This window comes from Brassica napus, chromosome C5 (genome assembly GCF_020379485.1).
Source record: "Brassica napus cultivar Da-Ae chromosome C5, Da-Ae, whole genome shotgun sequence".
Lineage (NCBI taxonomy): Eukaryota > Viridiplantae > Streptophyta > Magnoliopsida > Brassicales > Brassicaceae > Brassica > Brassica napus.
In genome coordinates this window covers 12,396,702-12,468,790 of record NC_063448.1, presented here as the reverse complement: position 1 = coordinate 12,468,790, position 72,089 = coordinate 12,396,702, and the positions used below count along the sequence as shown (strand labels likewise).

Here is a 72,089-nt window from a genome sequence, read left to right as displayed (position 1 = left end):
ATCCTAAAGTCAAAAAGACTTGGTGAATGTATCATAGAAGGCAATAATACCAAATGAGAAAGATTGTTACAGGGCAATATTAATTATTCGCTATCATCTTATTGAGAGTCTCAAAGATCAGTATTTGACAATTGAGAATCCTCTAGACCTTTGGACAGAATTCAAATCGAGATATGATCACCAAAGAAAGGTGTTATTACCAAAAGCTATGGAAGAATCTCAAAATTCAGAACTACAAGTTCATGAATGAGTCTATTTCTAGCCAAGCCTCCAATACTGATGAGAAACAATGAATTGAGACATCCTGGATCAACCCCATTACCGGAAGCCAATAAGGCCGCAAAAGAAAAAAAAAGAATCCAAACAATCTAACCACGTCCAGAATGATAGACCACACAGCCATGACTGTGGAGGGTAGAAAGGACGTGGCCATGGCCACTATTATACATTTGGCTATAGGAACCACTATGGCAAAGGCCGTGGGTATCAACCTAATTTGATACCATGGTCGAGGCAGAGACCGTGGTATATCCTTTAAACCACAAAGCTCGACCAAATCAGTGTGCCATAGATGTGGAATGGGGAACCATTGGGCTAAGATATGTAGGACTTCCAAACATCTTTGTGACCTCTATCAAGAGAGTATGAAAGGGAAGAATCATGAAGCCCACTTGGTATATAAAGATGATAAAGATGATTTTGATCATGAAAGAGATGATCCTACGGAATATAAAACTTCTGATTGCCTAAAAGAATAATGTTGATTTCGACTTATGTGTTTTTTTTTGCTTTTATACTTACTTTGTTTTATCACTTTGAATTTATTTTATTGCTTTGTTTGCTCCGAACTTAATAAAAGGAATGAATGATTTTTCAAATATAAAAGTTTATAAGAAATATAGTTGCGGGTATAGCCATTCTCATGATAAGCTACGACCAGACTAAATAAATTTAATGATTTATATTCACTCATAGAAGCCCATTGAGTTTAAAAGATATAAGAGTGGTTTCCATATTGAAACAATGGGCAAAGGAAATAAAAAGTTCATTTTTTAGATATATAAAATTCGCCCAAGACCATAGAAAAATGGTCGAAACTATATCTGCGTTCTCTACTGGTCTTTACTATGCCAAGATCAGGATGATAGAGGCTAAATGCCTGCGAAAAATATTCACTTTATGGCATAACCGGATTGACCATCCTGGTTCAAACATGATGCGAAATTGATATACAAATGAGCACACATTGAAAGAAAGAATGAGTTATCCCAAAGAATCTCACGTATGTAGCATGTACACAAGGGAAACTCATTGATAGGCCATCACCAGTCAAAGAGACTAAGTAAATAATAAACTGGTGAATACATGTCTCAAGCATATAAATGATTATGGTATGTCCATGGGGGTAAGTGTGGACAATTCTGTTATACATGTCCATACCAAGTACGGCTTGGCCGAAATCTTTTATTAAACACATACAGCTGATTGCTAGACCATTACTTATAAGGTCAAAACTCCCAGTCACAGATTGGGCCAGACGAAATTTACATGCATCTAAGTTAATACGTATCAGGCCATTTAGTGAGCAAAGATATTTTCCATCGATTAGATAACGGGTCAAGAGCCAGACATATCCCATCGTAAGACATTTGGATGTGCCGTCTATATACAAATTACTCCACCACATATAACTAAGATTGGACCTCAAAGGAGGATGGAGATATATGTTGGATATGATTCTCCCACGATTATTAAGTACCTTTAGCCAAATATGGGTGATCAGTTTGAGGCCAGGTACACAGATTAGGGAGAGAAAGTAATAAGCTGGTAAAAGAGTAAAAATAAATTACATGGAATCATACATCCTTACATTGGCAAGATCCTCGGACTCAAGAATGAGATTTAGAAGTCCAAAAGATTATACAAAAGCTAGCTTAACCAATTGCCAGATTCCGTTATTGACCAGAATAGAATGACTAAGTCATATATACCAGCTGTAAATGCACTAAATTCGAATTGATGTTCAAGAAGGACACAATAAAGTTGCTACTGAGTCTAAGGCACGTTTGAAACGTGGTAGACCAATAGGTTCCAAAGAATAGATCCCTCGAATATTAAAGAAAGGTGCTAATAAATCTGTGGACGAGGGAATCCTAGACATGGTCGATCCTAAGATGAACAAACTTAAAAGCCACGGCCGTGGATGAGGAAACCATAAACATGGTTGTACCTAAGGTGCCTAACAATTAGGCTTGGGACGCCAAGCTTCAGGGTACTGAAGATCATAATGAAACCTCAATAAGTTATGTCATGTCCGGGACACAAATGGAACAAGAGAAAGAATGTCGACATTGATGATATATTTGCATGCAGTGTAGCACTTGAGATTATGAAATGAATGAGGATCATGAACCCACGTCCATACATGAGTGCACTCAACAAATCAGATTAGATCAAATGGAAAGGGGGCGTGGAGTTAAGTTCATTAAAAAAAGAGAGGTTTTGGTCCTATAATTCGGACACCTCTAGATGTGAAATCAGTTGGACAAAAATGAGTCTTTGTGAAAGAAATGATACATGGTGAGATAGCAAGATATAAGGCACGGCCATATGCACAAGGATTCCACAAAGACCAGGAATCAATTATGAGGAGACATACTCCCCTCTTGTGGATACAACAAACATTTAGATTCCTAACAAGTCTGGCCATAAAAGAAGAAAAATAGACTTGCGGTTAAAGGATGTAGAAACCGCCTACTTGTATGGTCCACTGGATAATGAGATATATATAAAAGTCCCAGAGGGTATTGAGTTGTCAAATGCAACAGGTTCTCGAGAACTAAAGTATACAAGCATATGTTAATGATCTAAAATATCCTAGGAACCTCTGGAGAGACTTTCAAACGATTATCTAAAGAAAGAGATTAAAATGAAAATTTGGGACAAACAAAGTTTTGTTTAGGATTACAAATTGAACATCTTAAAAGATGGAATCCTTGTGCATCAAAAGACTTATAGAAAGGTATTCAAACGGTTTTAACATGGACCAAAGCTCGCCCATTAAGTTGTCTCATAAGGTCCCCTGGTCCGGACACAAACCCATTGTAAGTCCCAAAAAGGACATGGTCGTGAGTACCCCTGACTTGGACACTGATCCTTTGGTCCCAAGAAGGACAAGAAATATGTCATTGGTCCGGTAAAGTCCCTTACCCAAGTGCCATTGGCGCCTTGATGTAATAGGCAAGCCATACTAGGCCGGACATGTGTTCTTGTCGTGAATCTCTTATATATGTTTAGCTCATGTTCGACCATGAGGCACTGGAAATAAAGACATACACGTCCCTTACCTTAAGTACTATTGGTGCCTTGCCTTGATGTATTTGTCATGTCATACACATCCGGACATGAGTATTGATGTAAACCTATTGTCTAGGTTTAGGTCATGTCCGAACATAAGGGACTGGGACATGATAAAATACATCCTATGTTACCTATAAGGAACTAAAATTTGAGATTACATTATACTAACCTAAACCCAAAGAAGGGTAAATATGTTTTGATTGATACAGGTTATCTCTCGGATCCACAATGATAGATCCCTGGCAAGTTATGTCTTTGAAACCCGGTAGCACTACTTTACCTTGGTATTGAGACCATTAGTCATTAGCGTCCATGAAGCTCAACCATCAGGTTGGGATGCGCCAACTTGAAGGACATATACGGAGGTACAAATCAGGGGGAGTATACGTGTTGTACTCTTTTTCCTTCAACATGGTTTTGTCCCACTGGGTTTTCCTGGTAAGGTTTTAATGAGGCAACATCCAAAGCGTATTACAATCCCTGTATGGTTATGGCATCCAAGGAGGAGTGTTATAAATCATATGATGGATGTCCATAACCGGTCCGGTCCATAACCGGCCCAACATCTAGAGAGAGAGGCGGTCACAGGAGAGAGAGAGGAGAGAGAGGCGGCTTAGTAAAGGGGAAACCCTAGTTTCCTTTTTCCTCGTATTTGTACAATTTTCATATTTATGTCTTTCCTTTTATCTCTTTGTAATTCTCATATATAAGGGCACCTTATGATTGAGTAATAAGACGAAGAACTTACAGATTCCAATCCTTAAGTTTACAACAAGACTAAAGTAAAAATGAATTTTTTGTTGGACCTAAAAAACACATTCGATTGTTACAAAAAAAAAAAAGTTCGATAACTCCAAAAAACAATTACCAACTGTATCACTGTAACCCATCCAAATAATCTCTTATATATTAAAGGACAAGTATCGTAATAAATGCGTTCACACTAAATTAGACATATAACACGTGTAGAAGTATTGTAATAAATGCGCTTACACTAAAATGAACACATGTCACATGTAGAGAGCTTCACAACTAAACTCTACATAAATATGTTCACACTATGCATTTTACGTTTTTTTAATATAAAACTCATATGCATGGTTCTTCTTTACGTTATTTTTACTGTTTATGAATAGAGCTGGACAAATTATTCATAAATTTTGATTTGATTTGTTATTCGTTTTAATTCAAACCGAAAAATCTAGATATACGTCACTCTACGAAGCAAATCAAATACTAAAATGCAATATCCGAAAAAAAAATCAAAAATATCAATATTTATAGGAACGGATATCCAATTTAATCCGTTATATGCATATATATATATATACATATATTTACATAATTATATATAAGTTATATATTATAGTTTTATATAAATTTTCCAATATTTTTGTTTTTAAATAATTTCATTTTAAGAATTTTATTTTTCATGTATTATTTTGAAAAAAATGTCATTTAATATTAATTAGCAGTATATTTATATATTTATCAATCATCTTTATATACTTGTACATACACATACATGTGCACATTGACGTGAGCACCTTATAACTAAGTATTTACCACAACAGAAATATCTAATTTTTTGGAAGTTAAAATATTATTTTTTTTAATGCTTCTTTCACTATCGACCAAATTATAGTAAAATGATTTGTCTTAATAATTTCTTTTTTTAACTATTATCCATTTAGAACTATAATATGAAACCATTGGTTCGACATCACGACTATTTAAGATTCATAACATGAAAACAAACAAATAATAATAATTTTTGATTATCACAGGAAAAAAAAACCAAAAACATCAAACATTTTAACCGAACAAACCAAATAAATATTGATTAAAAATGACGGTTATATTTTAGGAGATTAAAAACAAAAAAATAACCTAAAATCGAACCGATATGCAGATCAAACAGATTAATGTCTTTTTATTAAAAAATAACGAAACAAATAATCACATTCCGCGCAAGGTTATCACCTAGTTGCCTATTTATTGAAGTGACTAAACTGGATCCGACCCATTAATACTTGGACCTCATCGGACCGTGACTTGTTGTCCTAATTTTTAACTGCACTTTACTGCACCCATATAACACCTAAAGCTCCTCAACGTGGACGCATGTGGGCTAAACCATGTGGGCCTCTGTAAAAGCATATCAAAACCGTCCATCCTCATGACGAACGGGACCCACGAACTGTTCATCGGCGCAACCTGCCGATTTAGGGCTCGGTGCAATGTACTTAAACCGGACACGTTGGCTTGATCCGCACGTGCACAGACAAGAGTCACGTGCAGTCAAAAGGTCAGAGCATGAAAGTGAAAGGCAAGCAGTGTGGCCACGTGGAGGCGGTCGGAAACATCGGTACTTGGCCAATACCATATCCAATCGCACCCCTCCCGAGTCTATCCAGCTTACCCATATCATTCACTTTTTCCTTAAGGTTTTGTACTTAGGTCAAGGTTCACTTCTGCCGTATTTTACAACTTTCGAACCTAAAAAATGTGAAAACTTTTACGTGTTTTAATCATCAGTTTATAAAAATAGTACCAAAATTTTTATACTGAAACTGTATTGTGACTATTCACAAAGTCACATAGAGTTTGAGAAAAAGGTTAGTGATTTTTTTTAAGTCTGGTAATTATCATCTAGAAACTTAGAAAATAAATGAAAGCTATTTAACATTATATTGTATCCACCTTTTTCTGATTATCAATACTTGACAACTTTCACCCAAAAAAAACAGTACTTGACAAGTTGAGCTGTACAGTACACGTTAAGAGTTTTCCAAAAAAACGAGAGTGGATGCTTTTAAAAAGGTAAGAGCAATTTGATTTGAAGGCATGGTTAAATGGAACGGAATTTTCGATAAAGATTTAACCGTCTTAGCATCGTTGAGTCCGGGACATCAAGCCAAGCATGACTAAGCTTGATTGCAGTCGTGTGAGTAACTGCAGGTTTATTCGTCTTGGTAGATAGCCACCATTTATTTAATTAAGGCTAGCCACCATTTTTTGTTCTTAAGAAAACTACTTTCATTCAGCCGATTCAAATGGGTTTTGTAATGCTGTTTTCAATGAAAACTATTTCTCAAAGTTATAACTCACCAGACAGTGTCATAAGATATAATTAACTCGATCCTTGTGTTCTTGAGTACTGCAAGAGTTATCTATATCAACAAACATGGAATAAAACCAGTTCTAATTTTCCGACAAACAGGTAAAAACATAATTTAAGGTGAAGCAGCTTGTTTGGAGAAATAATTCAAATATATATTTTTGAGGCGGAGATAACATTAAAAGCTCTTGAAACTAAATTTGCTATATCTCCTTTAACAATAGTTCTTAAAAACCCTACTCGGCATGACATCATTTCAATTAAAATATATGGAAAACGATAAGGGGGCCAAAAACTTTGATGATTATGGGACACCATCAATCAGTACCCTTCTTTTATTTGATTTGCTTATTTTCTTATATCAATCAAAAGTATTACGCGCCAAATATATTATATATATGAGATAGTATCGTGTCTCTCTCTCCTATATACACATCTCAGTTCAAATCAACATGGTACTTCAAATAAGAAGATTTATACTTTAAAAGTTAAACTAGATTTTGATTCGCTTTCAAAAGCGTATAATTATTTTTGTTAATAAAATTATTAACATGTTTGTTAGTTCATAATAGAAATAAAAAATCTATTCTTTCAACTCGTTTTTACTTGATAAATATTTTGTATATTCGATGAAATAAACCGAAAAAAAATTGTAAAAACATCTACTTATTAATCATAGGTTTGTTTAGAAAAATCCAATTTTATTTTAAGTTTTTAAATATTAATTTAAAGATAATTAGAAATTGTTAATTAGAATTTATGTGGAATGTTAGTTTTGTAAGCGCATATATTTAGGAAATTTATGTAACATCAATTTAGAAAATAATTACATTTAATTTAAAAATATATCAAATAAAACTTATTTTAATATACCCACCAACAATTAGGGTATTAAATGTTTAGATTAAATAAAAGTATAGATTACATAGAAATTAGAATTATTATTATTTACAAAAATATGAAAAGATTAGTTACCATAAATATAAAAAATATTCAGTTGTCTATTTCAAATAAATAAAATTTATATTAGAATTAAATACAATGGTATACCATTGTAAATAAGTTGAAAATCAATGGCAGAATCCTAAAAATGATTTTGACCCCCGCTTTGAAAGCGCGGAAAATTTTTCGTTGAAAAATTTATTAATCCATTTATTTGTTCACTAATATGTTTAGGCACGGGCGTTCAATTTTCAGTTCGACTGTAATTTTTTTTTTGTTTTCGGTTTCGGTTGTGATTTTGTTTTTTTGAATTAAAAAATATAGGGACCGTTCGACTATTTGTGAATTTAGGTTTGGTTTCAGATTAATTAGTTTAGCTCTAAGTTTGATTGGGATAAAAATATTAAAAAATCGATAAAGTTTCGAGTTTAATTTGGTGCTGGTTCGGTACCTGTTTTTTAGATAATACGGTTAAAAATCACATTTTTGTATTTTAGAACAAAATCGGCTAAATTTGAATATTTAACATGTAATATTCTTGTGATTTCGTTGTATTGAGAAATCCATATCTTACATAGTAATATTTCTTATCTTTTATAAATCTCTATATATTGAAGTTGATTTTAATAATGAAAATAAATTATATTTAAAACTCTTACAATATATAATAACTTCCCGAAAACTATCAAGATTTTTTATTTTAAAATTAACATTTATAATACAAAATAAGAACCATTTTAAAATTAATTCATAAATAACCATTTTTAACAAGAACAAAATTATCCATGTTTATTTTAATGAATATAAAAAAGTAAAAATTGAGCTTTAAAGCCTATTGGATCAAAAATTACATGAAGTGTTACTGGTAAATTGAGCTTACAAATCAACGACCAACTTTTGTTTTCTATAACTCAACCCAAAACAGGTTTAAGTATCCTAAAACCGACAAAAGAGAATGCTTAGGTTTTAGGAGAAACTTGGGGAGAAAATTGGGGGATCTTCTCTTTATTATCGAATATCTTTATCTTTTAAGATTAGTATTCGAAAATTCAGTTACCATGTCAAACAAAATATATTCTCTGCGTGTTCATCAAGTTAATTTAGTTAAATCGGAAAATTTTGTTTCTATATATTATCTTTTGAATTTATTGTATGTAGCAATTACGAAAATGGATGTTATAGAAAATATTCTTGGAATTTATTTGATTTGAATCCGAAAATCTATGAGTTTCTATTTATTATGTTTTATATTTATATTTATATACCAAATTTGGTAAATATAAATATTTAATTATTTAAATATTATTGGCTGTTTAAAAGGTCAATAACATTGAAAACCAATGATTTCGAAATATGCTAACCCTATACTATAATAGTATAATTAATATTACTAAAAGATAATATTTAATATATTTCAGCAACTTCATATAAAAAAATTTTAAATAAGACATTGGCATTATAATAAACTCCAATATATTTGGTATAGTTTTTTGGACAACGGATTTTTGATGGTGTTAATAGGGTTTGAATAGAATTAGAGTTTGAATAGAGTTTTAGCCTTTTAGGGTATATGGTTAGAACACAAACGAATATGGATGTGTTAGTAAACATACACGAAATTAGCTTAAAAACGATGGATAAATTGTTTAAATTATTGGACTGTTTTGTTTAGTTATAAACATGCTACTTTATAATTTGTTGGACTTTTAATTTCCGAAAACCATTAAAAACAATTGAAAAAAGTAATGAAAATTTTTGTAATTAATTGGAAAAGTCAGGGGCATAATTCTAAGAATGATTCTGTTTTAATAGTATAGATATAAGTTTGGTAAGTAAATGTAAGATAAAAAGCGTTAGCTATTTATTCATCATAATCTGATTATAATTGAAAAGTTCCAAATTTCACGATGCATGGTATTTTTTTTATTTTTACCAAAAATAGTATTTTTTTTTTTTAGCGGTAAAAGATGTGGGAGTCTTGAACTTAGAATATATTCATACTTTCTCTCGTTGACAAAAAAAGATATATTCATACTTTCTCTCAAAAAAATGTACACCATTCCGACCAAGAAAAACTTGTATTGCTGGTTCAACCCAATGGCTTGAGACTTTTTTAAGAGAGGAATTGTCGATACTATTGATTGGTAAATTATGGAGTAATAGAGCGCAACTCAAGTGGAGTAATTAGGAGAGAAAGATGCAGAGTAATAAATACAGGAAAAAGTAAAAGTCAAGCGTAACAGGTTTTCCACTGCAAAAACAGTGAGAGGATAAAATGACTATTTACCTTCATTTAAACAGTATTGAGCTCAAAGTGGATGGAAATTGTTTTCTTTTGATTGGCAAATATAGGTTGTGACCAGTAATTACGAGAGTAGAGTGGAGTAAATTGAAAAGTAAAAATGAGAGGAAAATATAAAAGGTGGAAAAGGACAAAAGCAACAGTGATTAGCGTTAATATATTCTACCTCCCAAACCAAGAGTAAAGTTCAGAGTATTTTTTTCCACTTTCTCAACAGCAGGGGTGAAAAAAAAAACCGAACCGAACCGAGTCAAACCGAATCAACCGAACCGAAACCGATTCAAACCGAACCAAAGTCTATTTCAAACCATTCGGTTGAAGATTTTCCTAACCCGAATGGTTCGGTTCGAACCGAACCGAGAAATCGATGTGTTTTTATAATTATTTAAATTAAAAATATTAGTAATACCAGTATACTAAAATTCAAATACTAAACCACAGTTTTCACTTTCTCAACAGTAGGAGTGAAAAAAAACGAACCGAACCGAGTCAAACCGAACAACCGAACTGAAACCGATTCGAACCGAACCAAAGTCTATTTCAAACCATTCGGTTGAAGATTTTCCTAACCCGAATGGTTCGGTTCGATTTTAAACCGAACCGAGAAATCGATGTGTTTTTATAATTATTTAAATTAAAAATATTAGTAATACCAGTATACTAAAATTCAAATACTAAACCATATTTTCCATTTCTATTCATTAACATATATTCTTCTAACCTAATATGTAATCATCAAAATATTTGATTTAAAATATTTCATTCATTGCTGGCTTTTTAATTTTAACTAGAGTATTAGTTTTTACGTATTTATACATTGATATTTGCTTTTATGATTAGTGCTATTTATTTTAGATATGTCTCCATATAACTAATTGTATTCAAAAGATCCGGATCGAACCGGATAATATGATTATTTTTGGTTCAAATATCCAAATCATTTTCAAATACATTCGTTATTTGAATAATTTTAGTTTTCTGTACATCAGAACCAAATTCATACAGACCCGGGAGATCCAACTTGAAATTCACACATAAATTTATATCCAAACACGGCCTAATTTCAAAATCTAAAAAATCTATACCCGAAAAAACTACCCATACCTAAATGGGTACCCGGATGTCTATGCCTAACAGATTCCGTAAACAAACAAATAAATAAATAAATAAAAATATATATATATATATATATATTTATTTGTTTGGCTAAATTAAGTGAAATAGAAAAAAAATTTATTTAGTAATATTTTTACAATATTAATAATGATCAATATATGAATATCAATTTGTTTAGATAAGTTTTGGAATTGTAATTAATTAATTTAAATTTATTTTAAATGTCGTGGTAGAATCTGTAAATAAAAATAAATACAAAAAGGAAGTACCTAAAAAGAAATTTCAATACCCAAAAAATCTATACCCGAAAGAAACAACACGTACTTAAATGGGTACCTGAATGTCTATGCCTAACTGATTCCGTAAACAAATAAAAAATTATTTTAATGTGTTTGGCTAAATTAAATGAAACAGAAATTTTTTTATTTAGAAATACTTGTTCAATATTAATAATGATCAATATATGAATATCGATTTGTTTAGATAATTTTTGGAATTGTAATTAATTAAATTAATTTGATTTTAAATTTAGTGGTAGAATCTGTAAATAATAATAAATACAAAAAGAAATACCTAATTTATTATAAATGCAATGACTAAATGTGTAAATAAAAGAAAATACATATACCGCTATCCAAGTTTCCAAACAATTCTCATTTAATATTTTTATCCATGTTTCCAAACAAACCTCCTTTTTAAACTGCAATTCATGTTTCCAAACAAACTTAATTTGTACTTCAGTTTTAATAATATAGATTGATTTTAAATGTAGTGGTAGAATCTGTAAATAGAAAAAAATACAAAAAGAAGTACCTAATTTATTATAAATGCAATGACTAAATGTGTAAATAAAAGAAAATACATATACTGGAATCCAAGTTTCCAAATAATTCTCATTTAATATTGGGAAGAATTGCCAAGTGTGACTCAAAACTTGGAGTCAAACCCAAAACAATACCCCAATTTGGATCAAAGGCAAAAGTAACCTAAAAGGCTATTGAAATTACAACTATCCCCTTGTGACCAAACAAAAAAACGGAATTTTTTTTACGTTTCTACCCCTCGCAAGTCGTCTGTTTAGACGACTTGAAAATAAGTCGTCCAGACGACTTAACTGAAAGTCGTCTGTTTAGACGACTTGAAAATAAGTCGTCCAGACGACTTAACTGAAAGTCGTCTGGACAGTTAGTCTTAAACATAATTTAAAAATTTTGTAAAAAATATTTTGATAAGTGAAAAATGGGAATTATGTAATTAACATATGTCTTAGGAGGTATAAATTAAGATATAACAAATTTCAATTGTTTTCAGCATAGATGAGTGAAAGTAGTGAGTCATGATATTCTTTAGTTTATGTTTCATCAACATATGTTGTAGTATTGTATGTGTTCTTAGGGTTAGATTTTGGAAAGCATTAAAACCGTTTTGAAAATTTTTAAAATTACTTATGCGTGTTCATTTCTGTGTATAGTAAACACTATTTAAGTATAATTTGATTTTATAACGTGGTTAGTTAGTTAATCTAGTCATTTTAGTTTAGGGGTTCATTTTAGGGTCTAGGACGACTTAATATTTTGTCGTCTGAAAACAGACGACTAAATATTAAGTCGTATGTTGTACATTATCAGCCATAATAAGTCGTCTTAACCGGACCAAACCTTAAAGTTTACCAATGTACTTTTAAAGCTAACCGGATTATTTACCCAATATATAAGGTGATTTTTTCTTTTTTTGTTTCATTTTTCGCGAAATTCAGAAACCCTAACAGTTCTCTCTCAAAGGCGATTTCGAATTCCCACGATTTCCGAACAAACCATCGTTCTCAACGTCGGCTATCTATCTCACTTCATTCTCACCGTTGTCGCCGCAGCTTCTTCTAACCCTAGCGCCGCCGATTCCTCTAAACCCTAGCGCCGCCGATTCCTCTAAACCCTAGCGCCGCCGCTTCCACTATTTCCGAACAAACCGTCGCCCTCGCCACCGTGGTCACCAACGTTCTCACCGCCGCTTCCTCTAAACACTAGCGCCGCCGCTTCTTCTAAACCCTAGTGCCGCCGCTTCTTCTCTGTAAACCTTAGCGCTGTTTCTCTGTAAACCCTAACGCCGCTAAGTCATCAATCTCGAGGAAAAGATGAACATAAAACGTTGTCTCTATCAATTTACTCATTCTCACCGTTTCACGTTTATTTTTCAGATCTATAACCGCAATGACGAGTACTCCAACTCCTTCTGCGACTGGAAGACTTGTAAGTAATTTAAGTCGTCTGGAAAGTCTTCCAACTGGACGACTTAGTAGATGACTTAAATATAAGTCGTCCATTTGGAAGACTTTCCAGACGACTTAAATTTAAGTCGTCTGGAAAGTCGTCCAGTTGGACGACTTTCCAGACGACTTAATTATAAGTCGTCTACTAAGTCGTCTGGACTTTTATTGTTGTCTTTGATTATTTTGCAGACAAAAAGGATGGATATTCCAGAACTCCCCCGTAAGTTATACACATCAGGGGAAGAGCCAGAAGCCCACAATAGCATTTCGTATCATACGGATAACAGCAAGTTGCATACTGCTCTTAGGGAAGCTCTTACTGATGACGAATTTGAAGAGTTGAAGGAGTCGAGTTTGGGAGTTTTCATCAAGTTCAAGGAGCAGGGATTTGGTTGGGCTTCAAGGCTGGTTCACTACATGCTCAGTTTCAAGCTGGACATTAAGAAGAAGTATGAGATGTGGTCTCTCGTTGGTCTAGAACCTTTGAGTTTTTAACTGTTAGAGTTTGAAAACCTCACTGGTCTAAACTGCGAGTACATCGAGGACCTTGAGACACCAAAATGTGACGTTACCCAAGAGATGGTTTCTTTCTGGGGGATGCTGGGAGTTCATCTGGAAGCTGGGCCAACTACTGATCAGATAATAGCAGCACTGAAGAGATGCGGGGATTGGTCCAGTCAAAGATCTTACACGATTCGGTCAAATGCAAAACTAGCCCGTTTCTCGTAGACGACTTATATATAAGTCGTCTGGAGTGTTTTTTTTAACAAACAAAGCTGGACGACTTAATTTAAGTCGTTCGTTTGACCAGAAGACTCATCAGTAAGTCTTCTACATACAGATGACTTACTAGTAAGTCTTCTACGCGAACAAATCTTGAAAAAAAATTCAAATTTGTACCTTAAACTAGGTGAGATGACTTCGTTTGCACACAGGGTCTTCTCCAACCACCCAGAACCTCAAACGAAAGCAACCGTAAGTCAAAACGAAAGAAATATGGCTCTGTCAACCATAGCCCATATTTTGAATCAAAAGCTTGAGTTTTTTGGATGAATATAGAGAGAAAGTGAAAGAAATGTTGTTTTTAGTTCATAACAATTGAAACAGAGAGAGTGTAAAGAGATTTACGTGCATTAAAGGGCATTAAAAGCTCCAAACAGTTCGTACAAGGTTGTTGCCACTATTCATTGCAGTGGCAATATTGTAAATACTTGAAGAAGATGAGGTTGAGACAGTAAAGAAGCCATTTTCGAAAAAAAAAAAAAATGTTAATGGCATTTTCGTAGATAAAATGCAGGTGTAGGGTTAAAATCTCAAAAAAAAAAGAGTCAAAAGAAAATGTTAGTTTTCTGTTTGACTCCAAGTTTTGAGTCACTTTTGCAAAAAGCCCTTAATATTGTCATCCATGTTTCCAAACAAACCTCTTTTTTTAAACTGCAATTTATGTTTCCAAACAAACCTAATTTGTACTTCAGTTTTAATAATATAGATGATATAAGAGACATTACTAATGATCTTTTTAATTTTAATTATATAAGAGACATTACAAATGATGTTGGTTTTTTTTACTTTAGTTAAGTTTCATTTGTTTTAATTCTTATATATACGTTTTGTGACTTTTTAAAGGTTTTTGTTTTAGTTTTATATTGAATTTAGTTCACATAGTTTATGTTTACATAATTTATGTTGTAAAACATAATTTTTCTGAGAAAAATTAAACTAAAAAGAATCTACTTAAACCAATCCAAAAAAACAAACCGAACCGAATACAAACTAAACCGAACCAAATATAAACCGAACCGAACATAAACCGAACCAAACTAACTATGGTTTACTTCAGTTGAAAAAATAGTAGAACCGAACTAACCAAACCGAACTGAACCCGAACTGAACCGAGAAAATAACCGAAGTGTCAACCCCTACTCAACAGTGCCTAGAGTAAAAATAAAAGAATGATTTTTTATCTGATTGGTAAACTTTCAGCTGAATTCAGAGTAAAATACTTTTACTCCAAAACATTTACTCCAAAACATTTACTGTAACATGTCTATACAGTCACACTCATAAGCGCAACTTAGAGTAAAAAAATTCTCGCTAAAAGATTATCGCTATAAATGCTATTCAATTATACTCTCTATTAAAGTTAATAATTTACAATTTGAAGATGAAATTTGTATGTTAAATATCAATCAATAAGTCTAATCCAATCCGTTATATCAAATTATCAATCAAATCATACTTTATTTGGTTTGTCGAGCGGAATCTAACATGACCTGCTTTTGTTGCTTTGTACAAACATAAATGTATGATTGGGCTATACAATATTATTAACATAAAAATGAGGGTATATTATTATACCATATATGGAATAACCGATTTCTTGATGCTACTACACTTTCACTCTTTTGACAAGAAATATTATATTTCACTTCTCGACTTAGACTTGAAATTTTATTTATTTTAATATACCAATTATATATCTATGTTACTACAATATTTTTTACCAGCCTAATCATGGCCATGGCTTAAAAGGAGCTAGTAAAGATCAATTAAAATCTTTGATAAAAATCAATTAAGATTGGTGGCTCCACTGGATTTAAAAAATAAATTCAAAAGCAGGTGTGATCAATCAGAAATTACGGGTCAACCTTTTCAATAATGCCCACTCCCATTCTCACATCTTTGTCGATGTGTGATCTGCTACTACCCCATCCACCAATTTTAAAAATATAAATTATAAAATGGGAAAACAAATACAAAACCAAATGTCTCTTTCATAATTTTCCTACTCGTTTTGAATTTGAGCAAGCTTTCATAGTCTATAACTAATTTGTACATATATTATGATAGAAATGATAAAATATATATACTTTTTATATGTTTGTGAATGAACTACAAACTGTTTTGACGAAAACCTATTAAACTATAGAAATGAAAAGAAAAAAAATCTGCTTTTTAGCTTTATAAATGAGAAAGAAAAACTGTTGGTTTGTATACCGTGAAAATAAAAGGTGATTGTATTGATTGATGAATTATTTAGAAGGGAGAGGAGGCAACATGGGCAAATTGCCAAATTAGTTTAATAACTGACCCACATGTCTACCTGACCGTTTTGGACTTTCTGAGTTAGTGTCCAAGACTTTGGGCCCATAAAGAGGACCTTACACAAGACAGGACAAAAATAAATTCTTACCAATCGTCCACGTGGAAGTCTGACCACGTCTACAATCTTTAACGAGATGCTCGTCAGAGCGACGACGGTCACGATCATTTTATCCAAGCTTTTGACATGGTGGCTAACTGGGCCTTAAGATTATCCAATTAAGATCTTAGCCCATTAATAAAGTTAGGCCCAGTTCTGACGAAATCTAACGCAAAGCTTCGGCATCTATCGATCGTCGTCTAGCTCCGAGGTCGCCGGAATCGTTGCACGACCTAGAATCTGATATCGGGCGAGTTAGTCCCTTATGAGAACACAGCTTACAGAGATTGGTTAAGGACTCGAAGATTGATTCTTATTTCAGGACTTGTGATTACAGGAGCCATTGTTAATCGTCTTCATACTTGCTGTGCCTTGCCACAGCCATGAGAGCTTGTCAGTGTTTCTTTAAAAACGTCACATTACTAGAAACTTTTCAAATTCTTATTGGTACAGTAGAAATGATGTTGATGTAACGTTTTGTAGGTTTGGTGGGAAAACTTTATATGCTGGGAAGGAACTACGGAAGGAGACTCTGCCGTTGCAGTCCGGATCTCGGGTTTACAGAGTACAAGGGATTAAATCAAGTTCTTGGTATGAAGTCAAGATCTCGTACCCAGCTTCTGTATGTCAAACATTTTTGTTTCTCTATTGTTATTGGCTATTGTTTCGTAGTTTCTTGTGGAAAGTCTCATCTTTTGTTGTGATGACAGATCCCTGCTCTGTTCTCGCTGCAACTATTGAGGAATGGTGAAATGGGTTTGAAGCTAAAACAGATGAGGAGATTATTAAACACTGAGAAGTTGATATTCAGAACCGGAAGTTTTGAACAAGTTGATGACAAGGTATTTTTGCCAGCCATCTTCAAGGAATGTATGTTTTGGTGACGGTGGAACCAGAAGGGATCGTGGCTATACCAAATTTCAAAGAACGGTCGTTTATCATTTACAACATAGGCAAGCTTTTTCTTACTACAACTATCTCATCAATCTTTCTTCTTTCAACAACATAAAACTTGTAGTGAGGTCTGAAGTTTTTCTTATAAAACTCACTGTAAACAGTTTGTGAAGAACAGCTCTTTGGCATCGCATATTCATGCTGGTCTGTGGTGGTTTTAGTAGTATTGTGTCTTGTTGTCGCGGTGAGTCTTCCTCGGTTTCTCCCATCTTATCTTCTAATCAAAGATGGAGATCGTAAACGTTAAGAAAACCCCTGCCAAGTTAATAGTATCAAGAAGAAGCATATGGTTATTTACACGGATGATTTTTCTCTCTTACATATATGTTTCGTTACTCTGATAGTAGCTTCTTGATGTTTGTTCATCTAACTCTGTTTGGATTCAGTTGTATTATATTTGGATATATGAGCTATGGCATTTTGGATATTCATATTTCCTGGAAAATTGACTTTTTGATGATGCTACTACATGTTTTGGGGTAATTTTGTTTTTAGGAAGTTGACAAGAGTGTTTACTATTACGACACATGGATTATGCCTGGCATATTATTAGATTCGCATAGGATGCCCATGTGCAAACAACATTTGGAATAATACAAGTCAATTAATTAAAGAGTATATTACCTAACAAACGCTGAAATGCATATGAATGAAGATGCTTATTTCTTGTGTCAAAAAAGTGGACATGCCATATTCTACTGTTTCATATAAGGGCTTTGTGGGCCACATGGGATCCAACAAAACTTAAGCTAGAACATGATTATCCCTATAACCCCATTTGAATTTTTCAAAGATTTTTATAATAATAAATGTTAATTAGGAATTTTAGTTAAGAAACTCATAGTTTTTGTCATTGGTAATTACTTAATTAAGGGTTTCTAAAAAAAACTTGTTTACAAGATTGAATTTTTTTTAGATATAGATAAATATTTTGAATTTGGATGAGAGAAAGAAGAATATGAGAAGGAGAAGATCGCACAAAGGAGAAGATCGCACAAATCGTTTACAAGAGTTGTTCAGTACAAGATAGTATTTTAAAGACAATGACACAAAAAAACAACAAAACTATTCCATGACACAAAAAAAAAAAAAAAAACAACAGAACAACTCGCAATGCTCCACCCGTGACACATAAAGACATAAAAACATTACACAATCAACATATCGTGTTCTCATCGTTTATCAGCACAAGACACAAGAATGTTATATCGAAAAGAGGAAATGGTTAAGATAAACAAACCTCAATGCTGGCAAGGAGGATCCTCAAAGCCATCTCATGACAATACTTCCCTCTCAATGGGTAAGAACCATATGTGATATAGATAAAAAAGATTGCACATCCTCAAAGATCTTTCCAGGTAACACATCAAGCAACTCTGAGGAGAATGTTGCACATTATCAAATTATTTTGCTCGATTTGAAACCTATGTTCAGACTAGTATTAGAGAGTATTAAGAGTAAACATACCCCGGTTTCCTTTAACTTCTTTTGCATCTTTCTTCTCCTTAGAGACCCCAACACAGTCATAGCAAAGATCTATCATGGAGGTGAAGACCTGTTTGAATAATTCACGAACTCTACATCAGTACTTGAACATTCACGAATCGGAAAAATAAATAAGAAAACAATGTCACTTACACAAGAGAATTCAGATTCTGATGTTCCACAAACCTCAACCAACCTAAGCTTATCTACCTTAAGCTGCAAAACAGAAGCTTGATATTCAGAAACGTTACCCAACAAAGATACTCAAAACATCTCTCAAAAAGAAAAGAAATTCAGAAAAGTAGTACCAAATCACCTTCTGCTTTTTAGCACACAAATAGAAAGCAGCAGGCGTAAACACAGGTAGCGATGCAAGAAACCTCTCTTTATACCCAGACATCAACCAAACCCCGAAAAGACAAAGCAAAACATAACCAGGAGTTTCTATGAGACATTTTATCAAACACATCCCATGCATATACCATAAAGGGAAGAAAAAAAAGCTTACAAAGATAACATGTTTTGCATAGATTTGATGATCCTAACGCAGCCAAACTGAATCGCCAGCTCTTTAACATTGAGCTTAATCCTGAAATGTACATTTTTAATCAACTCATCCAACAGATTCATGAAAAGATTTGTAATTTAAGTGGAGATTTAATGGAAAAGGAAACCTACTTGACTCCGATAACGTTTTGGAGGCTATTGAATGATCACGGAGAGGTTGGACAGGGGAAGTACCTTGAGGCTACAAGGGCGACTAGAAGGGAGAGGAGGGAATAATCCGGCGACTAGTGAAGCTTTAAGAGCAATTTCAATGGCAGAAGAGAGGTCTCACGAAAGAAAGGGTTCTTCTTCTGATTAACAAAAACCCATCGTCATCATGCGGAGAACCAGAAAGGACAGAGACGACGAGAAAAGAGAGAGAAAGAGAAGAAAAGAAAAAGAAAGAATCTCTTTAGTTTTAGTTTTGAATTAATTAAATCTCTACTTAAAGATCGATTGCCTTTTGTTTTAGTTTTGAATTAATTAAATCAGTTATATTTTAAAAAAAACAAACATACCTAAAAGTGGTTTGGGTGTGAAGCTTGATCCGATCCCACAGACACTAATTAGGAATTTATAAACGGAGAGAGACGACATGCAACCACCACTGATTGATTGATTGATTGATTTTGACTTCATGAGACACCAAAAAAAGGAGAACAAACCGGACACATTACTAAACTTTACACATATCAGAATTTGCTTTAACCGATAAATTCACGAGAGAAGGAACGAACAAAGGCACATTATTATTCTATAATGATCACAGCGTTTAGTCACATAATAAAAGAAGGCGGGACCCATTCTTATTGGAGCGAAGAAGAACTAGCTCTCTCTCTCTCTCTCTGGCGAACAATTCATGAATCAATAATCACGCATCATCATCGTCGTCATCAACCAACTTCTTCTTCATCCTTCATCATCAATGTAAATTTCCCCGAACCAAACCTTACTTTTCCACTGATTCTTCCCTCTTCCGCATCTTCCTCAACGTTTGAATAAAATTCGTCGTTTCTGATTTTGTTTTAACAAATCGTGGCAAATCAGAAACCCTAGAGACTCAACCGTCTACCTACCTACCGGCACCGACTCCCTCTTCTCTCTTCCTGGCCCATCTTTCAATATCCCTTTTCCCCTAACTTCTTCTTTTTTTTTTTTTTTTTAATTTTCTGTTATTTTTTTTCCCGGGAAATTTTATCTCTTTATTTATTTTTTTATTGTCTCTGTCGTGATCATTATTACTTGTTAGCATGATCCTTTATTAGGTTTCATTGGGTCCGATTTCTCTCTCTCTCTCTCTCTCTCTCTCTCTCTCTCTTTTTTTTGGTTTCTTCCTTTCCTCTCTCCCTCTTGTCTTCGCAGACCCAAGTAAACCCTAGAATCCTCCCCCCCCCTTTCACAATTCGATACTCTTTCTTCACGTCTAAGCTTTAATCATTCAAACAACATCTAGGGTTTACTGGGTCTAGTTTTACTTCTCACTTTGAATCTTTCCTCTTCTTCCCCGTGAAAAAAGTTTCCTTCTTTCGCTCCTCTAATCTAATCATGGCGTTTCACTACTCGATTTCTCCCTTTGGCGACACAACCTACACCAAGGTCTTTGTTGGTGGCCTTGCCTGGGAGACTCACAGCGACACTCTTCGTCGCCATTTCGAGCCCTTTGGTGACATCCTCGAGGCCGTCGTTATCACCGATAAGAACACTGGTCGATCCAAAGGTTACGGCTTTGTGAGTTTACTTATCTCTTTATTCACCCTCTGCTTCCATGTTATGCTTTAGAGGTTATTTTGGGTTTTGAGTTGGGATTCATAGTGAAAGCTTTGGTAATACGGCTCCTTGTTGTGTATTCTAAATGCTGGTTTTGCTGAAACCTCTCTGATTCATTTTGCATCCTGTGACCTTCATATGTCTTTTAGTTTATTTCTAAGATTATTGAAATATTGAATGACTCAGCGCGCTCTGTTATTGGTTTTATATGGAGGATTTTAGGTGACTTTCCGAGATCCAGAGGCTGCTAGGAGAGCCTGTGTCGATGCAACACCTATTATAGATGGCAGACGTGCCAACTGTAATCTTGCTTCCCTTGGGAGACCTCGCCTTCCCATGCAGTATGCGATGATACCCAATCTCCCTGGTCAGTCTTGCTTCCGTATTTATCTCTTCTTTTTTTTTTTTTTTTTTTCTTACTCTGACTTTCATATTACATTGCTCTTAATTCTGTTAGGACGGATAAGACCTCCATCCCCATATGTTGGAGGTCCTCGCGGTTCACTCTTTGGAAGCCATCCGTATCAGCAACCATCTTCTTATAGCTACCAGCAAGGAATGATGTACCCTTACGGGTGAGTTACACAAGTTTGCTTCTGTTGTACAGACATGCTGTGAAGAGTTATATCTATTTGTTAGTCCATTTCACAAAGGTGGAACATTTGTTCAGTCACTTTTGATCAAGTGGGATTTACCAATCACAGCATGGACAATGAGATTCAGATGGGCTAGGGGTTGATAGTTATTAGTTAGCTTCTGCCGCATAGGGTTCTTGAGTAGTAGCACTGGGATGTGACATGTTGTGTGATTGGTAATCTTGCAGGACTTTAAAAATAGTATCAGAGGATTTGTCGCCGAGCTCAATTTGTTTTGGACAGGCAAAGGTTATGTAATGTATTTGGACTTTGATAAGGCCTTAATCATCTGAAGTTCAGGAATCGACATTTAGGCTATAGTTTCTCCTAGTCTAGTCTAGTATCTTCTTTTAGCCATTGTTGTATAGATACTACTCCTTTTCTTTTAATATTCTGTTTGAGTGTCTACCAAAAACTATACTCATCTGTCTCTAATTTTAGCTAATATTTTTGGTTCCCTCTCAGGGTTACACCATATGGACCTGAATACATGTACTCACAGTCTCAGGTAGACTTTTGAAATTGTTAAAGTCTCTTCTTGGTTTATTTGAAACTATTTTGACTTTGGTTATATATCTCATATCTTCTCTTTATGGTGTTGTAGGGCTTATATGGTCCTTACACAGGGCAACAGTACCTTCAGGTTTATGGAGTACCTGGTGCAGTTAACTCACCTGGCTACCAATACGGACAACTGAGTCAGAATATCCCCGGTTACACTACGATACAAGGGTATTCAGTTCCAGGAAGTCATATTCAATCACCTTACCCTTCAGCTATAGCAGGTCCCTCACCAACGCAGTCCCATGTCATTGTCCAGACTCCTCAACATATGCAGAGTAGTGGTTCTGATCAAACAACAGGGTGAAAGCTAGATGGGCGTAAGTATGTATTGATTATCTTAACGATTTAAATTGGCTTGGAGATGGTAGACCTTGATGTTATTCATCGGTTTTGTAGTTAGTAATCCTTGCAGAAGGGGAAGAAGTTGCTACTCTGGGTAGTGGCAGGGTTCCTGTTTAAGCTTTGCGCATTATTTAATTTTTGCATATTAAGGTTAAAGCTTGGTACTTACAGATGCTCCTTTTTGTTTCATTACTTGCAAATGTGTTCGATCTCACCACATTACTGTTGTTACAGGTCGTAAGTAAAGTAGTATTGCTCGCTGAAGAAGTCAAAAAGGGTAAAGGACAATGGAAGTTTCAGGGTTGGTACTTCTGGAGTCCCTCGTCATATATATATACCAATGGTTTCACACTGGAAACTGGTAGAAATACGCATGGTGTACAAATAAAAAGCATATATATATATATTATATACTAGTAAAAACAAAAACAAATACAGATGCATATAGAATGGTGGAATCAAAATCTGATTCTTTGGGTAGTTTTAAGTAGTCTTCTTACTATACACTTTCTAAAGGTATAGGAGTGTTAGTAACAAGACTGTTTAGGTAGCTTTCTATGTCCTCTTGAGTCGAGCCCCCCTGCATTGTAAATAAAAGTACGTCTGTCGATTCAGCTCACTTAGCTTCTGGTCTGTGCATAAATTTTAGCTCCAGGGACTCTTTTATTTTCCATGTTTGTACAGTTTCTATACTGATAACATTGTTATTTCAGGATCTTTCCTTATTGTTTCAGTCTTTGACTCCCATATTCTGCTGTATTTCCTCTGTTTTTAATCAACTCCATTTTTGTTGTTAGAAGCTTTTGGGTTTTGTAAATAATTTTGGAATTTTGCCTTGTGCGTTAGAAAAATGACCTACATGAATTCTTCATAAAAATTGTTTAGAAAATATAAAATATTTGGGCGTATCACACTTCTTTGAAAGCCCAAAAATGTTTACAAGAACACAGTTACACAGGCACGTGACGGAGAAAGAGCATGATTATTGCAAAGATCCATATTAGGAGTTCTTATTATTTTTATAATGCAATGGTTTCAAGTAGAAAAAAGTGACTTAAGATACAAAGTTAAGAAACTCCAACATTTAATTGCTCTATTGCAAAGTTCTTAAGCCAAAGCCAAGAAATAGGAATCTATCAGAGGCGAATGTGAGGTAATAACACACAGTACTTCTCCTTACCGGTCATATGATCGTTAATGCACTGGTAAACAGTTTCCAAGCAATGGCGATGCTGAGCCATTACAACCTCATTATCAGGCATGAAGGAGAAGTTGCAAATGACGTTAGATGCAGCAACGGCGCAAAGCTGCTTCTCTGCTCTGCCTTCAACATCTAGATTAAACAAACCATCCTCTTCATTCCACCACTGAGATGACTGATGTTTGTTCTTTTTCCCTAACACCTCACCAGCTGCAGAGCCAACTCCGGATCTGCCACGCGAATATGAAACCGTACTTAGTTTCCAAATACACAAGCATAGATAACTTCAAAAGGAAAGATCATATAGGCTCACTCACCAGGCTGTATGAATAGAGGCAAGAGCATCATACTCAGTGCCTAATCCTGTAACTGAAGAATTCACACCAAAAGACCTGACCTTAGTTCCTCTGGTCAGATCCTTAGGAAGAGCTATGTCACGCCAATCATCAATCTGCCAAATTTTAACCATATATTGGTTAAGGAGCAGAGAGGAAAGCACAATCTCCACACTAAGTAAGTAAGTACACAAAACTCACGATTAAGAGAAGGGCGTCAAGTAAGCCAGGGATCTTAGCAAGAGGAGTGAAATCTCTACGAATATCATCTCTTTCTTTGAAGGAGAGCAGTGTAAGTGTGTTCAACGCCCATGTCACCTCGCTCTTCAGACCACTTTGTAAGCCAGCACTATTCTCTTGTTGTTCTGCTCTACAAAAATCAAAATCCGCGTAAAGGAATCAATCATCTTTAGCTCCTCACACATTCCAAAAAAAAAAAAGATCTTGACTCAATTTTTTCTTTCAAATCAGCGAGAGAGATAAACTTACAAGAGCATTATGTATTGGAATATAAAGATTGGTCATTTGGGAGCTTACCAACGAAGGAATTGTGAACAAGAAGAGAAGGACCGAGTAGAGCTGACGGAGACATCGTTTCCGCCGCCGCCGCCGCAGCAGCTGCAGCTGCACTCGTACTACCAAAGGGACGGTCTCTCTTCGCTGGCGGAGCCGAAGATCCACCCGACTGACCGCCGGATTTCGCAAACTCTCGTTTCTGCATCTCTCTCTCCTCTGTCCATACAAACGCCTACACGTGTCAATAAAAGAGTCGACTCTTCTTGACCCTAATTAAGACACGGCTCTTGTGTAATTATGTTTTTTTTTTAACCGAAATTAGCTTAAGAAACGGGGTTAGAGACCCCGATATTTAGAGCATGATTATTGGGAGGTTCTTATGATGGGGGTTCTTAGCGGAATATAAGAACCCGTCTCTTAACTTTTAACTAAAAAAAGCTAAGAACGGGTTCTTAAATAAGAGTTTTAAGAGCCGGTTCTTAACTTTTTTAGTTAAAAGTTAAGAGACGGGTTCTTATATTCCGCTAAGAACTTCACTCTAAGAACCTCCAATAATCATGCTCTTAGAGCACATCAACAGTTTTTCAAAACGTTTCTAAACAACCTATACTATTATTTATAAAGTGATTTAGCTTATTTGTCATGATTTCTATGATTTTAAGTAATTTTGGTTATTTGTCATGTTTTAATTAAGTTTAAGCTGAGTTATTAATTTATTAGTAGTTTTTAGTTGAGTCCATAATTTATTAATTTAAATAATATAACTATAAAATATGTAATTAAATATATAATTATTTTTATTTTGCTTATGTATCATATTTTCCATGATTTTAGTCAATTTTGCTTATTTGTCATATTTTTATTAGGTTTTAGCTTAGTCATTGATTTATTAATAATTTTTAGTTGAATAACTAATTTATTAATTTAAAAAATATCTGTAATTAATTTTATATATAATTAAAAACGAATTTTGATTTAATAATATTTAAATCTATATGTTATATTAAAATCCTTATTTTCTTATTTGTCATATTTTATTAGGTTTTAAACTTTTATATAGGTCACTGATTTATTATTAGTTTTTAACTGAGTATTTACTAATTTTCACAAAACCCGTAATGAATTTTATATATAATAAAACACACATTTTATTTTAATAATATTAAATTTATATGTTATATTAAATAATTAATTATAAACTAATATAATAAAATTGTGAAAATATATTTAAAAATAAAGAGAATTCTTATATATACTGTTTTGCTATCTGAAAACAATATTTTTTATTATAAAGTTAAAAAAATAAGATATAAAAAAATTTATAATTAAATATTAGTCAAACAAAAATATTTATATAAAGATATTTTCTAAACTATTTCTAATATACGAGTGTTTTAAAACTTTTAACACAATAATAAGTACATAGTTTGATGAATTTTTTTTGACATATATAAATAATTTGATGTTTGATTTAACTATTTAAAATCATAAAATAACTTAACTTGTGACTGAGTTCGAAACAAATTTTATTGCTTTTACTTTAAAGCAGTTTAAGTTTAATCCGTGAAACACTATAGGTTCAGTTGGTGACCACTAGAAGAATGAAAAAAATGAAAAAAATAAAAAATAAAATTTCATTTGAGGAATTGAAAAAATAAAAAAAAAAAATGAATTTGTTCCTTATCAAAATTGCATAGGAAATTTTTTTCTTATAAATTCATTTCTCCATGGGGAATTTAGAAGAAAAAAGTGGGATTTACCTTTCAATAATTTGACTAAAATTTTAACATAACGGGTATAAATTTTGAGGAACAAAGAATTCACCATAATTTTTTTCCTTCAACATGTTCACCAATTAGAGTTTTATAATGCTGATTTTTGAATTAATAAGACATAACATAATAAGTATTCGTAAGATGATTATGTCCGCATGTGCAGGCAAAATACCTAGTAAAAAAATAAAAAGAATACAAAACAGGAAGGAAAGAGAGAGAGACGTCTCTTCTTCAAGGGACTATATGTACGTGGGACGAAACTTATTTTCTTGCTGTCAATTTATTAATGCCCATCATTTCTGTTATTGTCCAAACATTATACGAGAATTTTTTTATGGTATCTCACCACTAATAATGCTCTTACACCATGATTAATTCCAGTTTCTTAACTAAGATTTTTAACTTCAGCTAAGAGACGGTTCTTATATTTTCTTAGATTTAACTAAGAAAAGCTAAGAACCGTCTCTTAAATAAGAGATAGAAGACCATCATTAACGCAAGCTTTAATGACGCCTCTTAAGGAAAATTAAAAAAAAATTAATAAAAAAAGAAGAAAAGCATAGACTCGCCTTTTCCGTAAGGCGTAGAAGGCCCGCCTCTTCGTTGCCACGCGTCAAGCGTAGAGACGCTCTCTCTTCGGTTACGAACGCGTTGTCTCTCTCTCTCTCTCTCTCTCTCTCTCGAAAGCTCTCTCGAAATCTCTCTCGGCGAAAGGCGATTCGGTTCTCCTTCGGTGGCTCTCGTCGGCGCCGTCTCGTTCGGTGGATTGCATCGGCGACGTCTCGTTCGGTGGCTCCCGTCGGCGACCTCTCTCTCGCTGGTTCTCCTCGAGGCGACGGAGCTCTCTCTCGGTTCCTCTCCTCAAATCGAAAGGTAAGCGGTTGTTCTGTTATTGGTTATGCATGTCTTAGATTATGCATCTTCTTGGTATGATCGGTTGTTTTTCTTTGTAGTTTGTTGGTTATGTCTCTCGGTGGGTCTTCTCCTCCAAGATATCACTCGGTGGCTCATCTCAAATCGAAAGGTAAAGCAGTTCTTCTGTTGATTTTGCATGTGATTGATTTAAAATTTGTATGCTCTGTTGATTCGAAGATTTTGATTGTTGTTTCTGATGTTTTTGATTCGGTATGTTCTGTTTTAAGATTGATGGATGAAGAACATTTTGTTTGAATAAGTTTGTTTCAATTAAGACTGACGAATCAGGAATGGTTAATGCTATGTAATAGATTGATTATGCTTGATTTGTTTATTGTTTGGCTTTGTGGTTTCTGAAATATTTTTTGTTTCTGTCTTTCTGTTTACAGATAGCAGGATCAAGGTTCATCGACCAAAGTTTCAGAGCACAATTAAGGTTAGTGTTACTCTGTCTTTTGGTTCTGGAAACTAATTGATTTAGGTTCGGGTTTGAATTGAATCGAGTGTAATAAATGTGTTGGTTTGAGTTAGAAAATGGTTGTGTGATAAACAGAAGTGATGGCTAGGTAGAAATTGGTTGTGTGATTAATAGAAGTGTATTTTGTAGATAAATGTCAACTCGTTTCTTCTCTGCCATCTAGCTAGAAGTGAATGTCGTAGATAAATGTGAACTTGTTTGTTGGTTGTCATCAATGCATCTGAAACTTCCTTTCTTCTCTTCCTTCTCTGCCATCTATAAACAGAAATTCCTCCTTCACTTTCTTATCATTTCCTTCATCGTTCTTCATCATTCTCCTCTCTATGGATTCTCAAAGGCAATCTTCTAGCTTTTTAAACTTACTAAATAGTCAAGTACCTAACAATGAAAACCCATCTCAGTTACTGAGTTTTTCACCTAGTCCAGCCAATGAAAACCCATCTCAGTTACTGAGTTTTTCACCTACCAGCCGTTGGAGGATTTTCTTCACGTGCACAAACTGGTGAGGAGCGTAAGCAAAGGTGTAAGTGGTCAACAACTGAAGACCTGGTCCTCATCAGTTCATGGCTGAACACCTCCAAGGATCCAGTAGTTGGGAATGAGCAAATGGCAGGAACGTTTTGGAAGAGGATTGCCTCTTATTATAATGCAAGTCCGAAGGTGGTTGGTTTCACTAAGAGAGAGCCAAACCACTGTAGGCAAAGGTGGGGAAAGATAAATGAAGGTGTCTGCAAGTTTGTGGGGTCATATGACGCTGCATCCAAACAGAAGAGCAGTGGCCAGAATGAAGATGATGTTTTGAAGGCTGCACATGAAATTTTCTTCAACGATTACACGGTTAAGTTCACATTGGAGCATGTCTGGCGGGAGCTTATGAATGATCAGAAATGGTGTGGGACATATGGAAGTAGTCAACAAAGCTCTGGTGCAAAAAGAAAGAGGGTGGGGGAACAACAATCTTTTCAGTCATCAGCATCTATGCCGAGTGTCAATGGAGAGGATTCTTCAACAGCTAGGCCTATTGGCGTTAAGGCAGCAAAAGCCAACAAGGGTAAAATATCAGTGGGAGAAGAAGAGAAGATTCTGCAAGGGTTTCAACAAATGTGGGAGCTCAAGCAGAAGGACTTGCAAGAACAGACTCAGTTACTGAATATGAAGGATAATGTTAACAAGTCCAAACTGCTTGACAGTTTGCTTGCGAGAACAGAGCCACTTACTGAATTAGAAGTGGCTCTTAAGAACAAACTAATTACTGAAATGTTATCAATGTAATCCTTTAAGTTAAATGTTTTTATGTAAGATCTTTCTAGTCAATGTTATCAATGTTGCTGTGAAATTGATGTGTTATATATGTATTGTCTTATATAAGTTGATGTGTTACTAAATTGATGTGTTATATATGTATTGTCTTTTCTCATCCGTTTATGTTTTTTGGCTTTTCAGGGGAACAAGTCACACACATACAGAAATGGAGGCAAGAAAACCAATTGTTTGTGGCCTCTCAGCAGGAGGCATCATACCACCTCTCCCACGAGAAGATACAGACGATGATGTTGAGGATATCCCACCAACTGAAGCAGAAGTGGTGGAGATATCAGATGAAGAAGAAAAAGATATGGTGGAGTTATCAAGCGATGAATACAAGAGAAATATGGGCTACTTGATTAGGGTGGAGGAAGAAGAAGATGACATTGCACCTGAATTAAGAAGGATGGTGCAAAAGATGCATGAGGAAGAGAAGAAGCTGAGAGAGGAGAGGTTCAACGTGTTGAAGCCGGGAATCAAGCTAGAAGAAGGACAATCCTCTACGGGTGATGGTAAAAGGAGTCCGTGACCGTCTTTGTCTCACATGCATCTGCTTTTTTGTACTGAGTCCATGACTGTCTTTGTCTTTGTTTGTGCATTGTCTTTGTTTTACATGTCTATGCATTGTCTTTGTTTCTGCATTGTCTTTGTTTCACATGTCTTTGTTTCTTATGTCACATGGACTTGTAAGGACTTTTGTACTTTGTCTTTGCTCTCTTTGTAGTTCTCGTGACTGTCTTTGTTGTCTTTGTATGAAAGTAGATTTCAAGTAGTATAAAGCCTTCAAGCATCTCTCACTCTCTCGTTCACATATCACAACCAAACCAAGCAACAAAGCTTTGTTCTCTCTTTCTCTCGTTCCCGTGCAAACCAAGCAGCCTTCAAACTTATATTCCCTCTTCCCGTATTCTGACCAAACCAAATCACAAATCAACTCTTATATTCCCTCTTCTCGTATTCTTACCAAACGAAATCACAAACCCAAATCACATTCTCTCTTCTTACCAAACCAAGATCAAACCCAAATTACATTCCCTCTCCTAACCAAACCAAATCACAAACATGGTATCTTCTTCAGAAAACAATTATGAAGATTCACTTGATGATTACTTTGATCAATATTTTAATCAAGCCTTTGAGAATTTATCCATTCGTCATCAAGAAGAAGCTAGGAAACAAAGAAAAAAATGAGCTTATATCGAAAGACATCGTGAAGAAGGGCACATTCGTTTATGGAATGATTATTTCAGTGAAACTCCAACATATCCTGAAAATTTCTTCCGACGACGATTTAGAATGAACAAGCGATTGTTCATGCATATTGTTGATCGATTCTCCAATGAGGTTGAATTCTTTCAACAAACGCAAGATGCGCTCGGAAGGAATAGTCTCTCTCTACTTCAGAAGTGTACAGCAGCAATTCGTGTCTTGGCATATGGTACTGCGGCTGATGCTATTAATGAATACCTCCGACTCGGTGAAACTACTACTCGGTCATGTGTGGAACATTTTGTGGAAGGCATAATATATTTATTCGGTGAGGAGTACCTAAGAAGACCAACACCGACTGATCTTAACGTCTACTTGATATTGGTGAGGCTCGTGGATTTTCCGGGATGATAGGAAGCATCGATTGTATGCATTGAGAGTGGAAGAATTGTCCCACCGCTTGGAAAGGGCAATATTCACGTGGCTCGGGAAAACCAACAATCGTTTTGGAGGCGATTGCTTCGAATGATCTATGGATATGTCATGCGTTTTTGGGACCTCCAGGTACCTTAAATGATATCAATGTGCTTGATTGTTCACCTGTTTTTGATGACAAAATTAATGGTCAAGCTCCGCAAGTCACCTTCTATGTCAATGAAGGAGAGTATCACATGGCTTACTATCTCACCGACGGTATTTATCCGAAATGGGCTACTTTTATTCAAACAATTTCACTACCACAAGACCCGAAATCGGTTTTATTTGCTAAACAACAAGAAGCTGTCCGAAAAGATGTCGAGCGTGCTTTTGGAGTCTTGCAAGCTCGCTTTGCCATTGTTAAAAACACGACACTTTTTTGGGATAAAGTCAAAATTGGGAAGATTATGAGAGCATGTATCATACTCCATAACATGATAGTAGAAGACGAACGAGATGGATACACTCAATATAATCTTTCAGAGTTGCAACAAGAAGAAGGCACCGGAAGTTCATATGTCGATCTCGATTTTGATAGGGAAATGCCTACAAATATCGCCAATATGATGCATGCTTGAACTACAATTCATAATAACCCAATGCATGAACAACTGAAAGTTGATTTGGTTGAACATATGTGGACTAAATTCGGACACTGATGAAGACAACTGAGTTCAGATGTTTCTTTCAAATTATTGTCGTTTATTTTACTTATTTTGTTTTAATGTTTTGTTTTAAATTAATGTTAAAAATGTTTTATTTTAATATGTTTTATTTAATAAATAAAATTAATCTTTAAAATATTTAAGTTTAATAAATTTTTTTCTTAAGAACCCCAAATTAAGAACTTACCATTGAAACTAAAAAAATATGTTGTCTCTTAAGTACAAACTCTTAACTATCATTAATTACTAAAAAATCATTAAGAGCTCAAATTTGGCTCTTGGGGTTAATGATGCTCTAAGAACCGTTTCTTAACCAAAAAGTGTAAATAAAAAAAAAAATGTCAAATCATGAGTTAAGGCTAAGAGACCGGGTTAATGATGCTTTTATGCGCTCAGGTGATAAAAAGCGACGACTCCAAACTCAAACTGCAGTTAATTGCGGGACCCACGTGTAAACATGCAAAGGCCAATCAATCCTCTTTTGCATTTATTTCGCTTTTTATTGTTGCGGAAATGAAAATCTCTGTTCTGCTCCTCCCTTCGTCGGTTCCTCCTAAGTTAAACTCATCACAGCTGATTATTTTCTCTATGTAAGTTTTTGGATCTCCTTCTCATTTTCATTTACAAAGTTGCTTTTTAGTTTCTGAAAATCTATGGTTTTGAAATTTGCGGAATTTCCAATTTCACATGTGGTTTAGAGTTTAGTTATGTGGGCAATTTTTTAGAGAGACTCTCAATTTATCTGTTTCATATATATATATATATATATTTGCATGTCCGTATGCTTCCCGTATGTGTCTTTGTGCAATGCAGGTTCATTTTATATATAGTCAGTCAATAATTACTCATCTTGGTGCGTTTCTAAAACGAGCCAGAGGGAAACATGAGTCCGTGCAAAAGAAAGAATGAGGAGGAAGCAGTTGCTGCTGTTTGTCTGATCAGTAAAGCCCCAGAAGGAATCTCATTGGACATACCACAAAGAAAGGAGAAGGATGAGCAGGAGTGTTCAAGAGAAGAAACGTCCACTGGACTTGTCTCTTACCAAGACTGTAACTCATATGCAGAGCCTCCAGACACATGCAAGAGAAAGAAATATGATGAAGAAGAAACCGATGCTGCTCATGCTTCTTGCGGAATCATCATCAGTAAAACCCCAGAAAGATCTCGGGAGATCTTAAAAGAAAAGACGGTTCAAGGACTCATCAGCGGCTTCTCTTATGGAAAGAGACAGAACAGATGAATCCACCAGTCTGTCACTTGTATGCGTTCCTCCAGGAATGAAGGAATGTGATGCAGAACCGGTGGTTACAACCACCGGAACCGCAAGTAAAGTAACTTTAGGACCATCCATTGGTGTTGTCGACATTGGTGTCAATAAATCTGCTTACTTCTTGCAGGTTGCTTTGCCCGGTGTCTGCAAAGACTCCGGTACTATTTTCATCCCTTGCGACCCATCTACCTTCTTCCATATGTCTCATCTGGTCTAAGTGGTGAACACATCAACTGGTTTGGTGTTTTTGCGCAGGTGAGTTCAGCTGTGAGATTGAGTCAGATGGAAAGGTTATACTGGAGGGATCAACTACGAAAGGATGCAAAACGATCAAAAGGCATTCTCGGGTTTTCAAGATGAATATCCGGAAGCTGTGTCCGCCTGGACCGTTCAGGCTGTCCTTTAGCCTCCCAGGACCAGTTGATCCGCGGCTATTCTCTCCTAACTTCCGATCAGATGGTATCTTTGAAGCTGGCGTCATCAGACAGGAAAACTTTATCTAGAACAAAAGGTCCCTTCAAGCCCGGAACGCATTAGATCTCTAATGTGGCTATAGAAGCTAGGCACGCCCCACTAAAATATCTTGTATGGATGGACATATCTCTCACTCTTTTGGAGATAACGCGTGATATATATGCTTGATCACTTGAGTTTTCACCCAAATAATCTAATTGCAAGCGTAAATCGATGGCTATACGGGAGTAAAAGGTGCGCGTTTGAGATGCACGTGTTTTTGAAATTTCTCCCCGGCCCATTTCCCCAGATCTAGTTCGATCTCCACCGCTCTCCACCTTAGCTCCTCCGTCCTGTAGCTCTGAGTCTCCGACAACCACCGCATCCACTTTACGGCGTGAAGATTTTTGGGTCAATCGATTTCCCCTTTTATGGTGGTTCTTTGTACGGTGTAAAAATGGGATCTGGAAAAAAACTCATGGCAGATCTGGGAGCTTTGTTCGACGAAAACTTCATAAACTAAAACCTACCAGCTTCTTTACCTCGTCGCTGAGGACCGGTGGACAATACCCTCCCTCGTAATTGAAAGCTACCACAATCAGTATCTACTGACCACCTCGTCGTTACCTCGCAGTGAGGACTCAACCCAGCTAACTGGAGCGTGCAATCTACATCAACATGTCAAACCGGTATTCAAGATCCGAAAAAGGAAAATGGGTGCCTGAAGCATCTAGAACCCCAACACGGAAACTCTCTTCGCAAGGTAGAAGAGCCCTTGTCCTACTCCCATCAAGTGACAACTCGGAACTCATTGAAGACAACAAGCTCACTCTCTTAGGTCGGGTCACCAAGCCATCGATCCAAAAACCTCAGTGGGTCCTGGACTGGCTAATCCAATTCTGGAACCTCGAAACCGCTGTCACAGGAAGAACTCTAGGACCAGACTTGTTCCAAGTCAAATTTGAGACGGAGGATGCCTTATTATCTGTAATGAGGCGAGCACCTTTCCACTACAAAAGATGGATGATCATTCTACAACGATGGAAACCAATCGTATCAAAATCTTTCCCCAGGCATACTCCATTCTTGATTAATATTCACGGCTTGCCCATACACTTCTGGACCTTCAAGGTTCTAGAAACTATTGGAGAAGAGCTTGGTATCCACATTGATGAGGACATTCCCCAAGGCAGAGTTCGTGTGGATATTGATTGTCTCAAAAATCTGGAGATGCAGCTACCGGTCCAACTTCAATCTGGTGAAGTCTTCAATGTGGACTTGGAGTACGAAAATCTGCAGAAACACTGTTTCTACTGCTACTCTCTCTTCCATGAGGAGGATGATGGCCCTACTAAACCAGTCTCGACAAGAACATCTACCCACGCGTTGGGAATAAGTCAGCAGAATACACTGAGGAGCATAGAGGAGCACCGAAGACGTCAGGACCACCGACGAGCTCCGTCGAGCCAAATGAGGAACTCGGGTTCCCATTCTAGGGATGATCATGCGGTATCTCAAAGATCAACTACCTCTTGACCAAGTTATCCGGAAAGGAGACCTTACCATGACTATGCGCTACACCAATCATCTTATGATTCAAGACCTGTAGGGAGAGCTCATGACAGGAGACCTACATTTGAGAGAAGAGAGCTCAGAGACCGTTCCTCCACCCATTCTTCGAGAGATTACCACCTTCATGGGGATCGTCCTCAGTATTCTCAGTCCTCAAGGACCCCTCCCCCGAATCCAGTCAGGGAGCCTATGGAACTACTGGTTATTCCGAAACATGGTGAGATTAACAGCCACTCCTCAGAGCGACGATCAACACTTGAGAGAATTGAGCGTCCCCAACAGGAACCCCAGAGGTCTGGAGGCCTCTCAAGCTCATTGATAGCACGGCTGCAAGATGTTGAGGTCAACTATGAGCAAGGAGACCTCCGCAATAAGCTTAATGAAGGAAGTTCTGGTAGCAAATAGACCCAGTCACCGGCTGGGGACCTCCCTGTGTCTGGTCAGAGAGTCCTTGCTGCACTGCGAATTGGTTCTCCTGTAGGCACTAAAACCAAAACTCCTCAAGCATCCTCAAGTAAAAAGAAAGCTGCAAGCAAAGCACCGACAAAGAGAGGAACCACTGCTAATCCAGCAGCTCAAGGAAAGAAAACAACTAGAGCAAAAGTGAATAGAAGTCCTCTCCAAAGTACGCGCCTCTCGAAACAGATGACAACTCGCTCCACTAACCCGCCTCGCAAGAAATTATTTGTGGAAAGGAGTGGGAATGCAGACTTACCTGACTCTCAGGCGCAAGACCCCCCCAACAATGGTGCATGTCCCAGCAACAAGGAAGCGAAGGGCGGATTTTCGGCCTCCGCAAAACCCGATTCCTTAGCTCTTGTCTGCTGGAACTGTCAAGGTTTGGGAGGTGACTTGACAGTTCCAAGAATCCGGGAAATAAAAAAGACCTTAAACCCGAATATACTCTTTCTTATGGAGACCACAAATCAAGATGAGTTTGTGCTTTCTGAGCTCCAGAGTCTCCGCTATGATCACCACCTCACAGTCCCACCAATAGGCCTCAGCGGAGGCTTGGCACTCTTCTGGAAAGCAGACATTGACATTAGTATACTCGAAGCGACTCCACACTTCATTGACACTAAACTGAAGGTAAAGAATACTGAGTTTCATGTCACTTTTATATATGGGATGCCTCAACAGGAAAATAGAGCTGCGTTTTGGGAATCCATTTTCCAACTTGGGCGAGACAGAGACACTGCCTGGCTTCTTTCAGGGGACTTTAATGATATCTTAGATAATGTGGAGAAGGTAGGGGGACAAGAGAGATGTGAGGGTTCTTCTATACCCTTCAGAAGCTTTGTGTCGGAAAATGGCCTGTGGGATGTGAAGCATGTAGGCAACCCCCTTTCGTGGAGGGGCCAACGATGTACACACTTCATCCGAGCCAGGCTGGACCGTGTATTAGCAAACTGTGCTTGGTTTGATACGTTCCCTCCTGGCCGCTGTGATTACCTCTGTTTTGAGGGATCTGACCATAGACCTCTGGTAACCTACTTGGATACATCCAAGCCTAAGAGGAGGCGCTTGTTCAGGTACGACCGAAGCATCAAGGATATGCCAGAGGCACGCAAAGTGATAGAAGATGCATGGCAAAAAGATGTATCTGAATAGGTGGAATCTAAGATCAAGCGTTGCCGTGAGGAACTAATCAAATGGTTTAAAACCAAGAAGGAGAATAATGCAAAAGCTATTATTGATCTCCAGGCTAGATTGGAGGAGCATCTTTCCTGTGGAGATCCATCTCCGGAGATCATCAGGGAGCTCTCCCTAGCCCTCAGCAAAGCATACAAAGAGGAGGAATTGTATTGGCGTCAAAGAAGAAGGGTGCAGTGGCTACAAGGAGGAGACAGGAACATCGCCTACTTCCATGATGTAACGAAAGGAAGGACATCCTATAATTGCCTAACCACTATTGAAGATGAAGCTGGCATACCTTTTCATGAGGAGGCAGAGATTGGTAAAGTATTTGCAGACTACTATACCAAACTCTTTACATCTAATGGCGCTGGTGGAATGGAGGCTGTTGAAGAAGCCATCTCAAGGCGTATTTCCCCGGAGACCAATCAAACACTCACTGTGATCCCAACAGATACGGAGATTCTCTGCGCAGTGAAACACATCAACACGGATAAGGCGCCAGGACCAGACGGTTTCTCGGCGGGGTTCTATCACTCTTTTTGGGAAGTGATAGGGGAGGACATCTGTAGGGAGGTGCGCGCGGGACTTTTTCCTGACTGGAAAAATGGATAAAACAATCAATGAAACGCATATCTGTCTACTACCTAAGGTCCCTGGCGCGAAGAGCCCCTCAGAGTTCCGTCCCATAGCGCTCTGCAACGTGCGCTATAAGATCATAGCAAAGATACTAACCCTCCGTCTCCAGAATTTCCTTGATCACATCGTGTCCAAGCAACAATCAGCATTTGTCCCGGGGCGTGCTATTACAGACAACATCCTTATCAGTCACGAGAACCTTCACTATCTAAAGGTTTCCGAAGCCACTAAGAGATGCTCCATGGTGATCAAAACCGACATGAGCAAAGCGTACGATAGAATTGAATGGGCTTTCCTAGCCAAAGTCCTCAACCAGCTAGGCTTTGACTCGGTGTGGGTGAATTGGGTGATGGAATGTGTCTCCACCGTCTCGTATGCATACCTCATAAATTGTGCGCCATTTGGTAAAGTCCAACCGAACAGAGGGCTACGGCAAGGGGACCCGCTATCCCCGTACCTGTTCATTTTGTGTGCTGAGGTACTCACGGGACTGTGCCTAATGGAACAACAAAATGGAAGACTTAAGCGACTACAAGTGGCTCGAAGAAGCCCATTCATCAACCATTTATTGTTTGATGATGACACAGTCTTCTTCAGTGGTACCAATGTGAAGAGTTGTACCTCTCTAATGAGGATTCTAAAGAGATATGAGAACTGCTCAGGGCAGTGTATAAACCTGAACAAGTCAACAATATCCTTCTCCTCGAAAACGCCGGATTCGATCATGAGTAGAGTTAAAACCTCTATTGGTATAGAGAAGGAATGTGGCATGGGCAAATACCTAGGGTTACCTGAGAATTTTGGACGCAAGAAGGGAGATGTTTTTACAGGACTAGTGGACAAGATACGCCAACGCTCCCAAGCATGGCCGACGAAGTTCCTATCTCGTACAGGAAAGCATGTGATGCTGTAGACAGTTCTATCAACATTCCCCAACTTCTCCATGCAAAGCTTCAAAATCCCTAAGTCAGTCTATAAGCGCATCCAATCGATCCTAACACAATTTTGGTGGGATAGTGCACCTGAAAAAAGAAGATGGTGTGGGTTTCTTGGGATCGAATGGCAACGCCAAAATGTGTGGGGGGGTTTAGGCTTTAAGGATATTGAAACGTTCAATGATGCCCTCCTAGCTAAATTGGGATGGTGCATCATGAACAATCTCGAGGCTTTGCTGTCCTAAGTGCTGAAAGGAAAGTATTTCTCAGAATGCTTCCTTATGGAGAGCACCCCTAAACAGGCTGCGTCACATGGTTGGACGGAGATAGTGGCAGGGAAAGAAGTTCTTGAGAAGGGTTTGGGATGCTTGGTGGGAGATGGAGCTAGTATCAATGTATGGTCCAGCCCTTGGCTTTCCACCTCAAAACCGATGACGCCCATTGGACCTCCAACAAGGACAAACCAGCACCTTAAAGTCCAAGACTTGCTACTACTGGACTCGAATGAATGGAACTTACCTCTGGTGCGGTTCCATTTACCTCAGTATGAGGAAGTTATCAGACAGCTAATCCCCAGTTCCCAAAAAACACCTGATTAATTGGTGTGGTTAGGAGAGAGCAAAGGTAACTATACCACCAAGTCTGGTTATAGGATGTCCAATCTAATAGAACATCGACAGAACCTGCTTGGTTTTGATTGGATCAAACATGTCTGGAAACTAGACGCCTCAGGAAAGATCCAACATTTCATTTGGAGAGCTCTGAACAGCGCCCTACCTGTCACGGAGCTTCTGATCAGACGTGGAATGGAAGTTGCTCATGCGTGTAAGGTTTGTGGGGGGTGCTGGAAGCTGTCGAACATGTTCTCATGCACTATCCCTTTGTTCAAAGAACATGGGAGCTAGCTCCTATCTTCCTCCCTGGCTCCCAAGCTCAGGCTTTCCCTTTGGGCTCACTACAACAAATGTTGACTCTTATCCCCAAGGTCCTAAATCTCCCGCCGTCAGGTCTGTGTTGTTCTCCCCTGTCCCCTTGGATCATTTGGAACCTTTGGACAGCAAGGAACAAGAGACTGTTTGAGGATAAGCTGTACACAGTGGAGGAGACCCTTTCAAAAGCAGTTCGAGATGCTAAAGAATGGGAATCTGCTAAAACAAAACCAGAAACATATGAGCTCCCTTCGCGGATCAGTGTAGAAAAGATTGTGACTGATGTTCCGACATGTTCGGTGGATGGGGCTTGGAATGCAGAGTCTAAATGTACTGGTTTTGGTTGGTTTATACAGGATAAGAAGACCCATTTGGAGATCCAAGGCGCTGATTCGCGCAGCTTCGTCGGATCAGCACTAACAGCGGAGGCTCTAGCCATCCGGAAGGCGATGCAGGAAGCATCAAAAGAGGGGATTTCATGTCTCCAGATTCTATCGGACTCAAGCATCCTCATCTCTGCCCTGCGATCAGGGTTGGTGTTGAACGAGATAGCGGGACTTCTATGCGATATTGGTCACCTCATTCCTCTCTTCACATCTCTATCTTTTGTTTTAATTCCGCGCACAGCAAACTTTGTAGCTGATGATAACCTTGCAAAAACTGCTCTTGCTTCCCTTATGTTGCAAAACAATGTGTAAGCTTTTAATGGTTTGAATGAAAAAGCTGTTGACAAAAAAAAAAAATCTAATTGTAAGCGTAGAGTAAAGTACCGTGGTAATGGAGGATCGAATCAAAAAGAACTTTTAATCACACTTAGGGAAATTTGATAAGTTATTAAATAAGCCCTATAAAGAGATTCAGTTAGGGCTATAAAAGAAATTAAGGAATTCATTTTATTAATGATAATCAGATAAATTAACAAGGGATCAAGATTAAGAATCATCTTGAACTCTTGAAATCACAAATATAGAATCAACTTATTCTATAATACTCTATGTTCAATATATAATCCTAAATACTAACTACCATTCTGATTCCAACATGTATTTAAATCATGTTTAAATATGTTTAGCAGACACTGTCGATGTCTTAAACAACATACAATCACAAATATGTGAATAATCCAAATCCAGCACTAAGAATAGTGATAGACTGAGAACCGAATGATAAAATCTCTAATCCATAAACCTAACTAAAGAACTACTCATTCATGATATAACTAAACAATAACAAGATGAATCTGAAGACAACTTTTTCTTGAAACTACAAGGTTCGGAGCCGGAACCCGTAACCTAAAACCACAATATGTAATATTGGTTTCGTCCAAACGATCACTCAAACCGGATAACTCTTGACACAATTTTAAACTCTAAAATCTTGTCTAATTGTGTCTTTAACCATGAAACAAACATGCACTATATAGAACCACTGAAGAAAACCAAAAAAACTCCAAAAAATCGAAACAAATAATAAACAAATCAATTTCGATTAAAACCCAAAGCAAAAGCTCAAAGTAACACAACACATTACTGCTAACCATCGGTCTACGTAGTTTTGTTTCAGTTTTGTTTCCACGAGGTTTTCATGTTAAGACTGTCTGCATGTTGTTTATATAAGAGATAATATGTAATTAAGGTTATAAGTGTCATTAGCTCTAACCTAAGCTCTCTGTAATAGCTATATATATTGTAACATCTGCATCTAATAATACTCATTCAGCCTACATTCATATATGGTATCAGAGCTAATAACGATACCTAAAACCTAAACCTAGCCGTCAACTTCATCTTCTTCATCTCCTCCCCTTTTCTCTTCTTCTTCAACCCTCTACCCTCTTCATCATGTCTTCGCAAACCGTTGAGACCATCAATGTCTCTGACAACTCGACAGTGCTTCATGTTAACATGAACAATGTCACTAAACTCACGGCTACAAGCTTCATTATGTGGAGTCGCCAAGTCCACTCTCTCCTCGATGGCTATGCCCTTGCCGGCTACGTTAATGGATCTACCGAAATCCCACCAACCACCGTGACAGAAGATAGTGTTGTCAGCACCAATGACACTTACGTTAAGTGGAAGCGCCAAGATCAGCTGATCTACAGCGCATTGCTTGGAGCCATCTCCCCCTCCGTTCAATCTCTCTTGTCTGCTACGACTACAACAGCTGAGATATGGAGTACTCTCTCCTCTGTTTACACGAAAGCAAGTCGCGGACACATACTGCAGTTGCGCCATCAACTCAAACAATGGACTAAGGGATCCAAGTCCATCGATCATTACCTTCAAGGCCTCACGAGCAACTTTGACCAACTTGCCTTGCTAGGCAAGCCACTTGATCAAGAAGACATGATCGAGTACGTGATTGCTGGACTACCGGAAGAGTACAAAACAGTCACTGATCAGATCGAAGGAAGAGACACGACCCCACCTCTGATGGAAGTTCATGAGAAACTGATCAATCATGAGCTCACACTACAAGAAAACTTGTTTATAGCCACGAGTAAGCCACAAATATTTTGCGGCGAGAAAAATTAAGCCACAGAATATCTATAAAATAGCCACAACAAATTTTTGCGACTATTTTGTAACTTCTTGTCGCTATTTAGCTACAAAATTTGATTTGTAGCTATTAGAAGACCCAAAGCCACAATTTGCTACAATATAAATTGTGGAAGTAGATTTCCACAATTTTCCACGGTATAATTCATAGCTAATATAGCCACAACTATGGCCGTAGCTATCCGGAGAAATACAATTATAAAATATTTAAACTAACTACAAAATTAAAAAAAGAAACAGTTACGAACTTAGTTATGGTTATTTGTGGCCACTTAAAAACATGGCTGCAAAATATTTTGTGGCTATCCGTAACAAAGAGTGTAACATGTAGATGCACATATCATTCCTAAATATATATATATATATATATATATATATATATATATATATATATATATATATATAAGTGATGCCATTTTTTATGAAATGTTAAAATCCTTTTTTCAAATATAATATTAAAATCGAATCAATTTTCATAATATCGAGACACTACATATGTATTGTACATTACTATGTTGTTTGGTTACATTATCTATTCATTATGTTATTTAGTTTTAGATAAACTATCTGGTCTCAATTTTTTTAGTGTATAGGCGGATCAAATTTTGAATTCACTTATTTAGATCGGATTTTTTTTTAAAAGGAAAACAAGAGGCATGAAAAATATTAATTTATAGATTGCCAACGTTATAACTATTGTAATAGATGTTCTTAATAAAAAAAGAGAAGTTTGAATAGTAACTTTATAACACAGTGTATATGTTTGACAATATTGAGTAGTAGTCACAAAAAGTCGCTAATTGACGACTATTTTCCGACTATATATGCCAAGCACATTAAATAGTTGCAAATCGGTCGCTAATTAGCCTCCATAACTCAAATTCTAAAACTTAAAATATAAATTTTTAATATTTTAAAACTTAAAATATAAAATTTTATCATCAAATCTTGAATTTAACCTCAAATCTTAAATTTAAACCTAAACATTAATCATTTTTAATAATCAATCTCAAATGTTAAATATATAACTCAAATACTAAACACCAAACCCTACATATACTCCAAGTCACAAATCTAAAATTTCAAATTTAAATTCAAATCCAATTTCTTATAATTACTATCACTTAACCTTAATCATCTCTTTTTTCTCTAACATTGATTCCATATTTCCTCAATTTCTTATCATAAGCTATAAATTCAACATTTAAAACAATCTGATAAAACTAATTATAAACTAAATTTGTTAAAATAATCTAATAATTAAAAAAATTAGAACAACAAAAAGGGAAAAAAAGAGAAAAAAAAAACAATTTTTAGTAGAAGTAAGTCACAAGTGCACAGTCAAAGAAAACAAAACAAAAAGCTTAATCCAAGTCATGAGCTCTCATTGGCTGATATTTGGGAGGTGAGGATAAGATTTATCTTGTTTTGACCATTGATAACCGTAAATCTAAGGGTCAAGAGTGATCTTTTTGTATCTCTTTCTCTTCCTACCCACGTGCCTATCTCATTCTTCCTCTTTTGTCTCATTCTCTTTTTGTGTTGGCTCAAAATTTAATTATTTTCAGAATTTAACTTCAAATCAAAAATCAAAACCCCAAATCAAACCCTAAATTCTAAACCTAAACCCCAAACCCCAAATCATAAATCTAAACATCAAATCTTATATTTTAAAACGTAAAATATATCTTAAACATAAATCACAATCTAATCTTTTCAAACTTTAATTTATTCTTAAATCTTGTCCTTGACCCCAAACCCTTTTTACTCTAAACATTATACCCCAAATCATATACTTCACATACACCAAACTTTAAATTAAACTCTACACACAAATTTGAAACTCTAATCTTTATATACTATAACTCTATAAGTTATAGTTTCCAAATATATATCTCTTTAAATACTAATTTCAAATATTAAATCTAAATCCTAAACTTCAAAATTTAGAAAAAGTTCAAATATACTATTCCAAACTACAATATAGGATATACTTCTCAGTTTTTTTCCAAATATACTATTTAAACTTTAAATTTAACCCTCAAGCCCTATATCATAAGTGCATACACTTTAAATCTTATATCATACACATTAGCTCTTAAAATACCAATCAAGTAAATTAAACAATAAATCATAAAATTAAAACACAGCCATTAGTTAGGAAATCCAATAATTTCTCTAAACTAATAATTTAACTGAAGCTAAATTAATGAATTATATAATGAAAACTAAATTCAAAAGGTAAGATGTAAAAGAAGAATGTTAAAAAAAAAGATGCAAAAGAAGAAGAAGCGTGTTGAACAAAAACAAAACAAAAAGAAAGAAGAAGCGCAAGTCATTAAAAATAAACTAAATTCTGATTGGTTGAAAAACAAAACCATGGATCACTCTCAAATCAATATCAACCATTGATTTTAGATGATCTAAGGACCACAACTGATTTACTTTTCTTCTGTCTCTTTCGTTTCTTTTCTCTCCTTTAAGAAACACACTTCTCTCTCATCTTCTCCTCAATTACAAGAACAACAACAACAAAATCTAAACATCTTTCCCTCTTTCTCATTTATCTCCTTCAACTTTGTCTCGGTCTCAATCGGCAGATTTTTCAAGCCAGCACAATCCATTGCTTATCAATCTCTGAAAATTGTTACCCAATCTAACTATTTTGTTCATCAATTGACATTTCTCTGTTTTTGGTTTCAGTTATCATCACTTATGATTTCTTATTCTTTATCCTCCATGAATAGTAAACTTGGAAGGAGGAAGATGTTGACGAATTCCATGGCTTGAGGAAGACGACGATAAGGACGGCGAAGCTGATGGTTGGAGGAAGACGACGATAACGAAGCTCGCGGCTGGAGAAAGAAGACGAGGACAAAACTCATGGCTGTAGGGATTCATAAGAAAATGAGCTCCGATGAAGAGCAGTGACGAAAATCATAAGCAGAGGAGGAGCCGTGGGGTGGCTCGCCGAAGAAGAAGTTCCGGTAGCAACTGCATAATATATATTTGTATATTTGTTTTTAATATACCTGTAAATATTTCTTTAGCTTAAAATTGTAATGATATTTTGAATGATTTAGTTAATTATTGTGTTTAAAAAAAAATTGGTTCCATAAAAATTAATATAATACAATTTAAAATTAAATAATAGAAAAATGATAAATATTTTTTTAAAAAATTATGAAACTATAGCTATAAATTTAATTGTGGCTATTTGCATCATGACATCTACAATTAAGTCTGTGGCTATTTATAGAAATAATAGTAACAACTTATTTTGTGACAATGTTGTGGCTAGCGGAGCTACAAATCGGTTGTGGCTATTTGTCTCACATTCCACAATTATGAATGTGGCTAGCAGTAGAAAATTTGCTATGGTTAATATTGTGGCTTTTTGTGGCAAAATAGGCGCAAATATCGTTCGTGGCCGAGTAGCGGATACACATCTACAAATAGCCACATTTTTCTAATAACAAGTCCATAGTCAACGAATTGTTTTTGTAGCTATCCGCAGCTAACGGTGAAATAGCCACAAAAATTAACCGATAGCTACAAAAAAAGTAGTGGCTATTCTCTACTTTTCTTGTAGTGTCAAACTCGCGACCAAACCGGAGGCGCCTCCGTCTCTTCTGGTGACTGCTAATGCGGCTCAGTTCCGTGGTAACAATAACCACAACAACATGAACCATGGTCGATCCAACAACCGCACCAAGAACAACAACTGGAATCGCCAAAACCGCAACCAGAATCAGCAATACACGCCGCGCCCCTACCTTGGGAGGTGCCAGATATGTGGAGTTCATGGCCACAGTGCTCGCACTTGCTCTCAGCTTCAACTCCAACGGACTTTCGGCAACTCCAATCAGTCATCGGTCTCCTCCTTTGCACCGTGGCAGCCGCGAGCTAACATGGCTTCTTCTCAGATGTACAATGCCAACAACTGGCTTCTTGACAGTGGCGCGACGCACCACCTCACGTCTGACCTCAACAATCTAGCGCTTCATCAGCTCTACACAGGCGGTGAGGAAGTCATGATCGCGGATGGTACTGGTATGCAGATATCTCATACGGGTTCTGCTTTGCTCCCCACTCCATCTCGTACTCTTGCTTTACGTGATGTTCTTTGTGTGCCTAATGTTCACAAGAACCTTATTTCTGTTTATAGAATGTGCAACACTAATAAAGTTTCTGTCGAATTCTTCTCTGCACACTTTCATGTGAAGGATCTCAGCACGGGGGTCCAGTTGCTCCAAGGCAGAACTAGGAACGAGCTGTATGAGTGGCCAGTCAGTACCGCGTCTCCGTCGTCTTTCTACACGGCTCCAATGTCAAAGACAGAACTCAGTTCGTGGCACTCGTGTCTTGGTCACCCAGCTTTACCAGTTTTAAAAGCAGTTGTCTCTAAGTTATTTTTGCCCATTTCATTGTCTTCTCAAAAATATTTGTCTTGTTCGGACTGTTCTATCAATAAAAGCCATAAGCTCCCGTTTTATTCAAACACGATTGTCTCACACCACCCTCTTGAGTATCTTTACACAGACGTCTGGTCCTATCCAGTCATATCAGTCGATGGATACAAGTACCACTTGGTCATTGTTGATCTGTTTACGCGATATACATGGCTATACCCGCTAAAGCTCAAGTCACAAGTACGAGACACCTTCAACGTGTTCAAGCAATTGGTTGAGAACAAGTTCAAAACTAAGATTGGGACACTTTATTCAGACAATGGGGGTGAGTTCATGGTCATGCGACAGTTCCTGGCTGAGAACGGGATCACACATCTCACGACGCCACCGCATACGCCCGAGCATAATGGAATTTCTGAACGCAAACATAGGCACATTGTAGAGACTGGCCTCACCATGCTTGGTCAAGCCTCCATGCCTTCCTCCAAGGAACACTCGATGATGAAGTATATGTAGCCCAGCCGCCTGGTTTCATTGATCAGGATCTCCCCCACCACGTCTGCCGCCTGCGCAAGGCCTTATATGGCCTCAAGCAGGCTCCGAGAGCTTGGTATCAGGAACTGCGTGCTTTCCTTGTCACCCAAGGTTTTCAAAATTCTCTTGATGATGCGTCACTATTTATCTATCGACATGGTACTGATGTTTTGTATGTTCTCGTCTATGTCGACGATATGCTCATCACTGGAAACAACAACACTCTTCTCCGACGTTTTCTCACCGCCATTGCTTCACGATTCTCGTTGAAAGACTTGAGGGATATGAGTTATTTTCTCGGTGTCGAGGCAACAAGGAACTCCCGTGGGTTTCATCTGATGCAGAAGAAGTATGTGATTGATCTTCTCAAGCGCACAAACATGCTTGATGCTCATCCTGTCTCGTCTCCAATGACTCCTACACTGAAGCTGTCTCTTAAGTCAGGCACTCCTCTGATCAATCCAAGTGAGTATAGAATGGTTCTTTGCAGTCTCCAATACCTTGCCTTCACGCGACCAGACATTGCATTCATGCATAAGCCGACAGACATTTACTGGCAGGCTGTCAAACGAATCTTGCGTTATCTTGCAGGCACCCCTACTCATGGTATTCTCATCCGCGCCAGCTCTCCGACCAATCTACATGCTTACTCAGACGCATATTGGGCTGGTGATATTGATGATTATCTCTCTACCACTGCTTATGTTGTTTACTTTGGGGGCAATCCGATATCTTGGTCTTCAAAGAAACAAAAAGGTGTGGCGCGCTCGTCCACATAAGCGGAGTATCGGGCGGTCGCAGACACGGCCTCCGAAATTCGCTGGGTCTGCTCGTTGCTCTCTGAGCTTGGTGTCTCCATCCCAGATATACCTGTCATCTACTGTGACAATATCGGTGCTACACACTTGGCTGCAAACCCGGTTTTCCACTCCAGAATGAAACATATTGCGTTGGACTTTCACTTCATTCATGACAATGTACAATCTGGAGCTTTGCGTGTTACACACTTGTCTACCAGAGACCAGCTAGCCGATGCCTTAACGAAGCCACTTACGAGCATTCGGTTTACAGAGATCATGCACAAGATTGGTGTTACTCAAGTACCTCCATCTTGAGGGGGTGTATAGGAGATAATATGTAATTAAGGTTATAAGTGTCATTAGCTCTAACCTAAGCTCTCTGTAATAGCTATATATATTGTAACATCTACATCTAATAATACTCATTCAGCCTACATTCATATAGTTTACACACTGCTGCATTATTACTAGATTACTACTTACTCTTCATCAGAGTGAATTAAACAGAAATAACTGGATTAATACAAAAGCCTGGTTTAGTCTGCCGGAGATCCTCAAACAGTGAATATTGTGCACGTCGTGACAACAAGAAATAGAATATAACAACTCACGAAGTCTTCCTCGGATTCAAGCATAAAGCAGCATATTTCATGAGCTTGGAAATAATATAATGAAAAACAGAAAGACTTCTTGTACAGTTGTACCTAACTTATTATAAGTACAATCATTAATATCCTGTTTCACTTTATTATGCTCTACCTACGAAGTCCAAAGATTCCATAAACAAAACCAAATAAAAGTGAAGAGGGATCAACTATGAATTCAGAATCGCAGATCAAGAAAAGGACGTTGCCACCAAGGGTGTTGTCGTCTCTTGATGCAGCTAGAATACAATGGTACCACTTCAAAGCGATCATAATAGCAGGAATGGGACTATTCACCGACGCTTACGACCTCTTCTGCATCGCACCGATCATGAAAATGATTAGCCATATTTATTACCACGGAGACTCCATCACCACAGCCGTTCTCTCCCTTTCTTACGCCATCGCTCTTCTCGGGACAGCAACGGGTCAACTCGTGTTCGGTTACCTCGGCGACCGAGTTGGTCGTCGCCGAGTCTACGAGCTTTGTCTGATCATCATGATCCTAAGCTCCTTTGGCTGTGGCTTTTCCGTGTGCACCAGTCGTAGGTCTTGCGTTATGGTCAGTCTCGGTTTCTTTCGGTTTATTCTCGGTTTGGGTATCGGTGGTGATTACCCGCTCTCGGCTACCATCATGTCGGAGTTTTCGAATAAGAGAACACGTGGCGCCTTTATAGCTGCCGTGTTCTCCATGCAAGGGTTGGGGATTCTTGTGAGCTCAGCCGTGACGATGGCTGTTTGCGTGGCGTTTAAAAACTTTGGCAGCGGTTCGAAGGCTGATGGGGAGGCTCCGGTTGAAGCTGACGTGGCGTGGAGGCTAATCCTTATGATCGGTGCTCTTCCCGCTGCACTGACGTTGTACTGGCGAGTATTGATGCCTGAAACCGCGAGGTTCGTCCAAAACTTTCTCCATATCTTTTTTACTGATATTAATTAGTATTATTTTAAAAAAGTATTTCTACTTCATTTATATATTTTATATTTCCAATCACAGAATCAGAAAGAACGTACGGATTACGTTTTTGTCCCCTTATTTATTGGCTACTTGTCCCACAAATAAAATATATCGAAAGGGGTGGCCGCAAGAGGGATAGTTGCTTTTTTACGTATACTTAATACTTGGTTTGCGAGAAATAAATTTTCCGACTTGTACTTAACTTATCAGAAACGAGTACTTGTTATTTCGAGTACTTATCCAAAATATGTTACTTGCAAGTTAGTTGCCTTGTTCGATTACTTGCTACTTACAAGTATTTATTAATTACTTGGATATATTTCTAACTTTCTAAGAATTACTTGATAGATAATATTTTACGAGAGAAGATTACGAAAGTTTGTTTTATTTACTCGACTTTGTAAAAATACGAGAGTTATTTTAAATAAAATATTTGCACCTAATATAAAAAAAGAAGAAGATGGAATTCAATTAGAAAGTATTGTTTACTTCTTACAACAAAGAAATATTTGTTTAGGGCTTTAGTTTTTATGGTTTAGTTATCATTTTTTGTCGTAAAACAAGTAACGAATAATATCAAGGCGAGTCGTAATTTTTTTTGTGATACTTGTTACTTGCCTTGTACTTGCAAGTAGCAAAACTTAACGACTTGATATTTGACTTGGCAACGACGAATACTTGAAAAAACGAGGTGAGTACGGGTCAAGTAGCGAGTATAAGGCAAGTAACTAGTATTCATGCCCAACCCTAGCTACAAGATTTAAGCTTATACTAGGGTTTGATCCGCGCAACCGAATATTTATTAACTTTCTTTATAGATCAAATTTAAAACCGGTTATCTTTGCAAAACTTTGTGTTGTGGTATTGTTTTCACATAATACAGTTAGATATTCAGTCAGCCAAAATGATAATTAGATAACATATATGGTTTGTTATCACGAATTTGAAAGGTTGGTTTGCTAAAATTCTATTTTTTACATATTAGAAAATCCCTAAAATAATGGGAAGTTACTGGTTTTAATTGATTTAAGTTTTTCAATGTTAGCCTAAACACAAAATGTATAGTTGAATAAATAAAAACCTATTTAAAATTATGAATTTCTAATGGAGGGTCCAAACTAATAAATCACACATCAAATGATCAAATAAGTCATGATTTCTATTTTAATAGTATAGATGGTTATATAGAAATAAACTTACCCGATTTTGTAATTTTCTTTCCTTTGGGTAGAAAAACAGCAGTTTCATATATTTTACAAATTTTTGCAGTTTAACATATTTTGGAATATTTAAATAGAAAACTAACTAAAAAGACATTCTGCTTCTTCAACATCTTATTATAAAAACAAAACGATAGATGCTATGATTTCAAACATTCTTTTACAACTCCCATGGTGACGCATGATATACATTCCTAGATGATTTCTCAATTCTTGTTTTTAATACATATATTGTACTTTAACTAATGAAGACCATAAAAACGTTTTTCTAGTGTATTGAAAATGTTAAGAGTTGATGGTGGGTTTAGAGCTATGGTTTAATGGCATCTTATATTTTGTATACAATATTAGATTCCTTAACAATTGTAGTTAGTTGTATATTTTAATAGCTAGATTTTATTGATATATAATATATATCAGTTATTCGGAGGGTTACAAATTAGTTGTTTGTTTTAAATGAGTCATTGACATTGTAAGGGATATTCGGATGGATACCAAATACTGTGGTATATACCTTACCAGCCATCTCATCCTTGCGTAATTTATTCCAAGACTCCACCAATCATTTTTAACAAAAAAGTCTTCACCAATCATACATATAACTTATTTAATATTTTATAGTTTTATTATTCTTCCATCTAATATTTATAGGACATGTTTATTGCAGAGTTCTTAGGGTGAGGTTTTTAGCGTAATATAAGAAACGGTCGCCTTCGGCTAGTCCACTAGTTTGTACTCTAGTCCGTACGGCATTCAATAAAAAAGGAAAAAAGTCAAAATAACAAAAACTCGATTTGTAAATGTATAAATAGTCTATTTTACATTAAATGCGGCTTATTAATTAAAACTAGTAGTACCATGCATGCAGGTACACAGCACTTGTGGAACACAATATAGTCCAAGCAGCAAAAGACATGCAAAAAGTCATGTCAATATCTAATATCTCTGACGAAATAACGACGGAGGCACCTTCTCCTTCACCACCGCCTACCTACAAGCTCTTCTCCATTCGCTTCCTCCGCCTCCACGGCCGTGACCTCTTTGCCGCATCCGCTAACTGGTTCCTAGTAGACGTCGTCTTCTACACAAGCAACTTCCTCCTCTCCCATATTTTCAGTAGCTACTCCCACAAACCTTCTTCTTCCGCCACCACAAACGTCTACGACGCAACCTTCGAAGTGGCTAAACTAGGAGCCATCATCGCCGCTTGCTCTACCATTCCCGGTTACTGGTTCACAGTTTTCTTCATCGACAAGGTAGGTCGTGTCAGGATCCAGATTATGGGGTTTTTCTTCATGGCCGTTATTTTTTTGGCCGCGGGGATTCCGTACACTTGGTATTGGTCAAAGCATGAGCAGACAGAGAAAGGCTTTATGGTTCTTTACGGTTTCGTTTTCTTCTTTTGTAACTTTGGTCCCAACACTACAACTTTTATCATTCCCGCGGAGCTTTTCCCGGCTAGGTTTAGGTCGACTTGCCACGGGATATCTGGAGCCGCGGGTAAGCTTGGGGCTATTGTGGGCACTGTTGGATTCTTGTGGGCTACGAAGGAGGTAGAAGACGGCGATGATATAAACCAGGTTTATCCTGATGCGAACCGAATGAGAACTGCTTTCTTGATTCTTGGTGGAGTTTGTATTACTGGAATGTTTGTGACGTATTTCTTCACGAAGGAAACTATGGGAAGATCGTTAGAAGAGAATGAGCACGAGCACGAACGAGATAAGAATGTTGAGGACGAAGAGATTGGTGACGGGCAATCCTTGGCAAGCACCTGATGACCCTGCCAAGATACCAAACTCATGAATCAGTTTACTTGACGAAAGGAAGCCAAATGTATATTTCTTACCAAATAAAACCGTTTAATGTAAGCTTCCTCTGTGTGTACTTTCTACCCATGCAACTGTTCAATATAGTCTTCTTTGTTTTTCATCAGTTCAATGGTCTCTGTTTCTCTTCAGTCATCATTTTATATTCAGTTCTTTAAAGGACATCATCATTGGGTAGAAAATTGAGTTTCTCAACCACGTTTTAAATATCAAATAATGTTGGCCAATGAAAAATGACAAATATTCGAATAGTTTTTTTAAATACTGAAAAGTTTTTCAACCATAAAATCTCTATTCTTTTCTTTTTTCATATTTATTTTATTTTTGAGAGTAGATGGTTTAACCTAAGTTTTGACTTCATTGTTTGAAAGCTTATTATTGCCCCATCATTGTTACAACATTTCAATTCGCAAGTCAAAAGGAAAACACTTAAATTATAATGTCATGACAACGTTCATATCAATATGAAGATAGAGATCATTCTCAGAAAAGATAGAATAATTTTATCATTTAGTTTTGGTGGGCAAAGAAGCCATCTTGTTGATTCCACGGAGACCCTCTGGCTTCCCAGTGTTTACCCAACCGCAGCCACACCACGGTCCAAATCGACCCCGCACCGTCCATTAAAGACACCCTTCATATACCAAAACACAGTAACATCTTGAGGACTAAGACCATCCGCAACGGCGGTCCAAGAAGAGTCCTTAGGAGGTAATCATATGATTAATGAAATATAATAATAATATTTTGGCTAACATAACAACGGATCAGTCCGTAAATAAGGATATGAAGGACTTGATCCTTAGTGCACGTGTCGGAGGAGGATAGACTCGGTGAGCTATTGTGTTTGGTTTTGCGGAAAAAAAAAATTCATTCGAGATCGAAGGCGAGAAAAAAAATCAGAGCTCGAGACGAAAAGGCGATTTCGATCAGTCGTTGAAGAAGGAGACGTCAGCAGAAGTTCACAGGTGAAAACCGAGAGGCCTACAAATCTGGATAATCTCTTTCGCGTTCGGAATGATCTTCGTGATAGGCATATGCATGAACGATTGAAAAATGATTTAATCGAAAATATTTGAAACAAATTTGGTGATGAAAATTAATAATTAGTGTATCTTTATATTTAATCATTGTATCTTTATTTTTAATCATGCAATTAATAAAATTTCAATTTCAATTTAAAAGAAAAATTAAAAAAAATTATTTTTTTATTCTTAAAAACTCCATCTTCGGGAACACCATTGGACACACAGTTTTGATTGGAATCCTTAACTATTCAAAAAAAAAAAATTACTAAAATATTCCTAAGGATTCTAAGGTGGAGTACACCATTGCATATGCTCTAATAAGGAATGGATCAGTCTTTTTCTTGAATTAATAATGACTTACTCCCTAGTAGAACTGGAACTCTACCAGAGGCATCAATAGCAACGCCTTCATGGTCCATTTGATCTTCAGCCGTTCGATCGTCCTACATGTTTAGAAAGATGTGACCTTTTCGTGGGCTCTGACAAATATAGCTTAGATCTGTCTTTTCCTGATACAATTTTGTTGTCTGTTTCTACTTTCTGACACGTATCAACCAGAAAAATTGTGAGTTTTGATAATCACTTTGCCTAGGCATCGGGGGGCTCATGGCAGATGCTGCTCGTGTCGTGTGTTGATTAACAAGGATAAGATTGAGTGTCAAAGCCACATGATTACACTAGATGGATGACCTAGTTACTGTTTGGAACATAGCTGGACTTCAACACAAGTATGTATACCCAAGGTGGTGGTGGTGGTCTTTCTTCTCTCATCCGCCGGCTTTGATCCTTACTGATGATGGACGAACCAGTTTATAACCAGAAACGCTCCATGACTCCTCCCACAATCTATATCGGCGCTGGATTGATCCATCAATCACAACTTCTTCAAAGGTGTCATCTATTGGACATGTTTAGGCTTTAGTCTAACTTGCTGTATATACATAGTGAGCTCGAAGGCCAATACAATGGAAACGCAATGAACACAAGATTGTAAACAATTGGATATGGTATTGATACAATGTAATTGTAGGGAATTCATTTTATTAATGACAATAATATAATCTAGCTAAACTCTAAAATCTTGTCTTTTTTTTTGTAACACATAACTCTAAAATCTTGTCTAATTGCGTCTTTTCCCATGAAATGAACATGTTCCATATAAAACCACTAAAGAAAACAAAAAAAAAACTCCAAAAGTCGAAACAAATCAATCCGATTAAAAAGCAAAGCAAAAGCTCAAAGAAACACAACACATCACTTTCTGACCTTCGGTCTACGTAGTGTTGTTTCCGCGAGGTTTTCATGTTAAGACTGTCTGCATGTTGTTTACACATCCCTTCACCAGTGAATTAAACCAAAATAAATGGATTAATACAAAAGCATGGTTTAGTCTGCCGGAGATTCTCAAACAATTAATAATGTGCACGTCGTGACAACACAAAATAGAATATAACAACTCACCAAGTCTTTCTCGGATTCAAGCATAAGCAGCATATTTCATGAGCATAGAAATAATGTAATGAAAAAGAGACAGAGACTTCTTGTACCTAACTTATTATAAGTACAATCAATAATGTCCTGTTTCAATTTATTGTGCCTACGAAGTCCAAACCTTCGATAAACAAAACCAAATAGAGGTGAAGAAGGAAGCTATGAATTCAGAATCGCAGATCAAGAAAAGGACGTTGACACCAAAGGTGTTGTTGTCTCTTGATGCAGCTAGAATACAATGGTACCATCTCAAAGCGATCATAATAGCAGGAATGGGACTATTCACCGACGCTTACGACCTCTTCTGCATCGCACCGATCATGAAAATGATTAGCCATATTTATTACCACGGAGACTCCATCACCACAGCCGTTCTCTCCCTTTCTTACGCCATCGCTCTTCTCGGGACAGCAACGGGTCAACTCGTGTTCTGTTACCTCGGCGACCGAGTTGGTCGTCGCCGAGTCTACGGGATTTGTCTGATCATCATGATCCTAAGCTCCTTTGGTTGTGGCTTTTCCGTGTGCACGAGTAGTAGGTCTTGCGTTATGGTCAGTCTCGGTTTCTTTCGGTTTATTCTCGGTTTGGGTATCGGTGGTGATTACCCGCTCTCGGCTACCATCATGTCGGAGTTTGCGAATAAGAGAAGACGTGGCGCCTTTATAGCTGCCGTGTTCTCCATGCAAGGGTCGGGGATTCTTGTGAGCTCAGCCGTGACGATGGCTGTTTGTGTGGCGTTTAAAAACTTTGGCGGCGGTTCGAAGGCTGATGGAGAGGCTCCGGTTGAAGCTGACGTGGCGTGGAGGCTGATCCTTATGATCGGTGCTCTTCCCGCTGCACTGACGTTGTACTGGCGAACGTTGATGCCTGAAACCGCGAGGTTCGTCCAAAACTTTCTCCATATTTTTGTACTGATATTAATTAATTAGTATTATTTAAAAAAAGTCTCTGTGCTTTATTTATATATTTTATATTTCCAATCACAAATCAGAAGGGACGTACGGCATAACGTTTTTGCCTCACTATTTATTGGCTACTTGTCCCACATATAAAATATTGGAAGCTAGAAGATTTAAGCTTATATCATTCTATAGAACTAATATCATTTTTACCCTATTTTGTAGTTTTCTTTCCTTTGGGAAGAAAACAGCAGTTTCATATATTTTACAATTTTTTGCAGTTTAACATATGTTGGAAGATTTAAATATAAAATTATTCAAAAAGACATTCTGCTTCTTCAACATATATTTTAAAAACAAAACGATAGATGCCATGATTTCAATTAAACATTATTTAAACTCTAGTTTTTAATAAATATATTGTACTTTAACCAATGAAGACCATAAAAACGTTTTTCTAGTCTATTGAAAATGTTAAGAGTTGATGGTGGGTTTAGAACTATGGTTTGATGACAATCTATATATTGTATATAATATTAGATTCCTTAACAATTTTTGTTAGTTGTATATTTTAATAGCTATCTTTTATTGATATATATATCAGTTATTCAGAGGGTTAACAAATTAGTTGTTTGTTTCAAATGAGTCATTGACATTGTAAGGTTAACAAATTAGCATCTATGAATACTAAAATATTTTTTTGGAATGTCCGCGTATTGAATGATCCGGACAAGCACACCCTTTTTGTCAATGGCTAGCGAGCCAACAACCTTCTTTTGACATCATTTTGGAATCACATATCAAGAATCATAACCTGAGCCCTTTAATGACCAAACTTTGTAGAGGCTGGAACTATGCCTCTAATCACTCTATGGACGTTGAAGGTCGCATAATTGTTATCTGGAAGGAAACTGTCTCCGTACGCATTCTGCATCAATCGAGGCAAGCTGTAACATGCGAGGTCAAGCTGCCTGGATCTTTCCCTTTTGTTTATACTGCCGTCTATGCTTCAAATGAGAGAGCTGAGCGTACGGATTTATGGGTGGAACTTCTTAACACATGCCAATCCCTATCACTTGACACGGTGCCATGGATCATGAGTGGAGACTTTAATCAGATTGCTCATTACTCTGAAAACTCCCATGATGATGTCAACTACCTCACTAGTAGTATGGTTGAGTTCAAGGATTGTCTTCACCAAATGGGACTGTATGATCTTCGTTTTCAAGGTCCTCTTTTCACCTGGACCAATAAGCAACCTGAGTCTCCCTTGGCTAAAAAACTTGATCGCCTCCTCATCAATAGTCAAATCCTAAACCTATTCCCCAACTGTACTGCTTTCTTTCTGCCAGCCCTAACCTCTGATCACTGTCCTTGTATCCTCGATCTGGCCTACAAAATCCCAACCCATGGAACCCGCCCTTTCAAATTCTATAACTATCTTTCCAAACACCCCGACTTTCTCCAAGTGGTCTACGAAGCATGGACACAAGCCGGAAGCATTGCATGGAACCTCACTGCCCTATGCTGGAAACAAAAGCAAATCAAGAGAGAGCTTAAAACACTAAACATAGAGAATTTTTCACAAATACAAAAGAGAGTTAGTGAGGCTAACTGTTTGCTACAAGATGTGCAGGTACAAGTGATGCAAACTCCAACTACGCAGCTTTTTGAACTTGAAAAGCAGGCCCTAGAAAGATGGAACTTCCTGAGGATGATAGAAGAGAGCTACTTCAAACAAAGATCTCGAATTAATTGGCTAAAGGAGGGTGACCAGAATACAACTTACTTCTATCGGATTGTTCAGACTCGCCTCAGCTACAACATGATTAGATCTTTCATTCTAGCCTCTGGTGTCGTTCTGAATGATCCTTTGGACATGAGTTCTCATGCTGTCTGTCACTTCACTAATATCTTAGGTCCTGTCCCTGCACCGCAAGTTGCTCAGTCTTCGGTTCAATGGTTCCAGGGGCTAACTCCATTCCGTTGCTCTCAGGATCAAGGGCAGTTGATGACTTCAATTCCTACTCTGGAGGAGATCGCCTCTGTTCTGCTCAAGCTTAACCCAAACAAGGCTTCGGGCCCAGATGGATTAACTTCAGGTTTCTACAAGTCTGCGTGGAGCATCTTAGGCACTGAAGTTGTCACTTCCATCCGTCACTTCTTCTACACCTCCTTCATGCCGTCTACTACCAACTCCACTATCCTCACTTTGGTTCCTAAACATCCTGGCGCCTCACAAATCACTGACTTTCGCCCGATCGCTTGTCTCAATACGCTATACAAGGTGGTGTCGCGGTTGCTTGTGAGAAGACTAAAGCCAATCCTGTCCCATCTTATTGTACCGAGCCAGACTGCATTTGTTAGAGGACGACTTCTAGTTGAAAACACTTCCTTAGCGGGAGAGTTAATAAACGGGTATCATAAGCAAACATGCCACAAGCGTATAACTATAAAAGTTGATATAGCGAAAGCTTTTGATACCTTGTCTTGGTCCTTCTTATTCTCTTGCCTTGATGCTATGGACCTTCCTCAACAATTCATCTCCTGGATCAGAGTGTGTGTGTGCACAACAAGCTTTACGGTTGGATACAACGGTGTGATCAATGGTTTCTTCAAAGGAACTCGTGGCCTACACCAAGGAGACCCGTTGTCGCCCTATCTCTTTGTCATAGCGCTGAACAACTTATCATTAATGCTCAAGGAAGCTGCACATGAGAGGAAATTTAATTATCATCTCAAATGCTCATCAACTAAAATGACCCACTTATGTTTTGCAAATGACTTGCTAATCTTCATAGATGGAAGTCTTGAATCTGTCCAAGCTGTGCTTCAGGTCATTAGAGAGTTCGAGATGTGCGCTGGTCTGGCTATGAGTGTGCATAAGACTTCTTTCTTTGCCTCAGGTTTCTCTCACGCTGAATCTGACTTAATCCAGTTCTCGACGGGAATGCTGATGGGATCCCTTCCAGTTCGCTATTTGGGAGTTCCATTAGTAACAAAGAAGCTCACACTGCTCAACTGTGAAGTCTTGCTTCAGCAAATCAAAGGAAAATTCTCATCTTGGAGCTCCAAATCTTTGTCGTTTGCGGGAAGGTTGTTGCTGATCAAGATGGTTATAGCTGGGATTAACACTTTCTGGTGCTCTACCTTCATCCTCTCGAAAGCCTGCGTGAAAAAAATAAACTCTTTATGTAGTGTTTTCCTCTGGAAAGGTGATATCGAGAGTCACAATACTGCTAGGGTCTCATGGGAAGCAGTAACGAAATCAAAGAAAGAAGGTGGACTGGGAATCAAAGACTTATCTCTATGGAACAAGGCTTGTTGTCTTAAGCTAATCTGGCTCCTCTTTTTCCAATCGGGTTCGATTTGGGTTGCTTGGTTCATTGAGGAAGTATTGCAAGGTAGCCTCAGCAACTTGTGGACCACCCCACCCAACAGAAGGTTCTCTTGGCAAATAAACAAACTGCTCAAGTTAAGTCCCTTGATCTATCAATGTATAAAAATGCGAGTCTCAAATGGTCTCACCTGTCGGTTTTGGATGGATAATTGGTCCTCGCTAGGCAGCATAAGACAGTTTCTTCAACTTGGCGAATCATCATCACTTGGGATTCCGGACGTAGCGACTCTCGCTTCCCTTCAAACTAATGGTGCTTGGCAGCTTCCTCCAGCGCGATCTGAGGCTCAAGTACAGATTCATGCAGTGCTCACAATGATCAGTCTGAATGATGGAGAGGACTATTATGAGTGGGAAATAGAAGGACAAACAACAACCAGATACTCTATTGGGCAGGTATATGATCAGCTTAGAACTCAACTACCTCCTGTTCTGTGGCATCAGATAGTATGGAATAAGGGTGGGGTGCCAAGGTAGAGCTTCTTAGCTTAGTTGTTTGTGTTGAATAGATGTCCCACCCGAGACAGATTAATTGGTTGGGGCCTGATCACGACATCACCACTGTGTTTGCTTTGTAACTTGGAACCTGAAAGTCGAAACCATCTCTTCTTTGATTGTGCCTTCACCTGGGGAATATGGAGTGTACTGATAAGGAAATGTGGCTTACAGCCGGAACGAATATGGAGCAGAGTTTTGGAACAGCTTCAAGGTCTCAGTCCTCGATCTCCGCTAGGTATGCTATCGCTTATCTGTTGGCAAGCATGTTTGTACTGGTCATGGACAGAACGGAACACAAGACTCCACATGAAGATCTTCACCTCCTCTCAATCTCTAACCCGTCGGATTGATAGGCAAATCAAAGACAGGATCCTCTCTCTCCGGTCTGCCAATCCTTCAACATCCTCCACTATGATGCAGCAATGGCTCAGCTGATACAACTCCTCCGATCAATTTCGTCACCTCCAACCTTTGCGTGATCTCTGATCGTCGTCCAACTTTGTAAACGACTCATCGTTACTTCCAATATTGTTTTGGGCCTTAAGGGGCAATTTTATGATTCTTGATTTGGGTAAAACTCTACTGGGCGGGGCTCCTTACCAAACTGAAGTCAGTGGGCTTGTAAACTTTTGTTTCCTTTCGTTTTTAATATGAAAAATTGTTTGCAAAAAAAAAGACATTGGAAGGGATATTCGGATGGATACCAAATACTGTGGTATATACCTTACCAGCCATGTCATCCTTACGTAATTTATTCCAAGACACCACCAATCATTTTTAACAAAATAAAAGTCTTCACCAGTCATACATATAACTTATTTAATATTTTATAGTATTATTATTCTTTCATCTAATATTTATATCTACCTCAGGTATCACCTCCAGCTAGTCCACTAGTTTGTGTTGTAAAACTGGACCGGATAGAGCAGGGTCGCAGCTAATAATTTGAGAAATAGTGTAATAAATGGAACACCAGATTTAACGTGGAAAACCCTAAAAGATAAAAATCACGGACAAGGTAGAAGAATTTATTACGAGAAAAATAATAGGAGTTACAACCTCTCAATTATAACGGAGAAACCGATTAATAATTTTCTCGTTATAATAGGAGAAAATACTCAAACTCTCTAAATAATTTTCTCTCAACCCGATCCCAAATACCCGTAAGAAAAAAGAATTTTTTTTTTCTCTCTCTCACGTTCTTCTTCTTCCTCACTTCTCTCTGTGATTTTGATTTTGGGATATCTTTTTTCTTCAGCTTAGCTCTCCTTTTATAGAAGAAGTTTGGACATGTGAAAGCCATAATTACTGACAAAATCACTTCCTTCACCGTCCAACTTCACCGTCCATCACCGTCCATTATGAAAAACGTGTTATTTGACTTACAATCTCCCACTTGAAGATTTGATTGAGGATCAATCAGATCTTCACACCATTCTTTCTACCTTGTCATTCCATGTTGCTTACGTCTCCTTCAGGCCACAAGAGGATCGACACCAAATAAACTTGTCAGTAGTGACTGCTTTCGTCATAAAATCTGCTACATTTTCTTTTGTATGAATCTTCTGCATATCCACCGTGCCTTCTTCCACTTTCTCACGAACGAAGTGATACTGGACTCGTATGTGCTTGGTTTTTGAATGAAAGGCTGGATTCCTTGCAAGATGCACGGCACTCTGGCTGTCACAAAAAAGAGAAATTTTCTCTTGTTTGTGCCCGAGTTCCTCCATTACCATCTTCAACCACATCGCCTCTTTACTAGCTTGTGTAGCTGCTACATACTCTGCTTCAGTTGTCGATGTAGCCACAATTGACTGTAGTTTTGAAACCCAAATTACAGCTCCGCTAGCAAGTGCAAACACATAACCGGTTGTGGATTTGCTTTTATCTAGATCGCCTGCATAATCTGAATCAACATAGCCTCTGACAACAAAGTCTGATCCTCCATAACATAATGCAACATCCGAGGTTCCTTTAATGTACCGTAAAATCCTTTTTACGGCATACCAATTCTCTTTACCAGGATTCGCCATGTACCGACTTACTACTCCCACTGCTTGTGCAATGTCTGGTCGTGTACAAATCATTGCGAACATTAAGCTCCCCACTGCTGATGCATACGGTACTCGAGACATTTCCATCCTTCCTTCTTTACTGCTAGGACTCATAGCGGAGGATAACTTGAAATTAATAGGAAGTGGGGTAGAGATTGGCTTACAATCTTGCATGTTGAACCTCCGCAAGATTTTCTTCAAATAATTCTTCTGTGACAGCCAAATCTTCCTATTATTTCTGTCTCGGTGAATTTGCATCCCTAGAATCTTGTTTGCTGGTCCCAAGTCCTTCATCTCGAACTCCCTAGCCAACTGTGCCTTCAATTCTTTGATACGATCATTGTTGGGGCCTGCTATCAACATGTCGTCTACATACAGCAACAGAGTAATGAACTCTCCTTCTCCAAACCTCTTGAAATATGCACAAGGGTCTGCATGAAGTCTGATGTATCCAAGGCTCATAATGAAGGAATCAAATCTCTTGTACCAGCATCTTGGCGCCTGCTTTAGACCGTACAGAGATTTGCTCAACCTGCAAACCAAGTTCTCTTGTTCTTTTTCTTCAAAACCTTCTAGTTGGAGCATATAAATTTCTTCCTCAAGATCTCCATGAAGAAACACTGTTTTCACATCTAGTTGCTCTAGATGTAAGTCAAATGTAGCGCACATTGCCAACAGTATCCGAACTGTTGTAAGTCGAACCACAGGTGAAAAAATTTCATTGAAGTCAATGCCTTCTTTCTGAGCATATCCTTTCACCACCAATCTAGCACGATACTGCTCCACTTGGTCATCACCATTTCGCTTGATCTTATAGACCCATTTGTTTCCAATGGCTTTTCTTCCTTGCGGTAATGGTACGAGCTCCCAAGTTTTATTTTTATGTAGAGCTTCAATTTCTTCTTGCATTGCTTCCATCCACTGAGAAACATCTGGACTGCTCATTGCTTCTTGGAGATTTGATGGCTCTCCGTCCTCAGTTAAAAGACAATATGCAACGTTGTAGTTCAGATCATAATCCTCGTGCCAAGCTGGTGTAGTTCTTACACGTTTTCCTTTACCAAGTTCTTCTTCCAACTCGGCAGGTTCGGCTTCCTCGTGTTCTGGTGTTGCTCCAGAAGAGTTCTCCTTTTCCACTTGTACTGCTACAGTCTCTGACCTTTCTTTTGAACTGCTTCTTTCTTCTTCGATCTTCTTATCTTCTGTGAAGATAACATCTCTGCTGATTATAACCTTGTGGGCAGTGGGATCCCACAGGCGATACCCCTTTACTCCATCAGCATATCCCAAGAACACACACTTTCTAGACTTTGGATCTAGCTTTGTAGTTTCTTGGTTATTGTACATTACATACACTGGACTCCCAAATATATGGAGGTCTGAATAGTCGACGGGCTTTCCTGTCCACATCTCCATCGGTGTTTTCAACTCAATTGCAGTTGATGGCGACCGATTTATCACATAACAGGCGGTGTTGACTGCTTCTGCCCAAAATTTCTTCTCTAAGCTTGCAGCTCCCAACATTGCTCTTGTTCTTTCTAACAGAGTCCTGTTCATCCGCTCTGCCACTCCATTTTGTTGAGGAGTGTATGATGTAGTGAACTGCCTTTTGAGGCCCTCTACTTTACAAAATTGGCTAAATACATCACCAATGTATTCACCTCCATTATCTGTCCTCAAACACTTGATCTTCTTCTCAGATTCAAGTTCCACCCGTGCTTTGAAAACTTTGAAAACTGAAAACACATCTGCCTTACTCTTGATAGGATACACCCAACATCTCCTGGAGTAGTCATCGATGAAGGACACAAAGTACTTCACTCCTCCTAGTGATATAACTGGTGCTTGCCACACATCAGAGTGAACCAATTCTAGAATGACTTTACTTCTAGAATTTGACGTGCTAAACTTCAACCGATGCTGCTTGCTTGTCACACAATGCTCACAAAAGGATAGTAATACCTTTGTGAGACCCGGAAGTAACTTCTTCTCTGCAAGAATTTTCATGCCTTGTACAGACATATGCCCAAGTTTCTGATGCCACACCGTAGTAGCTTTCTCACTGGAACTGCTTGAAGCAACAAATGCTTCTGATTCTGACAGAGTTTCTCCTCTTAACATGTATAACTTCGCAGCTATCTTCTCTCCTTTCATAAGCACAAGTGCTCCTCTAATTACTTTTAGAGTACCATTTTGAACTTCAACTTTGCAACCAAGATCATCAAGTTGCCCCACAGATAGTAAATTCTTTTTCAGGCCTTCCACGTGTCGCACCTCATGAATAGTACAAACTGTACCATCATACATCTTCAGTTGAATGGATCCAGTGCCAACAATCTTAAGTTCATGATCATTGCAACTGTACACAGATCCTCCTGAGATGGGTTCATAATGATGGAACCATTCTCTTCTAGAGGTCATGTGATATGTAGCACCTGAGTCGAACAACCATATGTCAGCGAACCTTCTTCTATTTTCGCTTGAAATTGCTGCTTCACAACATAGCGCGATTCCATTATCTGAAGTGTTTGCGATATTTCCTTGAGGGTTGGAATTCTTCAATTCCCAACAATACCCTTCTTGCCACAGTGGTAGCATTTAAAAGTCTTCTTACTTCTTGACTTTGATCTACCATGTTTGTGACTCCCACTTGAGCCATGTTCCATTGATCTCCCTCTCATCACCGTCAATGCCTCTATTTGAGAATTTTCTTGTCTGTCTTCCTTACTTTTGCGCCGACTTTCTTCTTCTAGAACCGCAGCTGCAACATCGTCAAAGACTAGACTGTCGGTGGAGACATTATTTGTTAAGTTGATGATGAGTTGATCATATGAATCTGGTAGACTTTGAAGTAGAAGCTCAGCACGTTCTTGTGATTCTACTTTATAACTCAACGAAGTGAGTTGAGAAAATAAAGTATTCAAGGTGTTGATGTGCTCCGTCACTGAAGTAGATTCTCCCATTCGAAGGGTATAAAGCTTCCTCTTGAGGAAAATTTTATTGTGCAGCGATTTGGCCTCGTACAATTTTGCAAGGTGATCCCATATCTCCTTTGCAGTCTTCTTCTCCTCTATGCTTGACAACACTCCATCTGCAAGGGCAAGATGAAGATTTGCCATAGCATTCCCATCCATCTCGTTCCATTTATCATCATCTGTGTATGTAGCCGGTCTTGTACTAATGGCCGCTAAACAACCATCTTTTCTCAAGATAGCCTTCATCTTCAACTTCCACAGCGCAAAGTTACTGCCGTTGAATTTTTCGATCTCAAATTTTGCCGCCATTGCTTCTTCCAGAACCTATGCTCTGATACCACTTGTTGTAAAACTGGACCGGATAGAGCAGGGTCGCAGCTAATAATTTGAGAAATAGTGTAATAAATGGAACACCAGATTTAACGTGGAAAACCCCAAAGGGTAAAAACCACGGACAAGGTAGAAGAATTTATTACGAGAAAAATAATAGGAGTTACAACCTCTCAATTATAACGGAGAAATCGATTAATAATTTTCTCGTTATAATAGGAGAAAATACTCAAACTCTCTAAATAATTTTCTCTCAACCCGATCCCAAATACCCGTAAGAAAAAAGAATTTTTTTTTTCTCTCTCTCACGTTCTTCTTCTTCCTCACTTCTCTCTGTGATTTTGATTTTGGGATATCTTTCCTCTTCAGCTTAGCTCTCCTTTTATAGAAGAAGTTTGGACATGTGAAAGCCATAATTATTGACAAAATCACCTCCTTCACCGTCCAACTTCACCGTCCATCACCGTCCATTATGAAAAACATGTTATTTGACTTACAGTTTGTACTCTAGTCCGTACGGCATTCAATAGAAAAGGAAAAAGTCAAAATACCAAAAACTCGATTTCGTAAATGTAACCATGCATGCAGGTACACAGCACTTGTGGAACACAATATCGTCCAAGCAGCAAAAGACATGCAAAAAGTCATGTCAATATCGAATATCTCTGACGAAACAACGACGGAGCCACCTTCTCCTTCACCACCGCCTACCTACAAGCTCTTCTCCATTCGCTTCCTCCGCCTCCACGGCCGTGACCTCTTTGCCGCATCCGCTAACTGGTTCCTAGTAGACGTCGTCTTCTACACAAGCAACTTCCTCCTCTCCCATATTTTCAGTAGCTACTCCCACAACCCTTCTTCTTCCGCCACCACAAACGTCTACGACGCAACCTTCGAAGTGGCGAAACTAGGAGCCATCATCGCCGCTTGCTCTACCATTCCCGGTTACTGGTTCACAGTTTTCTTCATCGACAAGGTAGGTCGTGTCAGGATCCAGATTATGGGGTTTTTCTTCATGGCCGTTATTTTTTTGGCCGCGGGGATTCCGTACTGTTGGTATTGGTCTAAGCATGAGCAGACAAAGAAAGGCTTTATGGTTCTTTACGGTTTCGTTTTCTTCTTTTGTAACTTTGGTCCCAACACTACAACTTTTATCATTCCCGCGGAGCTTTTCCCGGCTAGGTTTAGGTCGACTTGCCACGGGATATCTGGAGCCGCGGGTAAGCTTGGGGCTATTGTGGGCACTGTTGGATTCTTGTGGGCTACGAGAGAGGTAGAAGACGGCGATGATATAAACCAGGTTTATCCTGATGCGAACCGTATGAGAACTGCTTTCTTGATTCTTGGTGGAGTTTGTATTGCTGGAATGTTTGTGACGTATTTCTTCACGAAGGAAACTATGGGAAGATCGTTAGAAGAGAATGAGCACGAGCACGAACGAGATAAGAATGTTGAGGACGAAGAGATTGGTGACGGGCAATCCTTGGCAAGCACTTGATGACCAAGATACCAAACTCTTGAATCAGTTCAAGTTTACTCAGACAAAAGGAAGCCAAATGTATATTTCTTACCAAATAAAACCGTTTAACACGTAAGATCACTTCCAATGAGGTTCTACCCATTGGAGTTCTAAACATGAATATGTGTATATGGATATATTGTATATGTGTATGTAGTTATCGGATCCACTAAATAGTGTAGAACCCCTACCTAAAGGTTAGAGCACTTTCAATGGGGTTCTACCCTTTGGGTAAAGGTTCTACACTATTTAGTGAACCCCACAACTACATATACATATACAATATATACATACATACACACATATTCATATTTAGAACTCCAATAGGTAAAACCTCCATGACAGGTGCTCTAAGCTTCCTCTGTTTGTACTTTCTACACATGCAACTGTTCAATATACAACAGTCTTTCTTTGCTTTTCATCAGTTTAGTTAATTCTCTCTGTTTCTCTTCAGTCATCATTTTATATTCAGTTCTATAAAGGTCATCATCACTGGGTAGAAAATTGAGTTTCTCAACCAAGTTTTAATAATAAATAATACTGGACAATGAAAAAATGACAAATATTAAAATAGTTTTTCAAAAATATTGCAAGGTTTTTCAACCAGAAAACGAGTCAGCTTGTGAAAGTGGGTCACACAAAAGTTTTAATTGTGACATCGGGTCGGCCCAAGTTTTTATTTGCGTTTTGCATACCTAAGTGAGAGAAAAATAATTGATTCCGGTTTTGGCCTTTTGACCCAATAACTTTGAACTTGCGACCCACATAACTTATTTTTTTAACAATTTAAAAACTACCTAAACACTTTCGGACCCAACGAAAAGCAGCTCCACACACGTGCGAGCCCGACCCCACCTTCCGCCGGAGGGATTTTTTTTTTTAGCAACCCCTCGGAGTTACTTTATGTGACTAGTAACCGGTTTTACCTGGGTAAATGTGGGACCTTTTCTTGCTTTTTTCCGCCAGAATTGTGTTAATTTTTTGGGTTATTATAATAATAATAAAGATTTGGGTCTGCTTAATCATTAACGGTGAGACATAATAAAGACAGGTGGATGATAAAGAGGAACCCTAATAGCTGAAGAGCTTTTGCGCCTCTGATTTCACCGAGATGCATCCACCAAATCTGAAATTGATGGACACTACTAACGGATTTCGGAGCTGCGGTGAAAGTTCTTTTGGTAAAGGGAAGGAAATCAGTAAGCATCAGCGAAGGTACTGTGTTTTATCCCGATTGGACACGAAATTGAGTTGGAATGTGTGTGTTATTGTCAGATAAAATTTACCGGGAACTTTATCTTCGAGTGTAGGTCTCTCTAAGTCGTACATTGTTGTAATGGCGGGAAGGTGGATAATGTATGACAATGGAGCTTGGGATTTCAAGATAGATAATGATAGAATGGGTAGAACAGTTGATTGCTCGAAAATCAAAGGCGTTGACGGGTTAAAAGAAAGTATTTATGCGGAGTATTGTCTGTTGGGAAGGGAAATTTCGGCTGAAATGTCCTATTGTCTTAATGATGGAGAGAGTGACATGGTTTGTGTAGGAGCTGCACCAGTTCAGATAACAACCGACACTGATTACAAAATTTTCAAGGCTCTTCACCGAGCAGACAAATCAGTTAATGTCTTCGTGACATTTAGAGAGTTTGTTAGGGGTGGAATGATATTTCTAAGGTCAGAACGAGTAATTATGTCACAAATTAATGCATGTGACGGTGCTCCCGACAATGATGAAGCTCTACTACAGCACGTTGAAGCAATTGAAGCATCTTTTGGAGTTAACAGAGAGACATGTAGGAGGGGGGGGGGGAATTCTAAGGATCAAGATAAATCCGGAGAACCTTTTGATGCAGGATGTGGGGTTAATCCCGCTTCAGTGTTTTCGCGTCAACATTAGCTTTAGCGAACAAGAGAAGGAAAATATTTGTGGAGAAAATTTGGCGGTGGATAATGGAAAAAATAAGGAAGCTAATGTTGAAAGAGGATGTGGAGTTAATCCGGTTTCAGATGATCTTCCTCAAGAAAACTGTATTTTACTAGATAAGGAAAAGAGTTGTGGAGCAGAAATGACAGTGGAGAAAACAAGGGAGATGATATGGGAGAAGATGAAGACGACGATGACGACTATGACTATAATTACTGGCATGAGTATTGTAGAAATGATTGCGTGACAGATGAAGATGACGATGACGATTTCGAAGCAAGTCCACCAAAAAGAAGGGGTGGTGGACATTCTGGAACTAACCGTAATCGGCGATCTGGGCCGACGAGTGGTAGAGGCCAAGTATCTGGAAAACCGGCGTCTGGTAGAGGTCAACGATCAAGTGCTACGGGCGGGTATAAATCAACGAAAAAGGCTTGCATCTGGAAACGTTCTGAGGTGAACACTGATGAAGTAAGAGATTATATATGCACTTCTAGAACAGCTGGGTTTGCGTACACCGAAGAAACATATACTGAAGAAGGCGTTGATGTTGTTCTTTTAACTCCACCAAAACCTAACAACCAACACAATCGTGTGATTGAAGATGATGATGATTTTGTTGAAAGTGTTCGCAGCGGTGAAACAATCGAAAGTATTGATGTTGTGCTGGTTACTCCACCAAAAAAATATAACAAACACAACCGTGTGATCGAAGACGATGATGAGGCCGTTGATCCTCCTATCACCGAGTGTACGGAAGGTCACGATGGAGTAGGGGTTGATGATGACTTTGTTTATCCAGCTAAATGTACACCTCCAAAAGAGAACCGTCTGATCGAAGATAGCGAATATTTTATTGATCCTCCTGTCACCCAGCATACACAAGTTCAGGGTGGAGAATCGTTTATGAGAGGTATACAATTTTCGGAAATGTATGGATATAATGATGTAGATCCTGTGTTTGATGATATGAGGGGAAGCAGTTTCAAGCCGGTCGAAGACGATGATGAGGCCGTTGATCCTCCTATCTCCGAGTGTACGGATGTTCATAATGGAGTAGGGGCTGATGATGAGTTTGTTGATCCTCGTAGGTGTACACCTCCAAAACAAAACCGTGTGATCGAAGATAGTGAAGAGTTTGTTGATCCCTCCGTCACCCAGTCTACACAAGTACATGGTGGAGAATCATTCATGAGAGGTATACAAGTTTCGGAAATGTATGGATATAATGATGTAGATCCTGTGTTTGATGAAATGAGGGAAATCTGTTTCGAGCTGCCGGAGATCGACTACACCAAGGAGGACTCAGATATATACGTTGGAAGGCTGTTTAAAGACAAAGCACAGTTCAAGTTGACAATGGCGATCTATGCACTAGCGAAGGTGTGCATGTTTAAGCTTAGGCATTGCAAACGCTTCATCACGGCGAAATGCGTTGACAAACAATGTAGTTGGAGGGTAATGGCAAAGCAACTCGATGATTCTCCTACTTATATGGTGAAGAAGGCCATTTTGGGACATGTATGCACTTCCGACGTTCGAGGACAGTACCAAAAACATGGTACATCACTTGCACCTCTTTTACGGTCGAAATACGTAAGACTCCACTGTGGACCTCGTGCAATGGAACTTCCAGAAGTATTGCGAACAGAATTCAGCTATACATGCACATACTTGAAAGCTTGGAAAGCGAAAGAACTAGCAATTGCGTCTGCGCAAGGAACATAAGAGGAGTCTTACACGATGCTACCATAGTACTTCCACATACTTAAATACGCAAATCCTGGAACCATCACAGATATTAAAATTGAAGTGGATAAAGAAGGTAAAACAAGGTTCAAGTATGCATTCATCTCGCTGAAGGCATGTATCGATGGGTGGAAGCATCTGCGGAAGGTTCTTGTGGTGGACGGCACCCACATGTTTGAGAAGTATAAAGGGTGTTTGCTTAGTGCCAGCGGGTAAGATGCAGACAGCCATGTATTCCATGTTGCTTTCGCAGTAGTGGATAGCGAGAACGGGGATTCTTGGAAGTGGTTTTTCGAGAGGTTGTCAACTATTGTAGAAGATAGCTGTAAATTAAGTATAATTTCCGATAGATGCGCCGCAATTTTTGCAGCTAAAGAGAAATGGTATCCACGTGCACACCATGGTATTTGTCTTGTACACCGTCAGCGAAACGTGTATGAAAAGTATAAAGGGCTGTAACAGAAGGATATGGTCGGCAGAGCAGGGGAAGCATTCAAGGTTTCAGAATTTAACAAGCTTTATGAGCTTATTAAGCTTACGGATTGGAGATGTTGGGATTATTTGGAGAAAATCGACCGCAAGTTGTGGACACGTTCACATTTCGAAGGGAAGAGGTATAACATGATGACTTCAAACATTGCCGAATCTTTGAATAATGCTCTGATTCCAGCGTGTGATAGTCCTACAATGACCCTGCTAGAGTTTATTCGACGGATGCTGACTAGATGGTATGAGAGCAGACGCTGCGAGATCAGTAAGATGAAGGGAAATATTCCAAAGGATATTGACATAATACTGGTTGAACAGTTAGTTTTGTCTATGGGCCTTCTGGTTTTGCCATGTTCCACTTGGAAATTCGAAGTTACACACGCGCCAACTGGATTCGGTTTTACTGTTGATCTGGAAAAACGAACTTGCATGTGCCTAGAATTCCAGATGCTTGGGTTGCTTTGCCGACATGCCATTGCTGCTGCTTCTTCTCGGAACATGGACTACAACATGTTTGTTTCGGAATACCATGTGAAACAAACATGGGCTGAAACTCTAAAGGGTATCATACTTCCTATTCCAGATCAAAAAGATGTCTTTGTTCCCGCTGAAATACTAAAGGTCGAGCTTTATCCACCAATGACCAAAAGGACGAAGGGAAGGCCATGCATCAAAAGGAAACTTTCAGCCGGAGAGTTTCTGGTAAAACACCTTGTTTACACCTTCACTAATATTTTAGAAAGGCATAATACACACCTTCCAATAATATATACTTTTTCTTTTATAAGAGGTGCTGAAGAAAAAGAAGAAACCGAACAAGTGTTCTAGGTGTTTTAAGGAAGGTCACAAGAAGACTACATGCAAGGAACCAGTGCCCTGATCTAAGTTCCGACGAACTCGTTATTTTGTAACTTGGAGCAACCCGTCATTTTGGAATTCTTGTTGTTTGTGGAATAATATAAGTTTCATTAAGTAGTAGTTCTTTATTCCCACATAAAGCATTTTGCGTACTAAAACATGTGCATTTCTTTTGTACATGAATTATATTGAATCACATCGTGTAGTAAGTTAAACGATAAACTTGTTAGGGAGTGTTTATAAGTTAAACGATAAACTCATTTAGGGTTTAGTGTTTAGTGTTTAGGGTTTAGGGTTTAGGGTTTAGGGTTTTTAAGTTTAGGGTTTAGGGTATGGTGTTAGGGTTTGGCGCATTGGGTTTACCGCATTGGGTTCATTGCAAACTTTTGCATAATCTGCTTACAGATGCAAGTGTTGGTTTAATCCGCAAGACACTCTTTCGAAAACACATCCCTTCATTTGTGTTGGTTACTTACAGGTCCACTCCTTATTAATACTACTTGTTTGTTAGAATATTTCTCTTTGTACTAGTTTTATAAACACATCTCCCTATAATAGTAGGGTATCATCAGATATCTTCTCATAATGCCAGAATTTCCGATACTCAGCCTCCCGGCAGAGGTCCAGGCTTTAGTGGTGCAACGCGTGGCACATAACTCCATTGCAGATCTTTATATACTCCGGGCTACTTCCAAGTCTATGCGTGCGTTGGCTAACAATGGTGGGGTTTATGCTGCGTTCGATTTGTTCAAATTCCCTTGGTACGTCGGCAAGAGAAATTTATTGTTGAGAAGATGCTTTGAGGAGGGTAACCCTAGTACTGTTTACGTCAAGGGTGTAGAATATTTCTACAGGCTAGATCGTCACGTAGAGGGACTTGCTTTGATAAAGAGAGCAGCAGATGCAGGATTCGAGTCAGCGTCTTATACCTATGCATTGACAAGAAAAATATTCAGTGACGATGGGGAGTACTTGTCTCGATTTACAAGAGAATACGTTGCTAAGATCG

At 37.8% G+C, this 72,089-nt stretch overlaps 3 protein-coding genes, 2 long non-coding RNA genes and 3 pseudogenes across 12 annotated transcripts; 6 read left to right on the top strand and 2 right to left on the bottom strand.

The window, feature by feature from the left end:
* The first annotated feature begins 15,445 nt into the window (after positions 1-15,445).
* LOC106421275 lies at positions 15,446-17,690 on the top strand (annotated as a pseudogene).
* Positions 17,691-18,234: 544 nt separating this feature from the next.
* LOC106421307 lies at positions 18,235-20,027 on the bottom strand. Of its 3 annotated transcripts, XR_001284158.3 has the most exons (7): positions 19,813-20,027; positions 19,427-19,605; positions 19,257-19,337; positions 19,065-19,132; positions 18,902-18,964; positions 18,731-18,818; positions 18,235-18,639 (listed from the first exon to the last, which is right to left on the bottom strand). It is a non-coding gene; the product is annotated as an uncharacterized LOC106421307 (long non-coding RNA). The 3 variants fall into 3 exon arrangements; XR_001284156.3 differs by lacking the exon at positions 19,813-20,027 and having other exon boundaries at positions 19,427-19,753; XR_001284157.3 differs by lacking the exon at positions 19,813-20,027 and having other exon boundaries at positions 19,057-19,132; positions 19,427-19,752.
* Positions 20,028-20,468: 441 nt separating this feature from the next.
* LOC106421379 (RNA-binding protein 24) lies at positions 20,469-23,349 on the top strand. Of its 6 annotated transcripts, none has more exons than XM_048756754.1 (7): positions 20,469-21,022; positions 21,284-21,428; positions 21,519-21,636; positions 22,162-22,204; positions 22,301-22,577; positions 22,661-22,752; positions 22,837-23,349. In XM_048756754.1, exons 1-5 carry the CDS (start codon positions 20,840-20,842, stop codon positions 22,562-22,564), a joined length of 753 nt encoding a protein of 250 aa, XP_048612711.1. In that variant the 5' UTR covers positions 20,469-20,839; the 3' UTR covers positions 22,565-22,577; positions 22,661-22,752; positions 22,837-23,349. The 6 variants fall into 6 exon arrangements, with proteins under 6 accessions (XP_048612711.1, XP_048612712.1, XP_013717680.1 ...); XM_048756755.1 differs by having other exon boundaries at positions 22,661-22,763; XM_013862226.3 differs by having other exon boundaries at positions 22,657-22,752.
* Positions 23,350-23,565: 216 nt separating this feature from the next.
* On the bottom strand, positions 23,566-25,007 carry LOC106421378 (annotated as a pseudogene).
* A 6,803-nt stretch (positions 25,008-31,810) lies between these two features.
* On the top strand, positions 31,811-39,259 carry LOC106421310 (annotated as a pseudogene).
* A 4,180-nt stretch (positions 39,260-43,439) lies between these two features.
* On the top strand, positions 43,440-44,490 carry LOC106411629. The gene is made up of 2 exons (XR_001282410.3): positions 43,440-44,118; positions 44,220-44,490. It is a non-coding gene; the product is annotated as an uncharacterized LOC106411629 (long non-coding RNA).
* A 2,736-nt stretch (positions 44,491-47,226) lies between these two features.
* On the top strand, positions 47,227-52,993 carry LOC106421328 (probable inorganic phosphate transporter 1-8). Its single transcript, XM_048756753.1, has 2 exons — positions 47,227-48,753; positions 50,906-52,993. Exons 1-2 carry the CDS (start codon positions 48,035-48,037, stop codon positions 51,813-51,815), a joined length of 1,629 nt encoding a protein of 542 aa, XP_048612710.1. The 5' UTR covers positions 47,227-48,034; the 3' UTR covers positions 51,816-52,993.
* A 12,191-nt stretch (positions 52,994-65,184) lies between these two features.
* LOC106421248 (probable inorganic phosphate transporter 1-8) lies at positions 65,185-66,036 on the top strand. The gene has a single exon (XM_048757228.1). It carries the CDS (start codon positions 65,185-65,187, stop codon positions 66,034-66,036), a length of 852 nt encoding a protein of 283 aa, XP_048613185.1.
* The last annotated feature ends 6,053 nt before the right edge of the window (positions 66,037-72,089 follow it).

Excerpts from the sequence above, each read along its gene's own strand:
- LOC106421248 (XM_048757228.1), top strand. The coding sequence starts at position 65,185 with ATGTCAATATCGAATATCTCTGACGAAACAACGACGGAGCCACCTTCT.
- LOC106421379 (XM_048756754.1), top strand. The coding sequence starts at position 20,840 with ATGGCGTTTCACTACTCGATTTCTCCCTTTGGCGACACAACCTACACC. Across the intron at positions 21,637-22,161 it reads GGAATGATGTACCCTTACGG|GGTTACACCATATGGACCTG; the intron begins GTGAGTTACACA and ends GTTCCCTCTCAG. Across the intron at positions 22,205-22,300 it reads ACATGTACTCACAGTCTCAG|GGCTTATATGGTCCTTACAC; the intron begins GTAGACTTTTGA and ends ATGGTGTTGTAG.
- LOC106421328 (XM_048756753.1), top strand. The coding sequence starts at position 48,035 with ATGAATTCAGAATCGCAGATCAAGAAAAGGACGTTGCCACCAAGGGTG. Across the intron at positions 48,754-50,905 it reads TTGATGCCTGAAACCGCGAG|GTACACAGCACTTGTGGAAC; the intron begins GTTCGTCCAAAA and ends CCATGCATGCAG.